We start from the raw sequence: 72,089 nt of genomic DNA on the forward strand, positions 1-72,089 counted from the left end.
AGCCCCTAGTCCAGTATCCGAGGCGTCCACCTCTACAATGAACTGTCTCTTGGGGTCTGGGTGGAGCAAGACCGGGGCGGTGGTGAACCTCTTCTTGAGGGAACGGAACGCAGCACACGCCGCTGGGGACCAGTCGAACGGCAGGGCGGGAGAGGTTAGCCTGGTAAGTGGTTCCGCCACCTGGCTGTAGTTCCGGATGAATCTTCGGTAGAAGTTTGCGAACCCGAGGAAGCTCTGTAGCTCCTTCCGAGAGGTGGGCTCCGGCCACTCCTCCACGGCCCGGATCTTGCTCGGGTCAGCTCGGGTCAAGCCGCTCTCCATGATGAAGCCCAGGTAATCGACGGAGTCGGAGTGAAATCGGCACTTCTCTGCCTTGACGAAGAGCCGATTGTGGAGGAGGCGCTCCAGCACACGGCGGACATGCTGGATGTGTTCTTCGAGGGTCTTGGAGAAAATGAGGATGTCGTCTAGGTATACCACCACAAACTCCTCCAGCATGTCACGAAGGACGTCGTTCATGAGCGCCTGGAATACCGCCGGAGCGTTGGTGAGGCCGAAAGGCATTACCAGGTACTCGTAGTGGCCCCTGGGAGTCTTGAAGGCGGTCTTCCATTCATCGCCCTCTCGGATACGGACCAGATGGTAGGCACTCCGGAGATCCAGCTTGGTAAAGACGGTAGCCTGGGTGAGAGGCTCGAAGGTGGAGTTCATGAGAGGAAGAGGGTACTTGTTCTTAATGGTGATCTTGTTGAGCTGGCGATAGTCGATGCAGGGTCGAAGGTCTCCATCCTTCTTCCCAACAAAAAAGAAACCGGCCGCCACCGGGGAGGAGGAAGGCCGAATGAGGCCTGCTTCCAAGGACTCAGAGATATATCTATCCATCGCTGCCTTCTCAGGGACGGTCAGACTGTAGAGGCAGCTGCCGGGAAGGGGAGCCCCTGAGCGGAGGTCGATGGCACAGTTGTAAGGCCGGTGAGGCGGAAGGGCCTGAGCCCGGGACTTACTGAAAACCTCATCGAGGTCGTGGTACTCGGGGGGTATATAGTCGAGAGGTCCGGGGGCGGCTCACAAAGGGGGCTCCGGGGCGAGGGACAGGACGCCGCCTGAAGACACTGGGCATGACAGGCGGAGCTCCACCCCCTGATGGTACCGGAGGACCAGGCGATGTGGGGCTCATGCAGCGCGAGCCAGGGCCTGCCCAGGACTACTGGGACAAGAGGGGATCTGGTGATAAAAAACTGGAGTCTCTCAACGTGGTTACCAGCAATGGTGAGAAGGACTGGACAGGTGCATTGAGTGATGTCAGCCAGGCGGTGCTGGTCCAACGCGAACACCTCCAAGGGTCTCACGAGGTCCTCTAGCGGAATGTTGGCCTGGGTAGCAAACTCGAAATCCAGGAAACTCTCGTCAGCACCCGAGTCAATGAGTGCCTCCACCGTCGCCCGTTGGTCCGCCCAGGCCAGGGTGACGCTCATCAGACGGCTAGGTGGTGCACGGTTCTGGGAACGAGAAAAACGGCTCACCAGGATCTCCCGGGGTCCCGGCGAGCCTGGTCTTTTGGCCGGGTGGGGCAGTTGGAGATACGGTGCCCATCCCGGCAGCAGTAGAGGCAAAGGCCGGACCTGAACCTGGCCTCCCGTTCAGCCGGGCTAAGGTGTGAGCATCCCAGCTGCATGGGTTCCTCCTCGGGCACCGAACGGGAGGGGAAGGAACCACCAGTTGGGGTGGGAGCAGGACGGACCGCAGTACCGTCACGAATGCGGGGGGTCTGAGGAATTTCTGGGGGTCCCAGTCGGGCTCTCTCACGCCTTCTCTCCCGGAGGCGTCCGTCGATGCGAATGGCGAGGTTGAATAGGTCCTCGAGGGACTGAGGCTCCTCACGGGTCGCGAGCTGGTCCCTTACAGCGTCGTTGAGCCCCCTCATGAAGGTGAGACGAAGCGCTTGATCGTTCCAACCGCTCTCCGTTGCGGCCAGTCTGAACTCCAGCACGTAGTTGGTGACCCCGCCACTGCCCTGCCGGAAGGTGCCCAACCGAGCTCCTGGGTCCTGGCCACGGGCTGGGTGGTGGAAAACCCTGCGGAGCTCTGCCACGAAGTCTGGGTAGGAAAAACAAAAATCAGCCCTCATTGCCCAGGAGGCAGTAACCCACTGTGCTGCCCGGCCTGAGAGCAGGTTAGTCATGTAAGCCACTCGGGCTCCCTCTGAAGTGAATCGGCTGGGTTGATGAAGAAAAACCAACTCACATTGCATGATGAATGTGGCACAATCCTCGAAGTTACCATTGAACAACCGTGGTTCGGAGAGACGGGGCTCCCGAGGTGCGGGATCGGGAGACGCGGGGCCCGCCACGGCTGCGGGTGGTGCTCTGGCCGAGACTCCTGAAGCAGGTGGGGTTACAAGCAGGGCGTTAAATGCTTCACTCAGAGTTTGTAATTGGTGAAGAATATCAGCCTGCTGATTACCCTGGGCTGTCTGCAGGGTAGCCAGAGAGCCAAGGGACTCCTGAATAGGCAGGACCTGGGCTCGGAGCTCCTGTACAGCAGCCGCAGCCGCACCTAACTGTAGGCTGTGGTCGTTGGTCAATTCAATCTGGACCGCCAACGCTGTTCTGACTCTGTCTGTGTCGGCTGAGGTCGTCATGGTCGGGTCGTAATGTTAGGGTTTGAAACCGACCTCAACAGCACGGCACAGACAGGTAGTTCAGAGTTAGCCAAACACTAGGGCGTATTTATTACAGAATCAAAAAGAGCCAAATAACAAATCTGAATCAACAAAAAAGGAGAATGCCTTCGGCAGAGTTGTCTGCGGCTCTGCAGATCCTCCCGGTGTTAGAGGTGGGGAATCGGCGTAGGCGCCGCTGCGGCTCTGCAGATACTCCCAGATCCAACTCGGAGTGGAAACGGAGAGAGAGAGAGATCAACAACAGTCCAACAGTACACAGAGGCAGTGCAGTTCAGTCCTCCCTTAGCTGAGTCCAGTATGAAATACAAGTGACTTGATCTTCGGTGTAAACTACACACAAGTTAGCTGAGTCCAGTACAAAACAAAACGGTACTTCTTCAGTGTTATCCAAACACACAACTTAGCTGAGTCCAGTACAAAACAAAACGGTACTTCTTCAGTGTTATCCAAACACACAATTTAGCTGAGTCCAGTACAAAACAAAAACGGTATTTCTTCAGTGTTATCCAAACACACAAAAACAGATCATCCAAAAAGGTTTGTTTCCAAAACTCACCAAAGCGCAAACGCGTAAAGCGGGCAACGAGGCGCAGCTCCAAACGGATGATCAAGATATTCACCAGCGGCGATCCAAAGATGTCCTGGAGGGAAAGTAGACGAGGCACAACAACGGGGGGAAGACAGGCAGTAGCAGTAGTAATCAAAACGACCCGACAACGATTGAAAGAAGGTCCAAGTATATGAAGCCTCTGGAGCACTAATCACAAACTACGACAGGTGCGTGATGGAATTGGTAATCGCTCCTGAAGCGTGTGGCGGGGAATGCACCAATCAACACAGTACCTTGAAGAAGCGTGTGGCGGGGAACGAGCCAATCCTCACAGCTGCACAACTGTGGGCAAAGACTGACCTGACCAATGGCTGGAGAACTTAAGGCTGAAGAACTAACGGCTGGAGAATTAGAGAACTGTTCTACTCTTGACTACTGAATGTTTTGTTTTTTGTTTGTTTTGTTTGTTAATTTCAACCACTTCATCCAATTGGACAGCACTTTTTTTTATCTTATTTGTTTTTTCCTGTTGTTACTTTTTTATTTTTTATCTTTTATTTTTTCAAATTTTAAATTTTTCCACCCTTTCCTTGTACAGTGTCCTTGAGTATGAGAAAGGCGCTTCTCTCTTAAAATCCAATTTATTATTATTATTATTATTATTATTATTATTAATTATTATTATTATTATTATTATTATTATTATTATTATTATTATTATTATTATTATTATTATTATTATTATTATTATTATTATTATTATTATTAATCCTGCATGGACCCTGACGCACTGCAGTGTGTTAATATCAATACAGTATTTCATTTCAAACCTTTATTTAAACTCGAAAGGCAACTGAGGTTCCCCTCATTTAGTCACGCCGAATGTACATAGCCTACAGAGCAAAGAAAGACATATAAAATCACACAGTTACTATGCTTGAGTAAATTATAATGAACTAAAGGAGAATATAAATTATATATATATAACGTTTTTCTTTTCATATTTGACGGTGAATAACACCATGCTAACATTGAAAAGATGCCACTGAGCTCATTCAGCACCTTCTTGAGATCAAGTGTACTATAAAGCTAAGCAAATGAACAAAGGGCAGATCATTTACAGTGTTTTTTGTAGATACAGTACTGAATTTTGCCATCGAGACACATTCAATATGAAATATGAATATAGAATATCAGGTCTATAAATTACCTTATTATGGCCAAGTCTTACGTCTATGGATCGGCACAGATTTCCTCTTTCCAATGGCAGAGTTAAATCTGGATTTAGTACCACCAGGCGCCCGATAGAGCAGAGCAAAGACCATGAAGTTACTTTTGTATAATGGCGCTGCGTCAAAAGTCACCGGATTGAGACATGTTTTTTTTCTAGACGTTCACAGAAAGGTAAAGAAACAATATACGTTGTATTTTATGGCAATAACGTTGAGGTTTGTTTCGACCCGTGAGATATAGGCTAAACATGGTATTTCAGTCAATGCATACAGTAGGCTTTTGTATAAACACACAAACACCTGACTTCCAGGAGAAAGACACGACTGAACCTTTGTCTCTTATTCACTCATCCCCTTTTCTCTCTCTCTTCTCTCTCTCCCTCTTCTGGACTATTTTGTGTTTGTACTTTTATATTACTATTTTATGTTACTTTATTTACATTACTTTATTATTATATTTTATATTACTATATTGTATTTGTACTGTGAAGCTATGCAACCCCCACCCTGATTATCTTATCTTAACTTCTCTCTCCTCCTCTTCTCACCCCTCAGTCTCTTACGTCAGATCCGTCTAAACGAGGTCCTACAGGAGTACTCACTCATCCCCTCTTCTCTCCCTCCCTCTTCTCTCTCCTCCTCTTCTCACCCCTCAGTCTCTTACGTCAGATCCGTCTAAACGAGGTCCTACAGGAGTACTCACTCATCCCCTCTTCTCTCCCTCCCTCTTCTCTCTCCCCCTCTTCTCACCCCTCAGTCTCTTACGTCAGATCCGTCTGAACGAGGTCCTACAGGAGTACTCACTCATCCCCTCTTCTCTCCCTCCCTCTTCTCTCTCCCCCTCTTCTCTCTCTCCCTCTTCTCTCTCTCCCTCTTCTCTCTCCCCCTCTTCTCACCCCCTCAGTCTCTTACGTCAGGTCCGTCTGAACAAGGTCCTACAGGAGTACTCACTCATCCCTTCTCTCTGCTTCTCTCTCCCCCTCTTCTCTCTCCCCCTCTTCTCTCACCCCCTCAGTCTCTACGTCAGATCCGCCTGAACGAGGTCCTACAGGAGTACTCCAGAGACGCTGCCTTGATAGTTGTGTGAGTGTTGTACTTCTACTGGAAACAGAGAGACCTGTGTGTGTGTGTGTGTGTGTGTGTGTGTGTGTGTGTGTGTGTGTGCGTGTGCACGTGCACGTGCAATATCTTTGAATGCATGCATCATATCTGTGACTCTGTCTATGTATATAAAAACTAGAGCTAGGACAAATGTGTTGAATAAAAAATGTGTAATACACTTAGCAAATTATTATGTTTTACAAAAATAAATAAAAGGAGGTATAGAAAACGAATTGTGTATTTGCATGTATGACAGCACCATGCCAGTGGGGAGGAGAGGCGTGTGTCCCAGCACTCTGTACCTGGCCTGGCTGGACTTCCTGTCACGTGACCTGCAATCTCCAGTCCTATTGGTCAGAGGGAACCAGGAGAATGTACTCACCTTCTACTGTCAGTGAATCAATCACTGTGGAGATATCACGCAAAAGACCAATATATTTGTATGTAAAGCACTTTCAATGTATGCAATCAAATACGTTTCATATTAAATCTGACAGAACCTTGCCTTTAAAGTAAGACTGAATAATATGATCAAATACTGTATATTTTCATTATTTTGACAGATATTGCAGTTGTTACAATATACAAGTTACTATATATATATAATGTTTTATTTTGTTTTATTTTTTGTGGCCATCTTGATCTATATACTTATTGTTAAGTATACTACATACTTATTGTTTATGTGTCTTGTAAGCCCATATGGGCTGGGCATTAGGGATGGGTACCTTTCACATTTGAACCGATACCGGTACCGGTACCTGTGAATTGATACCGGTACCCAACGGTACCTTTTTTCAATACTTTAGTCTCAAGAAATTAAATGTACCTACCTCAGTCGTAAAAAAAAAGAATCCAAACTTCAAATAACTACAATTTTGACAGTTTTCAGCTTGTCATTGCTCCGACTGCTTTGTTGTTGAATCAAGTCAAATCCTAGGTAAGCATATATTGTGCGTGTGAACGTTGACATGAAAAGAAAAAAGTTAAAAAAAAAAAAAAAAACGTAATTTTTTTTTTTCTCACTTGATTCGATACTCGGTAGTACCGACGTGTTTCGGTTCGGTACCTCAAAAGTACCGAATTCGGTACCCATCCCTACTGGGCATACATCTGTATGTATTAAGACACAAAAATTAAAAACTATCAATCAATCAATATATTCAAAGATAGTCAAAGATGCAAAGAACATTTTGAATTTATATTCTCCTTTGTTTCATTACGATTTACTCAAGCATAGTAACAGACACAATATTTCTGACATGGGGAATACATTCCCTGAGGTCCATAGATGTTCCTAGATACCAAGAACATGCAGATTGACCTTGTAGAAGTGGAGCAATATTCCATTTACTTGGGCATGTACTTTTAGGTGGATTGTCTGAAAATAGGGCTACAGCTTAACAGGTTGTCGGGTCATGTTTTTGAGTCAGGTCATGTTTTTAAGTCAGGTCATGTTTTTAAGTCAGGTCAAGTATTTTTTCCCTCTGTTTAATTATATTTTCAAATACATCTTTTTTTACGTTCAAGAAATACATTCCAAATTCAATGAGTAATCGTGTTAAATCTCAATATTGAGTAAAATCTCTTGTAAAGAAACATTTCATTAAAACATGATTTCTGTTCCCTTTTCTCTCCATGCACAACACTGAATGTGTCCCCACTCCCCAGTGCACACACCTGTCCCAGTACACACACCTCTGCCCCCAGTGCACACACCTCTGTCTCCCCAGTGCACACACCTGTCCCAGTACACACACCTCTGCCCCCAGTGCACACACCTGTCTCCCCAGTGCACACACCTCTGTCCCCAGTGCACACACCTCTGTCCCCAGTGCACACACCTCTGTCCCCCCACACACACCTCTGTCCCCAGTGCACACACCTCTGTCCCCAGTGCACACACCTCTGTCCCCCCACACACACCTCTGTCCCCAGTGCACACACCTCTGTCCCCCCAGTGCACACACCTCTGTCCTCAGTGCACACACCTCTGTCCCCCCAGTGCACACCTCTGTCCCCCCAGTGCACACCTCTGTCCCCCCAGTGCACACACCTCTGTCCCCAGTGCACACACCTCTGTCCCCCCAGTGCACACACCTGTCCCCCCAGTGCACACACCTCTGTCCCCAGTGCACACACCTCTGTCCCCAGTGCACACACCTCTGTCCCCAGTGCACACACCTCTGTCCCCACTCCCCAGGAGGGGATTACATGCCTGCAACACAACATTCATTTTGGACCTTTTTTTTCTTTCATTTTGCACACAGTTTGGACCTTTATTTTTTATTTTTTTTAACTTTTATTCCTTTCTACAAGCTATGGATGTAGATGTATGTTTAAAATAAAAGCAATACATTAAATAAATAAAAAGATGATTCTACATAAAGAATGTATCTACAGAGGCGGCTACGTGGCGTAGTGGGCAAGGCGCTCGCCACGAATGACGGAGACGCTGGGCTTGCCTGTTCGAGCCCAGCGCTCCACATTGCTTTCAGTTTAGCTGGTCGTTCATACTAATACACATTGGCCGTATTAGGGGGTGGGAAACTGATGGGTGGGGATCGGGCGTTGTGGACAGCGACTCCTACAGGTCGGTTGGTGCGCCTGCGCAGTAGAATCAGGAAGTGTCGGGGGCAGCGTGAGCCTCCCACGCGTTACTCCTCACCACTGAGAGATCGAGCTGCGCAGGTGAAAAGATGCGACTGCTGTTACCTCAAGTACCGGAGGGGACTTGTGCTATGTATGACTTAGTCCACATTGCAGCCGGCTTGTGGGAGGCAAGAAACAGCGTTCGTGACAGGGGAGGGTTGAATTGGATGATACGAAATTGGGATGGGAGAAAATATAGAAAATGGGAGAAAAAGTGGATAAAAAAAAATTATCTACAGTATAGCACCTTTAACACCTGGCCAACGTTTCTCTTTTCATTTAAAGTTAGCAGTGAACGGATTATGAATTATGATGACCATGATCAACAGTATTGTTGTGTATTTAATTATACCTACTGTAGCTTATAATGAATTCAAATGAATAATTAATTAAACAATAAAAATTTTATGTTTGTCTCTTCAATTAAATATTAAACACAAAGAAATGATTTCAGCCAATATTTTTGTCTCTGTTGTAATTGCAAGCTAGTTCAAATGTACTCTCATGAAACTAAAGTGTCTTTGTTCACACATGCTCCCCTGGATTTCAATGACTGATGTAACATTATGGTAACATGTGTCGCGCATGCGCAATGGAGAATGCCCCCTCGAGCCTCCACGTCTAATGACGTGACGGCCCGGCGGCGTCTATGCTTTTACCAACGCATTTGTGTTTCCGGGTTCCCGTTTTGCGCTCTGATTGGCCACTGACCTACGCTAGTACGCCCCCCTCGCTATGAGCGTAGCAGGACGCTGAAATGCAAATGCGTATCACAGTACTGCCTCCAGGAACAGCTGTTTCCGCGTGACTTTATGTGCGCTAAAGTTCTGGTAAGTTTAAAGTGCTTAGAAATGCCGGTAAATGCTTTGAGGCACGCTTCCTGACAGGATTTTATAATATTGTATTTTATAATAACAATTCATGACAGCTTGTATAGCTCAACTGGTTGGTCCCCGGTTCGAATCTCTTGGATACTTCTTTTTTTCTGTAACGTTAATTAATTTATCCACTCTGGTTGATAAGATAAGATATTCCTTTATTGATCCCCTTGGGGTAATTCAGGCATCATAGCAGCATGGGGGGGGGGGGGGTACACAGGTAGTGAAAACAACACAAGCAGTGTAAACAAATAAGTAAATAGAATTGACTATCTAACCAACTGAAATATACAGTATTCACAGTATTCACATAAGGTGCAGTATGCATAAGGTGGTGTTATTGTCCTTTTTGGGACACCAGAGTGGATAGATTATTAGGCAGGGCACTAACCAGTTGAGCTATACAAGCTGTCATGAATTGTTACTGACTAATCCATCATTTACACTTTTCAAGTGCCAATTGCGGTCGCCGTCCATTATTTGGCATTAATAAATCAGATATCATGCGTGTGTGCTTTTGTGTGTGCGCTCTCGCGCTGACTCGTTAAGCCTTTCCCTACGCATATTCATTTCTGGAGCATTTCTTTATCCACTCTGGCGTGATGGTGTATTGTACTCGCAAATCGCTTCCTGTTGAATGAATCGGTTGAGTGCAGCGCCGACTCTCTACTTACGAGGGGGGCGTACTAGCGTAGGTCAGTGGCCAATCAGAGCGCAAAACGGGAACCCGGAAACACGAACGCGTTGGTCGTCACATTACCGTGTGTAGTGTGTGTACACATTGGCGCCAAGTGTGGAAACGTTCAGTTCGGCCAACCTTGAGTTGAATGGGAGTCATAAAAACATTATTACCTCGGATGTCAGAGAACCAATTTGTCGCATTGTCAACTTGTTAATGTTTGTGTAGGAGCCAAAGCTATATATTTAGGTTATTGTATTGTATGAATGTTTATATGTTTATTTTTGTAACCTTACATTGAAACGGCATTAGGAATATTGATTGGTTTTAGATAAAGTCATTGAACTTTATCTTCTAGCCTAGTTGATTATTGAGTAATTTCCAAAGTTCACATGGTTTATTTTTGTTTTCCTCAGTTTTGTCATTGATGACATTTTTTTAGCAGTTTTTATCATGGAGTTTACGTCATTTCTTAGTCTGTTTCTTTCTAGTTTGAGTTCAGTCACGTGGGCTTGGAGTTCACTGCTCGTGCTTTTGGTAAGCTTTGACTGACTTTTACGAAACTCAGAGCATTTTTTGTCTCTGGTTTTCATAGCGGTCAGTATTTCAGTGTGCATCCACGGCTCAGCGCGATTTTTTACTCTGGTGGTTGTTCTTAGGGGGGCCATGTTGTTTAGTATTGTTGAGAATTTGGTTTTGAAGCCAAGCCAGGTTTCTTCAACCAGTGTACCATTGAGCTCATCTGACCAGTCCAGGCTCTCCAGTTCAAGGTTAAAGGTCTCGCTAGAGTAGGTTTTGAGGTCTCTAGATGTGACTGTTTTGTGACAGCCAGCCTTTTGCTTTAGCTTTTTACGGGTACAGAATATCATATAATGATAACTTAACCCGCATGCTATAACCCCTTTATTGGAGATCTTGGACTTGTCAGAGGTCAGGATGAGGTCAATGGTAGTCTGAGTTGATTCACATACCCTTGTATGTACCCATTCTGCAATCTGTTAATAAACTTTTCAATCAATCAATCAATGAATTTGGTATCTTTGTGAATATACACACAGACGCCACCTCCATACTGGTTTCTAGCCCTCCTGACTATCGAATAGTCCTCGATTTCTAATTGTGATGTCACCTTATGATCTGATGTCATAACCAAACATTCTAGAACATTTGTGTATCTACATGTATATACTCAACAATTATCTCAGAACAGTACTGTTTGCATATTGAAACCGTGCTGAGCAGTACTGAACAGATATATTATTGGTTGGTGTATATTTATGTATTTATTATGTAATACAGGCTTTGATAGAACTGGCAACAAGCAGAGCATAGAACACTGGTATGCTGACGTGATACGCGACCCGTCCTTCTTCTTCTTCTTCTTCTTATTTGAATTTCCGGCAGTGTAGACGCATCGTGGCGTATTACTGCCCTCCACAATTCTTGCTTCGTCCACACTTGAGAAAGTTTACACTCCTCTTCTTCTTCTTCTTCTTCTCATCTTCAAAACACATTTCTATCGTCTCTGTCTCCTTCTTCTCTGCTCCTCTTGTCATACAATCACAATACAAACATCATCTCCTCTCTTGGAGGGCCCCCCCAAGAGGGGGAACCCTCCATCTGACCCGTCCTTCTTTTATAGTCGCCTCGTTATATAGTATATTAGACCCAGGCAACTACCGCCCTGTTTCTATCCTTACCTCCATCTCGAAAGTCATGGAAAAAATTGTATACGAACAGGTCGAAAAATACCTTGCGGAAAAAAATCTAATCTACGAATTCCAATCTGGCTTCAGAACATCCCACTCCACTGACACATGCCTTCTCTATTTAAACGACCACATCAAACAAGAGGTGGACGCGGGCAAATACTGCGGCATGGTCATGCTGGACCTACAAAAGGCCTTCGACACTGTCAATCACACCATTCTGATTGACAAGCTAAAAGCAATTGGTTTTGATAGTCTATCAGTGAGCTGGATGCAATCCTACCTGGAGGGGAGAGAGCAGATGGTGGAGGTAAACGGTACCCTATCCCCCCCCCTCACAGTAAACTGTGGTGTTCCACAAGGAAGCATACTAGGTCCGCTACTGTTCCTAATTTATGCAAATGACATGTCGTCAGCTTGTGACTGCAACTTGTTCCTGTTTGCGGACGACTCAGCCCTGCTGGTCTCTGACAAGAACAAATTACAGGTTGAAAAAACCCTCAGCTCAGAACTAAGCAAAATCTGCATATGGCTCGCTGATAACAAACTATCATTACACATGGGCAAAACAGAGTCCATTCTCTTCGGTTCAAATAACAAACTCAGCAAGACCGACGGCTTCTCAGTTACAGTGGGTGACAATATTGTCACAAGGAAAGAAGATATTACCTACCTGGGTTCCATCCTAGAGGCAAATCTTTCCTGTGACAAAATGGCATCCAATGTAATAAAAAAAGTCAACCAACGAACTCGTTTCTTGTACCGGATCTCCTCACTGGTAAACAAGAATACTCTGAAGACTCTAGCAGGAGCACTCATTCAAGGGTACTACGACTATGCTTGCACCTCATGGTACCAAAGCACCTCAAAGGCGCTAAAAACAAAATTACAAACATCTCAAAACAAACTGGTCAGACTACTGCTTGACCTTACTCCTAGAACCCACCTCACCCCTGCCCACTTTGACAACCTAGGATGGCTTAGAGTAGACGACAGAGTACAGCAACTTGCAATGGGCCTGGTCTACAAGATACACTACACGACCAAGGTACCCATGTACATGACTAAATACTTCCCAAAGGTCAGTGAATACCACGATCACAACACCAGAGGGAGCTCCACAAATCATGTTAAACCCAGATTCGGCTCAAACAAGGGACTAAACACGTTTCGCAATTATGCCACATCAATGTGGAACGCCCTACCCAAAGCTGTAAAGGAATGTGAATCACTACCCACTTTCAAAAACACTCTCAAAAAACACCTAAGGGAGACTGCAACTCGAAACTGGCCCCTGTAAATGTCCGAACACAACCCCCGCCAACACCCCCCCCCCCCCCACTCCTACCCCCCCCCCCCCCCCCCCCCCCCCAACCACCTCCAATGTACAGTCCCACCCCCACCTACCCAATCCAATGTACAGTTTCTACGCCTAATGTATATACTCTTTTCTTTCTGGACTCTTTTTGCATCACAAATACAGTACTGTAATTGCAAATCTGGTATGTCATAAATGTATAGATGTAGCAGTACTGTCTATCTGTATGTCATGTATGTCATATATGTTACGATGAATTGGAAATGGGGGACCCTGGTGGAAACAAGACGAAAGTCTTTCTCTGGTCTGCATCCCCTTAACAATTGTATGTATTGAGCTGTACTGCACTGTACCCATTCTGCAATCTGTTAATAAAGTTTTCATTCATTCATTCATTCATTCACAACATGTTAACATTTGTCGCGCATGCGTAATGGCTACTGTCCTCCCGAACCTCCACGTCCTGACGTGACGCGACGTGACGGCCAATGGGCGCGAGCCACCGTGTGTTTGGAAACAACATTCCGACGGTACATTCACGCCTCAGAGAGCCGCGTGACACAACAACACACTTCCTCACCTCAACCGACGACCAAGTTTCATCTTATTAATCACACCGTTATTAGTTCCTCGGGTTTTGTTTGTTTTGGGGATAAATTGTTACCTCATTTCGACGGTTTGGACGATATTATTATTATTATCGAGAGAGAGAGAGAGAGAGCGGTCAGTGCGCGAGGAAGAAGAAGAAGAAGAAGAAGAAGAGCAACAGGGTTGAAATGGATCCAGCTGGCGGACAGATCATCCGACTGGTGGTGAAAACACCCAACCAGACCCACGGAGATCAGACCGTGGACGGGGTCAACGTGAACTGGACCATCAGGGACCTGAAAACACACCTGTCCTCCGTCTACCCGACCCAACCCGTGAGTTGTTACTGCTGCTAGAAGGGAGCTAGTCGAGCTAAGCTAACGTTAGCAGCGTCCACTGTTTATATCCCAACAACAGCCACGTAGCCTCTCTGGTCACCGTCTGACAGCAATGCATGTCACGAAACGGGGTTTTGTGTGTTGTATGAAAAATAAAATAAAATAACACCAGAAATGTGTATTTATTATAGGTTAACGTTAGCAGTGAGGCTAACCGCTAACAATAGTCTGGCCTGAGTTTGTGTGAATGTCAAGCCATCTGATTAACTAGACTAGTAACTTAGTAGTAAGGTTTGTCAGATGACGTCAGCATCTGTCAGTCACGGCCTCGTTACACAGGGAGTGGATTTGAACAACTGCCACATACTTTGTATATATGTTTCCAACTTACAGGCTGCAACACTCAGCCAGCCATTTAAAGTAGCTTGCAATACTAACATTCCATAGCTCTTCCACTGTGTCAAGTGTAACTAGCAGGCAGGTCTCTAAATGGCTGACTGCATTTGTTGCTGTGTCTCTACTAGCTAACTGTAGCCTCTCTTATTTGCATTTGATCAAATCATGATATAAGGTGGACATTATGTTGACTCTCGATCAGGTTGTCTTCTGATTTATTCGGATTAGTCACGCAATCGGTTTCACTGAAATCGCATTTAGGCCATCATGGTTACACTGGGCTAAAACAGCAACGTTTTGTTGCTGAAGTTGAACTATCGCTCTGGGGACGCTGATTAATATAACAAGCTACAACAGTCTGCATTCCCTTAACAATTGTTTGTATTGAGCCGTATTGTATTGTACCCATTCTGCAATCTGTTAAATAACATTTACATCCTATGTCAAATGTATGTCAGTATTCCAGTGTACAGTGTGTGTCCCCCCCCCCCCACCTCCAATGTACAACCCAACCCCACCTACCCAACCTCCTCCAATGTACAGCTTCTATGTCAAATGTATATACACTCTTTCTGGATTTTTTTAGTATCACAAACAGTACTGTATTTGCAAATCTGGTATGTCATAACTCATAAATGTATAGATGTAGCAGTACTGTCTATCTGTATGTCGTGTGTGTCATATGATTAATTGAAAATGGGGGAGCCTGATGTAAACAAGACGAAAGTCTTTCTCTGGTCTGCATCCCCTTAACAATTGTATGTTTTGAGCTGTACTGTAGTGTACCCATTCTGCAATCTGTTAATAAACTTTTCAATCAATCAATCAATTCAATCAATCAATTCTTTCTGCTAGCCACAATGCTATTGTACATTAACTTTTTTTGCACATAGCACTGGTGCTACAGAGGTTGATAGTTTTGTAGCACAGGCCAATATCTGTAGCACAAGTATAAAACGTTATATTTGTAACAGTCACAAATGTGCCTATTGTATTTGTGTTATTTAGTTGCAGTGCCATGTTTGGCTGTCATTTTCATGCTGACAAGTTGACGTCACACAGCCAGACACGTTACGTGTAAGGAATTATGGGATTTGGTGTTGGGTGTATGGACTCTACTAGGGGTGGGAATCGCCAGCTTCATCACGATACGATATCGATTCTTTGGACAACGATACGATATTTGCCGATATCTGCCACGATACGATACAATGCAGGTGCCTGCAATCGATGAGATGATATCATAAGCCCATTTAACACAATCAGTAACATTTAGATCAACTCAAAAGGTAACAAATATAATTTGGAATTTTCTTTTAGCTCTTCCAGACATTTAAATGAAAAACTATTTATTGTTTTTAATACAAATAGACCTCCTGTTCACTATAAAGTGCCACGTTTTGATATATTGAGCTTTAAACTTGAAGTAAAACATTTTTGGAACACCTAAAACCCCTTCCTCTCCAAAACCGTTCCTGCAATTGTTTTATGTTGCATGATGATCATGCATACATTTATTATGTATTGTATTTTTTATGTTTAAATATCAACATCATCTGTCCACCCTCAGTACATTTACTATCAATATAATATACTCGTCTGACTTCATCATATCTTTTAAAATGCACACACACAGAAGGGAGAATGCCCCCCCCCCCTCCTTCCCAGTCCCCACTCTGCTGTTCTTTGTCGCTCTGAACAGGGTTTTAGCTTGTTGTTAGCTTATGCTAACGGAACGTTAATTCCGGTCTTAAACACGACATGGTCATAAAGGAATGGCGAGGATTGCAAAGTATGTTATATGCATTTGACCCGTTGCGGAATAAAACAGCAGGGATTTGTTTTGGGTCGCGAAATAAGCACACTAGCCTTGCTATGTTGCAATGTCCGCATTCCAGACGCTACTGAGACGAGTACTGTTGTGTGCTGTGGAGCGGATATGAGTCATGACACCACGGATTTTCAAAATAAGAGTATCGATATGAACTGAGCGTTGCTAGCTGCCGGAGCCATAGTTATTATAGGTGGAGCTTAGGCGGAAATGAGACCCACCCGCGACAGGATTTTCAAAATAAGAGTATCGATATGAACCGAATGCCTATCGCACCAGTGCTACTTAACTGAAGTAAATCCATTCATCGCACAGACCGCTGTAGCATGTGCGATATATATCTCACACTGTACAGCCCTGCTATACTGTTTACTGGCATATCACATTAGCACGTAAGCTAACAAAATCGGTGATATTTTTGTGAGACTAAACTCCGCTCTTGGTGGTCAATTGTGTTGATGTTAGTTTTGTATCAACATATCATAAACAAATGAGGCAGAACACACAGTGAATGTATCGGTTTTTGTTTATTGCACTTTATTTCTTGCTGAATAATAAATTCTGTGGCTAAATGGCTCATGCGAGGTATAAAGATGGTGGCTTTTGAGATTTTGAGCAGGATGATTGTGGAGTGTCTCGTTCAACCTTTCTGATTGGTTGAAAATGGCCTTCATGTTTGAACTACATCGCCACCTACTGCTTTGGCATTGTACTACATGTATATAGTAGACAAGACAAAACAACGTCTAACTTAACTCTTACTTGCCTGCCAATATGCAGCGTTCTGAAAAGTTAAATGAAACGAAATGAAATGGCCCTAGTGTAACCGCAGCCTTAGTCTCTTTTTATTCCGTTTGTTAACGCCTAACCCCACTTTATGTCTATGGTCTGTTTTAACTGTATAACCGAAACCTGTTGGATCACACTCCTCCCCTCAGGCGGTGAGTGACCAGAGGCTGATCTACTCTGGCAAACTGCTGCTCGACCATCTGCACATCAGCGATATCTTCAAACCGGTACGTGTGTGTGTGTGAAGGTTGGTTCCCCTCTGTTTGCCTACTGTCTGTAGGTTTACATTCCAGGTGTTTTGGCCAAACCCGTTAGGCTAGCTGGTCCGCTAGGCTAACGTATTCTGTGAACTAGGGATATTATTATTCTACACTTTACATGACAGACAACGTCCTGCAGCATCACCTGGGTTTAATAATAATAATAATACATTTTATTTATATTGCACTTTACATTTGACAATCTCAAAGTGCTACAGGTTAAAGACATTTAATGCAACTGATAAAAAAGAAGCATACTATCATGGTTAAAAAAAAAACCCAGCTCTACTAAACAGGTGGGTTTTTAAGCCATGTTTAAAAGCATCAGTCTATGGTGTCCGCTGATGGTCAGGGAGAGCATTCCACAGACTGGGAGCAACCAAGCAGAAGGCCCGATATCTCCCACGGTACGGAGCTTGATCCTGGGAGTTTTGAGAGAGTTGTCAAGTTCCAGAGCGGAGGTTACGCCGTGTGGCGGTTTGTGGAGTGAGGAGTTTCATGGACCACAAGTTTAAAGCTGCAATATGTCATTTTGGGATAGAAATGTGAACCTCTGGTCGCCAGGGTGGCGCACCGCGATCCCTGGAACACTGTGTGAAGCTAGAACAGATCTGTTTGTCCTGGTGCCCCGCCCTCCCTCCACACATTTTACAATACAAAGAAACATCACCCGAGGTTAATGTTGGTCAACATGGTTTCTAAAGGTAATTTCTTGGTCTTGTGTCGAGATGAGAAACCGGTTCTAAACATTTGTAACATTTTATTCTAGAGGTCATTTTCCCTTTAATCCAGCCTGTTTGTCCTGATTCAGCTAGTATGTGTGTGTGTGTGTGTTTTGGGGGGGGGGGCGGGGGGTGACGGCAGTGTTGTGTTTGAATAACAAGCCTTTCATGATCTACTAAAGGATTGCCATGGTGCCCCAATGCTGCATGGAAGAGAAGAATAGTGTAATATTTCATGTTTCTGCTACATGGCTTTGTCTGTGAATCCCCCATAGAGACTCCTGTTACTGCAGAGAAGAGCAGGGACGCTGTGAGCCAGACAGGACTTATAGAGAGAGCTTCCCTGTAGTGTTTAGTATCACGATACAATTACATGTAGTCATTTAATCATATATATATATTACAGTTTCAGTTAATTTCAGTGTTTTTTATTTTTAGTTAATGCAAATGTTCACGCCAAGTTTTAGTTTTTTTGTTAACTATAATAACCTTGCTAATAGATCAGAAACAGAATGTCCACAAGAGTTGAGCAAATTCACAGCTATATTTACATTGGGGTTGTGCCTTTTCTACTGGCTGTTCTGTCACCTTAGTTTAGAATTGACATGGACTTTGTGAATTGTAGCTAGTAGCTATTTAAAAAGCACCAAAATGAGGCCCCTCAAAATAACTGTAGCTAAATACATTTGTTGTTTTTGACATTTTCTAACATGCTTGTCATGCTATTTATGATTTATGATGAGGATTTATGATGATCCCTACCCACATTCAAAACCGCTCTTAACACATTGGCTGCCAACAACGAGATTTCTCGTTATTGGCCGCCATGCGTTGGTTGCCAATAACGAGATTTCTCGTAATTTAATCGTTATTTCTTTTATTAGCGATATCCATACATTTTTCATCCGTCCAGCCTGACGTTATCATTGGGAATGGCTCTGAGCTCGAAAAGGGCAAATACCGCCCCTATTGTCTCCCGGACGGTAATGCACATCATTGGATTGGATTGAGTGAAAAAGTGCATCAGAGAAAAACTCCGGTCCAGGGTTTCCCCATCTCTGGCAAGCAGTGTCTGTTACCAGATTCACTGGCGAGGCTCGGAGCAGCTTTCGATTATGCGTTTCGGACTATAACGTTGGATCAATAAACACGATCAATATTTGGAATGGCGATCAGGAATTGGATTCATCTTTTTGCAGAACATCTGATCTGAGGTAAGGAATCTATGTTACCAGTTTTGGGTTAATCAGAGTTGTTTTTCACAGCGTTCACAACGTGTGTGTGTGTGGCGTTAGGTGCTGAGCGCGGCACGAATAAATTATTTTTCAGCCCGCTTTTGCATCGTGCATAAGAACACAAATACTCTCGATAATCTAGCATTTATTTGAAATCTATTCATAAATCAGCCGGAAAATGACAATGTTTTGTGTATTCCAGTAAATGGCTATTTTCACGGAATCTTTCTTTCTAGAAATCTCAAACTATACTCGTATTCAAAACGGTATAAAACGGAAGTGTACTGATGAAAAAACAATCCGTTTCGTACATATTGACTGCAAGCAAGTCATTGATAAGCGACAGGTGTATTAGACACATAATTTAAGATATAGTTTAATCGCTCGCAAATCTGCTCGTCCTCCCATTGATTAACGTGCTGGCATCCAAGCGATAAATCGCCATATCCGGCAACCAATGTGTTAAAGAGCACCTACGGGAGGCTGCAATTCTAAACTGGCCACCGTGAATGTCCAACCCCCCCCCCCCCCCCCCTCCTAATAGACAGTCTCCTCCCCACCGTGTGTATATATTTCTCCCCACCTTATGTATTTTTTTTCTCCCACCCACCACCTCCTAATGTACAGTCCTCCCCATCATCATATGTATATATTCTCTGTTAAGATCTATGGGTAACAGTACTGTATGTTTGCATATCGTATATGTCACAAATGTAACAGTACTATATACCTTTATGTCATGTATGTCCCTATGCCATAAATGTCATGATGTCATGTATGTCATAAATGTCACTATGAATTGAAAATGGGGGACCCTGATGTCTGGTCTGCATCCCCTTAACAATTGTGTGTATTGAGCCGTACTGTATTGTACCCATTCTGCAATCTGTTAAATAAAGTTTTCATTCATTCATTCATCATGATAGAGTAGGCTTGACGTTATGCAACGTATCTCATCATTTAGCAGCTCATCACCATCTTACTTGCTGGCTAACATTAGCTTATTCCCTAACCTGTCACGTTTTGTAAGCTTTGGAGAGGTTTTGGTGTCACTGAGGTGCTTGGAGAGGTCTTAGTGTCTGTCACTGAGGTGCTTGGAGAGGTCTTGGTGTCACTGAGGTGCTTGGAGAGGTATTTGTGTCACTGAGGTGCTTGGACAGGTATTGGTGTCACTGAGGTGCTTGGAGAGGTCTTAGTGTCTGTCACTGAGGTGTTTGGAGAGGTCTTGGTGTCTGTCACTGAGGTGCTTGGAGAGGTCTTAGTGTCACTGGGGTGCTTGGAGAGGTCTTGATGTCTGTCACTGAGGTGCTTGGAGAGGTCTTAGTGTCTGTCACTGAGGTGCTTGGAGAGGTCTTAGTGTCACTGGGGTGCTTGGAGAGGTCTTGATGTCTGTCACTGAGGTGCTTGGAGAGATCTTGATGTCTGTCACTGAGGTGCTTGGAGAGATCTTGATACAGTATGATTATTGTACCTGGTGTGTCTGTGTGTTGTATGTTCAGTTTGATAGTTGTCTTATTTTTGTTGTTCTTGGTGGGTCTGTGTGTGTTGTATGGACAGTTTGATAGTTGTCTTATTGTACCTGGTGTATCTGTGTGTGTTGTATGGACAGTTTGATAGTTGTCTTATTGTTGTTGTACCGGGTGTGTCTGTGTGTGTTGTATGGACAGTTTGATAGTTGTCTTGTTGTTGTTGTACTTGGTGTGTGTGTGTGTTGTATGGACAGTTTGATAGTTGTCTTATTGTACCTGGTGTATCTGTGTGTGTTGTATGGACAGTTTGATAGTTGTCTTATTGTTGTTGTACTTGGTGTGTGTGTTGTATGGACAGTTTGATAGTTGTCGTATTGTTGTTGTACTTGGTGTGTAGGTCATAGGGTTGGGGTGATATGAACCAGTCTATGTACTGGATGAATACATTTAACATACCGATATGAACCAGTCTATGTAGGTCTGTAAGAGTCATACTGATGTCAGTATTTGTACATATTCAGTATATCACCATCCCTAGTCTGCACCCATCATGTCACCAAAACACACTTTTTATCAGGTGAATGAAATCCTTCTGACTGTGCTTTTGACCGTGTGTTTGTACATTGGCTATAATGAGTCTGGTGTAACGTGTGCTGCTGTGTCAATGTGCCACGTGAGCCTTTCTAATCGGGCCTTATCTCTGTCTCCACAGACTGGCTCCGTTCTCACGCTGCACCTGGTGTGTGCTGTCAGGACCCCTGCCCCTGGGCCCCTGGGAGCCAGGCCCAAGGTGGGTTTACAGAACACACAGATCACAGCCAGGCCCAAGGTGCCTTTACAGAACACACAGAACACAGCCAGACCCACGGTGCCTTTACAGAACACACAGGACACAGCCAGACCCAAGGTGCCTTTACAGAACACACAGGACACAGCCAGACCCAAGGTGCCTTTACAGAACACACAGGACACAGCCAGACCCAAGGTGCCTTTACAGAACACACAGGACACAGCCAGACCCAAGGTGCCTTTACAGAACACACAGGACACAGCCAGACCCAAGGTGCCTTTACAGAACACACAGAACACAGAGACCCAAGGTGCCTTTACAGAACACACAGAACATAGCCAGACCCAAAGTGCCTTTACAGAACACACAGAACACAGCCAGTACAGTTACTGGTTGTTAATATATATATATATATATATATATTGATCATAAATTGTTGTTGGTTGCTTATGTCCTTTTTGAATTTCAATCAAAAATGTGAGTTTCCCCTCTGAAGAGGCAGCTGGATGTAACAGTACTGTATATCTGTATGTCATGTATATCTGTTTTATCTGTATGTCATAAATGTCATTATGAATTGAAAATGGGGGACCCTGATGTAAATGAGACGAAAGTCTTTATCTGGTCTGCATCCCCATAACAATTCTTTGTATTGAGCCGTACTGTATTGTACCCATTCTGCAATCTGTTAATAAAGTTTTCAATCAATCAATAAATCAAGCTCTGATAGGGATGCCCCGATCACGTTTTTTGCCACCGATCACCGATCGTCTATGAGCCATATCGGCCGATACACTGCCGATACCGATCGTTTTTGGTTTTATAAAAAAAAGCAGCAGCAGCTGTGTGCCTGAGAGAGAAGTCAGCGAGTGAGAACTCCGCTGAGAATTGGATCATGTTTTCCGCGCGTCTTAAAGCATTATCGGAATGCACCGATCTCATATTTATACTGATTATCGGCCGATGCCGATTGCTGGCCGAACGATCGGGGCATCCCTACTATCTGAGGCTGGTGAAGGTGTCATGTGACTGCAGGCTGGTGAAGGTGTCATGTGACTGCAGGCTGGTGAAGGTGTCATGTGACTGCAGGCTGGTGAAGGTGTCCTGTGACTGCAGGCTGGTGAAGGTGTGTGTGTGTGAGTGTGAGTGAAAGACCTCTCCAGAGTCTAACCTGTTCCTCATTCTGCAGGTCAGACCGACAGACCAACCACAGCCCTCCTCATCACCATCTGACCCTAGCTCCTCCCCCAGAACCCAAAGCCCCGTGACTACGCCAGCTCCCGGCTCCTCCCCCAGAACCCAGAGTCCCGCGACCACGCCCGCTCCCGGCTCCTCCCCCAGAAGCCAGAGCCCTGTGGCCCAGGGACCCGGCGTGGCCCCGTCGGACCCGCCCAGCACACCAGAGCTGAGGCAGAGAAGACAGACCGGTCCAGCAGAGCCTCCTGCGACACCTGCTGCCTGGCCTGCTGCCACCGTGTGAGTCCCTGATCCATGACCCCACTGAACACACACTACATCCCCACTGAACACACACTACATCCCCACTGAACACACACTACATCCCCACTGAACACACACTACATCCCCACTGAACACACACTACATCCCCACTGAACACACACTACATCCCCACTGAACACACACTACATCCCCACTGAACACAACACACACTACATCCCCACTGAACACACACTACATCCCCACTGAACACACACTACATCCCCACTGAACACACTACATCCCCACTGAACACACACTACATCCCCACTGAACACACACTACATCCCCACTGAACACACACTACATCCCCACTGAACACACACTACATCCCCACTGAACACCCAGTACATCCCCACTGAACACACACTACATCCCCACTGAACACACCCAGTACATCCCCACTGAACACGCACTACATCCCCACTGAACACACACTGACTGAACACACACTACATCCCCCACTGAACACACTACATCCCCACTGAACACACACTGACTGAACACACACTACATCCCCCACTGAACACACACTACATCCCCACTGAACACACACTGACTGAACACACACTACATCAGGGTTCCCACGGTACCTGGAAAACATGGAATTAATTTTTTCATTTTCCAGGTATGGAAAAGTCATGGAAACTGAGCAAAAGTGAACACTTACATGGAAATAGAAACAGTTGTCCTGGACAATTGTATTGGATGATGTGTAAAATAGTAATAAAATGAAACTATTGAGCACAAAATTAAGATGAGTTTATAAAAACCCTCTTGGCATCCTATATGGTATATTGGATGTTGGAATTTGATGCAGGCAAGTTGGTGATATGGACTTTCAAAGTATAGTTTCGGATTGGTGGACTTCAGGAATAATAACGTTACTCGCGATCTCAATAGAAGGGTCAAATACATGCATTTCCCAGCCAACACGGGAGCCTTGACATCTACACAGGGCTCTACAGTGCGACCATATTGCTCGCATATGCCCCTAAAAATATGTGTGTGCGAACCTGAAAAATCAATTGCAGCCCCAGTCGTTCTTTTTATTTCTCCGCTGAGAATCGTTAAAAAACTACAAGTCTCACATTGCACTCAAGCCAACGGTCCAATCACAGTAGAGTGACGTGACTGGTTTCATGGGAAATAAAGCAAATGACCAATCGGAAGCTCTCATTTGGCTTGTTTACTTCCTGCAAGTCGGCCATTGCGATCAGGGCTCTGATTGCGATATGCAAGCGTTTTCCGATACACTAACTTATTATAGTCTTGCCAATAGCAATAGATTTTAGAACACCTAGATTTAGCGATAGCAATAGTAATATAACGTTAATGCAACAAAACGAATGCCTTGCTTTGTTAATCATAATGTTGATGCAGTAGCGTATGTCGTTGTGTTGACTAACGGACATGATGACAACATAACACTGTGTACACATTCAAATTGCGATAATCGATTCTAACATTTTCAAATCGATGCAGTTGAATTTCCCCTTAGGATCGATGCATTGTTACACCAAAGTAACTGGCCCACTGTGTATGTGTGTACAGCTAACTTGGCTAGCGTTATCAACCCAACAGCAGAGGTGGGCAATAGGGTCCAGCTGCAGCGCAATGGTCTACCTGACACGCAAACTCATAAACAATGTTTCTGTACTGGAGTTGTACAGTATTTCAATAGGCAACCCTGAAAGGATTATTTTTCTAGAAGAGCAACACAGCCAAAACATAGGCATTGTATGCATAAAAGAGGGCAAAAGCTAAAGTTAAGTGACTGTTACTTTTGTAGCAGTAGTTTGATTTGATAGTTTATTTGATAGGGACAGCACATGTTAATGAACATCAAGTACAAAATGTAAACATGCAGGGTTGTAGCAAGAGCTAATTTACACACATGCACGCACAGTACAAATATACATTTATTTTTGAAAAATAAAATAAACTGTTACTTGAAATATTTTCACTGTGCTCCTAAATATTTTTGGGTGCTCCTAAATTTTTTCATTTAGGAGCACATGTGCTCCTTGGGAAAAAGGTTAGCATAGAGCCCTGCTACAGTCTGTCTTGTTTTGGATGAATGAGTAGAAATGAAAAACGGAAATCTTGTTTTATTAAAGTAGTTTTGACATGTGATATAGATAAAGATATTGTTTCATTGTGTATTGATTAACTTTACATTTGTGCTTCATTACTTTACAAAAGTTATACTGGCACATGGGTTTAATACAGCAATGGATTATGGGTAACTGCAACGTTAAAGCAGTGCCAATGTAAGACTGACTTTACATTAAACGAATGACAATAATATAGTATAAAGTAGGGTATTATTTGGACTAAAGAATGGTGTTGTCTCACCCTACTCGCATGTTGAGGCAGAGCACCATACATTATACACTGAGAAACCACGGCCGAGAGTGAGCTCTCCGGGAACAACCCCACTTTGCCCGACATTTTCTGGGCAACCGTCTTCCGGTCTGACTTCCTGTGCTAATTTTCTAATCTACACTGCTGCCACCTGTCGTCACGGAGGGGAATTGCAGCCATTTTGTATAAATAAAAAAAAACAGGAAAAATACGGGAAAATATTTTAACGGGAGGACGGCGGGAGAGAAGGTTGAAATACGGGAGAATCCCAGGAAAAACGGGAGGGTTGACAGGTATGACATGGAGTGCAATCTTGCTAGCCAACATTCAGTTTGCTAACTAACTAGCTAGTGTTGGCTAGCTTGCATTGCTAGCTAACTACCAATACATTTTCACATTAGGCTCTGACATTACTTCTATACTAGTTGACATGAATAGTCTAGTCTTGATACAGTTTGTAACATTCATTCTTATATCTACTTTTAGCTATTTTGTGATTTTTCATTTTTTAAATAGGAACATTTGGGGTGAGACATTTTTGAAAAATCATTGATCATGCCTAGACTGATTCTATACGGTCCTGACAGATCACAGCCTGCCGTCTTGGCATGCTGTCCTCCAGGGATCAGTGAGGAGGGGTTTGGTTTGGACTCCTCTTTTTGAGAAATGGAACACATTGCAGGAATCGTCACACTAGAAGAAAAAAGGCAAAACATGCTAGCATGGGGGGGGGGGGGGGGGGTGTAGGGCGTCCCAGACTGTTCTTCGATTATGTCAACAAGGAGTAAAGACTCCCATTCATCTGCTGGATATGTGTCGGCCATGACAAAATGGTGTCCCAGCATGTAGTCCCAGAGTTACTGGCGGTTCTCTTGCCTTCTTTGATTTCTGGATTTGAGACAATTTCTAAGCATTTGCTAACGAGTGTAGAGTGTAGATGAGAACATTTAGGTTGTATTGTCATGATGGTCATTGGTTTACACACAACGATATGATGTGATCAGTTCCCATGGTCTGTTTTCAGCATAGATACTTCTCATGTAGGTGATCATTCTCATCCTTTTCACCTCCATTCCTCTCTCTCTTTCTCTCTCTTTCTCTCTCTCTCTCTCTCTCTCTCTCTCTCTCTCTCTCTCTCTCTCTGTGTCTCTGTGTCTCTGTGTCTCTGTCTCTCTAGGCCCGGGGTACCAGACATGACTCCTCCAACGTTCCCTACCTACTCTCTCTACAGTCCTCAACAGCTGCTGTGGCTGCAGCACGTCTACGCCAGGCAGTACTACATGCAGTAGTGAGTATTTAGTTAGTACTACATGCAGTAGTGAGTATTTAGTTAGTACTACTACATGCAGTAGTGAGTATTTAGTTAGTACTACATGCAGTATTGAGTATTTAGTTAGTACTACATACAGTAGTGAGTATTTAGTTAGTACTACTACATGCAGTAGTGGGTATTTAGTTAGTAGTACTACATGCAGTAGTGAGTATTTAGTTAGTACTACATTACTAACTAAATACATTTTTGTATTTTTTTTTGTAAACCAAATTTTGAAAACTACAAGGGTGAATAATACTGTTTTGCTTGCTTTTTTTTCTTTAGAATACTGTTTTGGAGTCAACATTTTTGTATCTTTTTTGTAAGAATATAGAACAGGCACATATAAGCACTATGCTTCAGTCTGTACCTTTTCAGTCACTGTAAAAAAATCAAATATTGATAAATGATGGTGTATATTGTATTGTGTGAGATGATGACTGAAAAAATTAACTACTACTACTACATGCTGTAGTGAGTATTTAGTTAGTTAGTACTACATGCAGTAGTGAGTATTTAGTTAGTAGTATTACATGCAGTAGTGAGTATTTAGTTAGTAGTATTATTACATGCAGTAGTGAGTATTTAGTTAGTACTACATGCAGTAGTGAGTATTTAGTTGGTACTACATGCAGTAGTGAGTATTTAGTTAGTACTACATGCAGTAGTGAATATTTAGTTAGTACTACATGCAGTAGTCCGTATTTAGTTAGTAGTACTACATACAGTAGTCAGTATTCAGACAGTACTACATGCAGTAGTCAGTATTCAGACAGTACTACATGCAGTAGTCAGTATTCAGACAGTAAACTCTGATGAGAATAAGATCTCCATCCTTATCTTGCTAGATCTCAGTGCAGCATTTGATACAATCGATTACGATATTCTAATCGATCGTCTTGAAAACCATGTCGGTTTCTCAGAACATGTGCTAGGCTGGTTTAAAACATACATCAGAGGGAGGAAATTCTATGTTAGACTAGGAGAGCACGTGTCTGATATATACGACAACTATGGAGTTGCACAAGGGAGTTGCTTAGGTCCTTTACTCTTCTCCCTTTACATGTTACCGCTGGGTGATATCATCAGAGAACATAATGTAGATTTCCATAGCTATGCGGATGAGACACAACTGTACATATCTGCTGAACCAAATGATACAGCGATTAGCTCCATTACAGACTGCTTACTGGCAATAAATAAATGGATGAGTAAGAACTTCCTGAAACTAAACGAGAACAAAACTGAAATTCTAATTATCGGCCCCAAAACTAAAAAAGAAACATTAATAAAGAACCTGGGAGGACTAACCCCTTGGATCAAATCTGAGGTCACTAGTCTCGGGGTTATCATAGATTCATAGATTCTCATATTAGCAAAGTGACAAACATCGTTCTTCCATCTCAGAAATATAGCAAAAGTACAACCATTTATTAATCAGAACGATGCTGAGAAGCTAATTCATGCATTCATATCTAGCCGGTTAGACTACTGTAATGCACTTTTCACAGGTCTCCCTAAGAAAACCACAGAGAGGCTTCAGCTAATCCAAAACTCTGCAGCCCGACTGCTAACTAGAACCAAAAGGAGAGAGCACATTAGTCCAGTCTTAGCTGCTTTACACTGGCTTCCTGTAACATTTAGAATTGACTTTAAGGTCCTTCTCCTTACATACAAAGCTCTAAATGGACAGGGACTTAGCTACATCGCCAACACTCTAATAAATTACACACCAGCAGTAATAAATTACACACCAGCAAGAACACTGCGATCATCAGCTGCTGGACTACTAGAGGCTCCCAGAAACAGTCAAAAGAGGATCGGTAATGCAGCCTTTATCAACTATGCCCCAAAACTGTGGAACAAACTACCCCAAAACATCAGAGAAGCCAACTCGCTAGACATCTTTAAAAGACAGCTTAAAACCTATCTCTTTGCTCAGGCATTTCACTGTGGGGTAATGCAGGCAAATATCTGAAGATAGATATCTGCTACCACCTAGTGGCAAGGGGAAATATTATTATAGAAACATCAGGGATATCCTGACACAAATTGTACTTACCTGCACTATTCTTACCCTGCCTACTTTTATACACTGCCTATCAAATTCATGTGTCGGTTATCACACTTTTTACTTCTTACTGATGACTATTTTTAAACTGAATCATTTTAAACTATTTTTTATTATTTATATTACTGAATCAAACTGTAAACAGAGCTATATTCTTACCCTACCTACTTTCATACACGTCCAATGAAATTCATATGTATGTTAGAGTGATGCTCTGTTGTGAGGAGAAGATGACTTTTGACCTAAATCTAGCAAAGTTGTTTACCATTCCAGTTAGGTACATCGTGCCAAGGTTGATTCTCCTAACTGGGCCATTTTCATCTGCTTGAACAATCTTATCACACTTTTCACTGTAACCTTGCTATTTACATTTTTTATTTTTATGCTCGCTTATGCCTGTATTTTTTACTGTTGTTGTATGTCCGTTCTATTTTATAATTTTTAGACTATTTTTAAACTTAATCATTTTAAACTATTTTATTATTTGTATTACTGAATAGAGAGCCTATTAGGATGTTAGATCCTAATGTGAAACACTGATTTACCATACCTTGCTATGCTCGCTCATGCCTGTATTTCTTACTGTTGTGAAGCACTTTGAACTGCAACCTCTGTATGAAAAGTGCTATACAAATAAAGTTATTATTATACTACATGCAGTTAGTAGTCAGTATTTATACAGTACTACATGCAGTAGACAGTATTCATACAGTAGTACATACAGTAGACTGTATTCATACAGTAGTACACACCAGGGTTAGAAAAAAAAAATATCCAGGGCTTTTTTTTGTATTTCGGGGGCACAGAATCTTTATGGCGAAAATGAACATAAATATTATAAAACATTGTCGACACTTTTTTTTACAGTCTTCGTCCCTATGTTTGATAACGTAATGTTAATGTCTCCATATATAGGGCTCTACGCTAACCTTTTTCCCAAGGAGCACATGTGCTCCTAAATAAAATTTAAATAAATAAAATCTAAATAAAAATTTAGGAGCACACAAAGAAATTTAGGAGCACAGTGAAAATTGTTCAAGTAACAGTTTATTAAAGGAAAACTCCAACATTTTGGGAAATTACCTTATTTAACATCTTCCCTGGAGTTAGACAAGAAGATTCATACCTTTTTTGTCTCTGTGCGTGCATTTAGCTTAGGGAACAGTCGCTCCGTTAGCATAGCTTAGCTTCATCACTGGAAGTGGGGGGGGGGGGGGTTTATAGCCTGACGTGCCCTACAGTCACCAAATACAACTCCAAAACGTTCCTGTAAACATGTTGTGACCTGTGTATTTACCACGTGGAGAAATAAAAAATAATTGAATTAGTTGTAACGTTAGTTTAGGTTCATGTTAACGTTAGATAATGTACAAAATAAACGTATTCCGCTGCTATAGACGTCGCTCTTTTATTTTTAAACCCCCCAGAAAGGAAGTCATTATATTAGCTTTAGTGTTAGCTCCGGTTAGCTCCGAGCGTGCAGTAGTTAGTAGTATATTATCAATACCAGCCATTGGATTACTGTTTTCTAAATTGGGGAGGCTTTTAATCGTCAAGGTAAGAGGATTTTAAGTCATGGTATCCATAAACTTCTATCGGTTCAGATCCTTTGAATGAATTAATGAGAATGTAAACAAACACGGCTTCCACGTAGTAATCACTGGCTCAGAGAGGAGTCGTTCGGCAAAAAAAATTTCTGAGTATATCTGCTTAGAAAACGTAATTGTCAAATTCAATTATTTTTTATTTCTCCACGTGGTAAATACACAGGTCACAACATGTTTACAGGAACGTTTTGGAGTGTATTTGGTGACTGTAGGGCACTGTAGGGAACGTCAGGCTCTAAAACCCCCCCACTTCCAGTGATGAAGCTAAGCTACGCTAACGGAGCGACTGTTCCCTAAGCTAAATGCACGCACAGAGACAAAAAAGGTATGTATCTTCTTGTCTAACTCCAGGGAAGATGTTAAATAAGCTAATTTCCCAAAATGTTGGAGTTTTCCTTTAACAAACTATTTATTACATGCATATTATACTGTGTGTATAGGGCCAAACATCTGTGCAAATAGCACATACCACCAAAATCACACATTGGCCCATTCCTACTAGACGCAAAGGATATCTGTTGTCAAGCTGCTTTTGTGTGTTGTCACGATACCAACATTTTGACTTTGATACAGATAGGAAAGGCAATGGAATATATTATTAGATGACAGAACATGGAAAATTATTTATACAATTATTTAATTCATTATAATTGAAACGCTATTGAATAATAGTTCATTAATAGTTAATACAATTATTCTGTTACAGCTACAACTGAGCTATAATTTATACGTATAGCTACTGTCCATCAATGTCTTCCTTTTGAATGAAATAGGTTCAGGAGAGAGAGAGATGTAGAGAGGGAGAGAGAGCGAGACACACACACACAGATAGCGTTCGCAGTGATGGCTTACTATGTTCGTGTGTGTATGTGTGTGTATGACTATGCGTGTGCAAACGGGAACGGGACACATCTGTGCAATAGCACACACCACCAAAGTCACTGGCTGGCCCACAGTGTGCGTGTGCTACAAACATTTCAGTTTTGGCCCCACGGTACTGAGAGTATGCTTGTGTTCACCTCAACCACTAGTTATTTGATACATGTTTGGAACCTCCATCTGTAACTGATTGTCTGTCTGTCCAATAGCCACGCAGCTCTGGCAGCAGCCGGCACCGCCTCCCTGGCTCCGGCTACCACCATTGGCCCGTACCCTCCTGTTCCCGCCCCCCAAGCGCCCGTTCCGGCCGCCATACCCAATCAGAACCCTATCGACAACCTCCCGGCCAATCAGAATGTGGCCCCGGACGCCCCATTCATTAACCCTGGAGCGGCCAATCAGAACATGCGGATGAACGCGCAGGGCGGGCCTGTCGTGGAGGACGAGGACGATATGGACCGCGATTGGCTGGATTGGGTGTACACTGCTGCGCGGCTGGGTGTTTTCCTCAGCATCGTCTATTTCTACTCCAGCCTCAGTCGCTTTGTCCTGGTGATGAGCAGCCTCATCCTCATGTACCTGTAAGTAAAGTCTATCTGATAACTAACTAACTAACTAACTAGTCTCCAGCCTGTGGCTTTGTCCTGGTGATGAGCAGCCTCATTCTCATGTGCCTGTAAGTTCAGTTTACCTGATGATAACTAACTATAATAATTAGTGATGCTCGATATTGGCTTTTTTACCTATACCGATATTGTCCAACTCTTAATTTCCGATATCAACCGATACCGATATATGCAGGGTTTCCCCCCCCCAAAAAATTGAATAATTTCAGGTAATTGGCAACCTGTTGTTCAGTACAGCAGCGCTATTGGCTGTCGCCTTATGCCCGTCACGGGTCATAGTACCAAGCTGGCTAGCTAACGTTAACGTTAGCATTATGTCTACTGTCGTGAACCATTTTAAATCGGGGCATGTAGAAGAGTTTCGGGAACGAGTAAAATGTGCAGGTCCTCTTCTCAGACCTGTGGGTCAAAGCACTGCACACATCATGCCGGCTAGCAAGCTACACGTCACGGAATGTTGATAGCACGATAGTAGCCCCTTTCGTTTGTTGGGTTAAATTACGAGAATGTTTGTCAGGGTTAAATGAATAAATAAGCCATTCAGAAATATTGCCCTTTGTGATGTCACAGCAAGGACATAAGCAACCAATTAGCTGAATGAACAGCAGAAAGAGAGAGAGACAATGAACAGCAGAGAGAGAGAAAGAGAGAGAGAGAGACAGAGACGATGAACATCAGAGAGAGAGACCATGAACAGTAGAGAGAGAGACAATGAACAGCAGAGAGACAATGAACAGTAGAGAGAGAGACCATGAACAGCAGAGAGACCATGAACACGAGAGAGAGAGAGACAATGAACAGTAGAGGGAGAGAGAGACAATGAACATCAGAGAGAGAGACAATGAACAGTAGAGAGACCATGAACACGAGAGAGAGAGAGACAATGAACAGTAGAGAGAGAGAGACAATGAACAGCAGAGAGAGACAATGAACAGTAGAGAGAGAGAGACAATGAACAGCAGAGAGAGAGACAATGAACAGCAGAGAGAGAGACAATGAACAGCAGAGAGAGAGACAATTGACAGCAGAGAGAGAGAGAGAGAGAGACAATTAACAGCAGAGAGAGAGACAATTAACAGCAGAGAGAGAGACGATGAACATCAGAGAGAGAGAGAGAGACAATTAACATCAGAGAGAGAGACAATGAACAGCAGAGAGAGAGACAATGAACAGCAGAGAGAGAGACAATGAACAGCAGAGAGAGAGAGACGATGAACAGCAGAGAGAGACGAACATCAGAGAGAGAGACAATTAACAGCAGAGAGAGAGGGACAATGAACAGCAGAGAGAGATACGATGAACAGCAGAGAGAGAGAGACGATGAACAGCAGAGAGAGAGAGACGATGAACAGCAGAGAGAGAGAGACGATGAACAGCAGAGAGAGAGACAATTAACAGCAGAGAGAGAGAGACGATGAACAGCAGAGAGAGAGAGACGGTGAACAGCAGAGAGAGAGAGACGGTGAACATCAGAGAGAGACAATGAACATCAGAGAGAGAGAGACGATGAACAGAGAGAGAGACCATGAACAGCAGAGAGAGAGAGACAATGAACAGCAGAGAGAGAGAGACAATGAACAGCAGAGAGAGAGAGAGACGGTGAACATCAGAGAGAGAGACAATGAACATCAGAGAGAGAGAGACGATGAACAGAGAGAGAGACCATGAACAGCAGAGAGAGAGACGATGAACAGCAGAGAGAGCGTTTATATATGGTATAAACTTGTGTTTCAATGTGTGTGTGTGTGTGTGTGTAGTAGCCAGTCTTACAGTCTTGATAACACAGGGCAGTTGATAACATGCTCTTAGCTAATCATTACTCTCACAGCAAGTTGGAAAGTTAATGTTTAGATCCCTCCCCCCCTCGAGGAATGTAAATACCACCACAGCTGTCAGCTTGACGTCAGTAAGTCTCTAAGCGGACGTCCAGGAATGCTGTTGACAAGATTCACTGTGTCTGTTTAGTAACTCGCTCTCTTTTCCTTGTTCTTCTCCTCATCTCCTGCTTTCCTGATCACAAATCAATGTGTTTATTTGTCATGTACACGTCATACAGTACAATAAAATACGATATTCCTTCATTGATATGCTTGGGAAAATCCCGGTGTTGGTGACGGTGAGATGTTTCTTCTGCTAGCCCCTCCCCCTCTTCTGATAGCCCCTCCCCCTATCCAGCCTGTGCAAACGGCAACAAAAGATCAAAAGACAGATCAATATGAAAGATAAACTCTCCATATAAAACTATATCCTCAGTATCTGACAGTATATATCCTCAGTAGCTGACACTGACAGTATAGACCTCAGTATAGAGAAGAGTCTGTTGTTCTTATAACTGGTTTCCTTTATGAGTCTCAGTCTGTTGCACAGAACTATCTGAGAAGTCGTCCTTTGAACCGTTTGGAACAGGGCCAGCTCTTTAAAAGGAATACTTGGTGGATGATTGGATCTAAACCAGACCCGTAGCTGCCAGTAGTTTCTCAAAGGAAGCTGATTGGTCTGAAACACACACAGCACATAACTTGAGGATGGATTCTCGCATGATCTCGTGAAGCCAGCAAGGTTACACCATACAGGCTTAATGTAGAAAATCTCCACACAATTTTTTTTTTCTTTCTTTTTTTTTTTCATGTTTCTTTTTTACTAGTTGTGCTGATTGTATATCTTTTGTGTAATATTGTGTTTTGGATTCCTACCAAACTAAACCTGTTCTTCCCGTTTGGTTTCCAGACACACAGCCGGCTGGTTTCCATTCCGAAGGAGAGCGTTCGTCCCACGACCCAATCCCCAGCCGAACCCTGCCAACCTCCACAACCAGAACCCAGACCAGGCACCAGTAAGAACCACTACTGTCACAGTACTGTAGAACCAGAACCCAGACCAGGCACCAGTAAGAACCACTACTGTCGCAGTACTGTAGAACCAGAACCCAGACCAGGCGCCAGTAAGAACCACTACTGTCACAGTACTGTAGAACCAGAACCCAGACCAGGCGCCAGTAAGAACCACTGAAGTCAAAACACAGTACCGTTGATGCAGAGCAACCAACAAGCAACTGATGAACCAGAATAAAAGTATTATGACTAGGAGTTATGATCCTTTATGTCTAGGAGTTATGATCCTTTATGACTAGGAGTTATGGTACTTTATGACTAGGAGTTATGGTACTTTATGTCTAGGAGTTATGGTACTTTATGTCTAGGATTTATGGTCCTTTATGTCTAGGAGTTATGGTCCTTTATGACTAGGAGTTATAGTACTTTATGACTAGGAGTTATGCCACTTTATGACTAGGAGTTATGGTACTTTATGACTAGGAGTTATGGTACTTTATGTCTAGGAGTTATGGTACTTTATGACTAGGAGTTATGGTACTTTATGTCTAGGAGTTATGGTCTTTTATGTCTAGGAGTTATGGTACTTTATGTCTAGGAGTTATGGTCCTTTATGTCTAGGAGTTATGTTTATGAGTTATTATCCTTTATGTCTAGGAGTTATGGTACTTTATGACTAGGAGTTATGGGCCTTTATGTCTAGGAGTTATGGTACTTTATGTCTAGGAGTTATGATCCTTTATGTCTAGGAGTTATGATACTTTATGTCTAGGAGTTATGGTACTTTATGACTAGGAGTTATGGTACTTTATGTCTAGGAGTTATGGTACTTTATGACTAGGATTTATGGTACTTTATGACTAGGAGTTATGGTACTTTATGTCTAGGAGTTATGGTACTTTATGACTAGGAGTTATGGTCCTTTATGACTAGGAGTTATTAGGGATGCCCCAATCACGTTTTTTGCCACCGATCGTCGTGAGCCATATCGGCCGATACCGATCCGATACCGATAGTTTTTGATTAAAAAAAAATTTAAAATTATTTTATATAATTTTTTATTTTTTTATATAAAATATATATATTATATAATTAGACTTGTACTTGTATTATCTGCGAGACATCGCCACCACGCAACAAGCTCCACTGTCTGTGTGTACTCTAGTAGCCTCCAGCTACGGCCAGGATTCTCCGGAGCTGCAGCTGGACCTATACTCGAGTAGCGCAGCTGGACCCTATTGGTATAACGTTACTGTGCTCAGCAAGCCCTCAGCTCGAATACGCGTCGAATCAGTGTTATAAGACATTGATATCAGGAGCTATCTGTAGCTACTGCTAGCCGGATATATAACGTTAATACAACGTCTCAGTGAATTATTTAGTTCAATGGGACATTTCGTTTTGAACAGTGAACTAACTTGCGCTAACGTGAGCTAACAGGTATCATACACGTCTCTACCAGGCCACGTGAGCGGATCGGCGCGGCCGAGAAATCCGCTCTTCGCTCTTTAAAGCTTGGTCCGCTCCGCTAATCGCTCATGTTGACCCCGCCCCCAAGTCGCTCTCCGCTCGCTCCCCGCTCACCTTGAATCGAGCGCTCCCCGTGCCAGATCGCTCGGCAGATTTTTTTTTTTTTTTTTTTTTGAGCATGGTGTAAATTAGCTCAAACTACAACAGTCTACACCCCCTGGGCCCCTTAACAATTGTTTGTATTGAGCCGCGTTGTAATTGTACCCATTCTGCAATGTTAAATAACGTTGTTTATCCATTCACTAGCTCTATTAAGCGATGATAGGCTAGCCGAGCCACAATGCTATGGTCGCTGCCATTAACATTAGCATGTAAGCTAACGACAACAACAATGGCGTCGATACTTTTTCTAACAGGAGTGAGTGACAAAGCCTGAACAGGATATCACAGGTTCACCCTTCTCATTGGTTGAAAATGGCCTTCATGTTTGTACATCGCCATCTGTTGCTTTGGCATTGTACTGCATGTATATATTACATCAACAGTGTTAAACCACTGTGAGCGGCCTGGAGCGGAGGAGAACTCTCGCTCCGGACGTCGCGCCGACTCATTTTAAAACCCACTCCTCGCTCACGTCAAAACTGCCCGCTCCGCGCGCCGCTCCGCGCGCCGCTCCGCGCGCCGCTCACATGGCCTGGTCTCTACTAGACTATTGCTGGAGCATTTGTTGATATCAGGAGCTATCAGTACTGTAGCTAGCCGGCTAGATTCCGTTCGGTTAGACCAGTGGTTCCCAAACTGTGGTGCGCGCACCCCTTGTGGTGCGCGAGCGCCCTCTAGGTGGTGCGTGACATGAAAAGGCTAATGGTGGTAAATAAAAAAAATATATATTTTTTTTCTTTTTTTACAATAAAATTTTATTAAAATCTTAGTCAAACCTTTAGTATTATGGATATTAAACATGCTGGCAGAGTACATGCATCCATGTTGTCGTGAACATTTTAATTAAATAAAGACATTTCCTATCCATAGTCGCCATGGGAAGAGATAAAATTAAAAATTAAATCTGTGCACCAGCAACAATTCTAACAGAAACCCATTGGGGGGTGCGTCAGCTAGGTCGGGAGGTGACAGGGGGTGCACGGCCAAAAAAGTTTGGGAACCGCTGGGTTAGACAATGCCTCATCATGTATTAAACTAAAAGTGAATAGTTGACTGGGTCATTTTGTAACGTTAGCTCAGGGAGACGCCGTCCTCCCGTCCCACTAGACTAGACCCGTGTTTACATGCGTGCGGGAGGGGCTGGAGGGATGAGCAGACGCCGCACCACCCGGTGTCTGAGACAACCCAGCGAGTGAGATCGGTTTTGACGATTGGCGAAAATAAAGCATTATCACCAATCACCGATCGCATATTTATACTGATTATCGGCCGATAACGATCGGTGGCCGATCGATCGGGGCATCCCTAGGAGTTATGATCCTTTATGTCTAGGAGTTATGGTACTTTATGTCTAGTAGTTATGATCCTTTATGTCTAGGAGTTATGGTACTTTATGTCTAGGAGTTATGGTACTTTATGACTAGGAGTTATGGTACTTTATGTCTAGGAGTTATGGTACTTTATGACTAGGAGTTATGGTACTTTATGTCTAGGAGTTATGATCCTTTATGACTAGGAGTTATGGTACTTTCTGTCTAGGAGTTATGGTCCTTTATGTCTAGGAGTTATGGTACTTTATGTCTAGGAGTTATGGTACTTTATGTCTAGGAGTTATGATCCTTTATGTCTAGGAGCTATGGTACTTTATGTCTAGGAGTTATGATCCTTTATGTCTAGGAGCTATGGTACTTTATGTCTAGGACTTATGGTACTTTATGACTAGGAGTTATGGTACTTTATGTCTAGGAGTTATGGTACTTTATGACTAGGAGTTATGGTACTTTATGACTAGGAGTTATGATCCTTTATGTCTAGGAGTTATGGTACTTTATGTCTAGTAGTTATGATCCTTTATGTCTAGGAGTTATGGTACTTTATGTCTAGGAGTTATGGTACTTTATGACTAGGAGTTATGGTACTTTATGTCTAGGAGTTATGGTACTTTATGACTAGGAGTTATGGTACTTTATGTCTAGGAGTTATGATCCTTTATGACTAGGAGTTATGGTACTTTCTGTCTAGGAGTTATGGTACTATGACTAGGAGTTATGGTCCTTTATGTCTAGGAGTTATGGTACTTTATGTCTAGGAGTTATGGTACTTTATGTCTAGGAGTTATGATCCTTTATGTCTAGGAGCTATGGTACTTTATGTCTAGGAGTTATGATCCTTTATGTCTAGGAGCTATGGTACTTTATGTCTAGGAGTTATGGTACTTTATGACTAGGAGTTATGGTACTTTATGTCTAGGAGTTATGGTACTTTATGACTAGGAGTTATGGTACTTTATGACTAGGAGTTATGGTACTTTATGTCTAGGAGTTATGGTACTTTATGACTAGGAGTTATGATAATTTATGTCTAGGAGTTATGGTACTTTATGACTAGGAGTTATGGTACTTTATGTCTAGGAGTTATGGTACTTTATGACTAGGAGTTATGGTCCTTTATGACTAGGAGTTATGATCCTTTATGTCTAGGAGTTATGGTACTTTATGTCTAGGAGTTATGGTACTTTATGACTAGGAGTTATGGTCCTTTATGTCTAGGAGTTATGGTACTTTATGTCTAGGAGTTATGGTACTTTATGTCTAGGAGTTATGGTCCTTTATGTCTAGGAGTTATTGTACTTTATGACTAGGAGTTATGGTACTTTATGTCTAGGAGTTATGGTACTATGACTAGGAGTTATGGTCCTTTATGACTAAGAGTTATGGTACTTTATGTCTAGGAGTTATGGTAATTTATGTCTAGGAGTAGGCCTGCCACGATAACACATTTTGCTGGGCGATTAATTGCCCCCGAAAATATCGCGATAAGCGATATTATTGCGACCGGTTAGAGAATTTTTTTTTTGGAGAAATTTATTTCCCAAAACTTTTATTTTGAAGCCCACCGCTCCGTCTTTTCCGGTGTTTAAGACTTTTATTTTGAAGCCCACCGACCGGACCGGAAGTATTGTTGTGATTATTTCAGGTACTTTTTGGGTACCAGAAAAGTCACGTGAAACACTGCAGACCACTGAATAGAGACGCGTCTCTAGGATTTCATAATCATTATGTTTGCAGCAGGCACAAGTGCAATAAACAAAGGATACAGTCACTGTGTATTCTGCCTCATTTATTGATTAAACAAAACCGACATCAACACAATTTGCCACCGAGCGGAGAGTTTAGTCTCGCAAAAAGATCGCTGACTTGTTAAGGCTTGTTGTTAGGTTAGGTGCTAATGTTGTGCTAGCGTTTTAGCATGGCTATCGTACATAGCGTGATCAATATAACTCGCTATTGATTGTTTGTATGAGTAACGTTAATGCTAGTAGAATAGACACAACGTGAGGTAATCACCATCCATTTTAAACCGGTTATTACCTAATGCTAACGTTAGCAAATAGACGCGACTGGTAACGTTACAGCTTGTTAGCCTAATGCTCGTTAACGTTAGCATAGACAGCCTAGCTAACGTTAACGCTTGTAGAATAGACACAATGAGAGGTAACGTTAGCGTTAGCAGAATAGACACAACGAGGGTCTCGTTAATGTTGTTGTTGATTGATTGATTGAAAACTGTGTTTACTCTGTTTGTATGAGTAACGTTAATGCTAGTAGAATAGACACAATGTGCTGTGCTCTGTAGTAAAGCCAGCGGCCCGCCTCCCAACACGGACAGTGACTGACAAGGGGCACTGGGTCCGCCTCATTAAAACAAACGCGCAAATAGCAATTAATCGCGCCCGTCAAAATCATTGCATTCATTTTAATTATCGCGGCAATTAATCGATTTATTGCTTATCGCGGCAGGCCTATCTAGGAGTTATGATCCTTTATGACTAGGAGTTATGGTACTTTATGTCTAGTAGTTATGATCCTTTATGTCTAGGAGTTATGGTACTTTATGTCTAGGAGTTATGGTACTTTATGACTAGGAGTTATGGTACTTTATGTCTAGGAGTTATGGTACTTTATGACTAGGAGTTATGGTACTTTATGTCTAGGAGTTATGATCCTTTATGACTAGGAGTTATGGTACTTTGTCTAGGAGTTATGGTACTATGACTAGGAGTTATGGTCCTTTATGTCTAGGAGTTATGGTACTTTATGTCTAGGAGTTATGGTACTTTATGTATAGGAGTTATGATCCTTTATGTCTAGGAGCTATGGTACTTTATGTCTAGGAGTTATGATCCTTTATGTCTAGGAGCTATGGTACTTTATGTCTAGGAGTTATGGTACTTTATGACTAGGAGTTATGGTACTTTATGTCTAGGAGTTATGGTACTTTATGTCTAGGAGTTATGGTACTTTATGACTAGGAGTTATGGTCCTTTATGACTAGGAGTTATGATCCTTTATGTCTAGGAGTTATGGTACTTTATGTCTAGGAGTTATGGTACTTTATGACTAGGAGTTATGGTCCTTTATGTCTAGGAGTTATGGTACTTTATGTCTAGGAGTTATGGTACTTTATGTCTAGGAGTTATGGTCCTTTATGTCTAGGAGTTATTGTACTTTATGACAAGGAGTTATGGTACTTTATGTCTAGGAGTTATGGTACTATGACTAGGAGTTATGGTCCTTTATGACTAAGAGTTATGGTACTTTATGTCTAGGAGTTATGGTAATTTATGTCTAGGAGTTATGATCCTTTATGACTAGGAGTTATGGTAATTTATGTCTAGGAGTTATGGTACTTTATGACTAGGAGTTATGGTACTTTATGACTAGGAGTTATGGGCCTTTATGTCTAGGAGTTGGGGCTGGGCGATATGACCAAAAACGTTATCGCGATAAAATTATTTTCATATAACTCGATATCGATAATTATCGTCGATATAATGTCTGTCAAGTTTAATTAACTTATTATGCCCGGCGCCGATACGCGGGCTGACTTGTTTTGCTGCTGTGAATGTCTCGAGAGTCGAGTTGATGTCATCAGTCCGCGCACGTTAGCAGTTAGCCAAAGCAAGCGCAGTATCTCATGATACAATGTACTAAAAAATGACCCTAAAATACTCTGTTCCGCCCAATTCATTGCAACGACGTCCACCGTATACCCCACACTACTATAACAGTTACCCTCAGAATTCAAAACACACACCAACTCGGCAGGTAACCTGTGAAATAGCGCCGTGCAAGCTAATTAGCCATAGCCAGCCTCGTTTCCGAGCGGAGTATTTCACACAATGTACTAAAAAATGACCCTAAAATACTCTGTTCCGCCCAATTCATTGCAACGACGTCCACCGTATACCCCACACTACTATAACAGTTACCCTCAGAATTCAAAACACACACCAACTCGGCAGGTAACCTGTGAAATAGCGCCGTGCAAGCTAATTAGCCATAGCCAGCCTTGAGTCCTAAACCAAAACAGTAGCGCATCTGGAGCTGTGGTGCGTAAGCACGTCATCACGTAACGTTGGTTGTTGTTAGTGAGTGTGTTGAGCCGAGGCTGAGCGGAGCCAAACTTGGAAAATCGATATATCGAAACTTTGCGACCACGTTTCATGTTTATTTTGAGGAAATAATTTATCGCGATATTTATAGTTATCGTTTTATCGCCCAGCCCTACTAGGAGTTATGATCCTTTATGACTAGGAGTTATGATCCTTTATGACTAGGAGTTATGATCCTTTATGACTAGGAGTTATGATCCTTTATGACTAGGAGTTATGGTACTTTATGACTAGGAGTTATGGTACTTTATGTCTAGGAGTTATGGTCCTTGATGTCTAGGAGTTATGGTCCTTTATGTCTAGGAGTTATGTCTAGGAGTTATGTAAACACAGTTAGTTTAAAAGAGTTGTGTTATTTAATGCTGGAGTAGTTTGAAGTAGGGCTGGGCGATATGACGATATATTATATAAATATCGGGTACAGTTCATTAACGATACACTTTTTAAACGTATCGTGGATATCGTGATGTTTTGCCCTCGCGTTAGAGGAAATTCCTCCGGCAGTCGCATCTCGCTACGGGACTACAGACAAACACTATAGTGCATATGGATCGCTGCCATAACGCAATAATCGATATGATTTCGGCGTTTATTGCGCCATACAAACCGGAAATGGATCTAGGTGATCGGCGTCGAATAATTGGGATCTTTCTCCGCCAGTCTCATCGGCGCACGGTAAGAGGGCAGTAACGTTATTTTCAACCCGATTGTGCATTTCCTTGTTTGCAAACAGTCTGATCAATATATCAACCCATAGTAAATAAAGCCGTTACTGACGATCAAGGAATTATAAACGACCCCCCCCCTTTCCTCCATGCATGATGAAGCATAATGTATACCGATCATATACATTTGAATTTTTTTATATAGCGTGTATGGGAAAGAAACGCCAATCGATAATCTATATGCTTCAGGGCCTATAACTACTGTTTTTGGAATTACAGCAGAAAAGATTAAAAACATACTTATATTCTCGAAGGTATTAACACAACAATGTATGAATGAAAAAATATAACGTTCCCACATCCTGAACGATAGATAATCGATGTTGAATGGGCCATAGTAATGTCAATATAGCAATACAATTAAAAAAGTTATAGCCCTGCAAAGAAGGTAAACATCTCCATAGGCTTTCAACGGTGGCAGAGTGGTATAAGATGGGCACAACCCCCGGCGCCCAATGTGTTAAGAGGGGGGGTTTGATTCGATTTGATTGAAGTTTATTTCAAGTATGCAACACAACAAAGAAACATCAAGTACAGATATAGCCTTAAGCCGTTCAAATAATAAATGTATACATAAATAAATAAATAGTTACAATATGTAATCTAAATCTAATCTAATATATAATCTAAAAAAACAAAAGGCTAAAATGCTAAATATATAATCTAAGAATCCAATAATCTAAATATATATAAAATAAAAATGCTAAATGCATGAGTCTTTTGTCTTTAATGTTAGCTTGCAAACTCAAATACTGTCTTGGTAAGCCTCATAATGAATTGTTTGGGGAAAAAAGGAAAAACATTGTGATGTGTATCGTGTATCGCCGAAAGGTCAGAAAATATCGAGATATCATATTTAGGCCATATCGCCCAGCCCTAGTTTGAAGGTTCCTGCTGGTCCTTGTTGAGACGGAGTTGAACAGGTCACCCTGCCGGAATGTAGATTCAAGCTAACAAGAGTTCTTCATGTTAATGTCTTCAGGGGGAGGAGCCTGCAGGCGGAGAAGGGGCAGAGCCTGCCGACGTAGGGGAGGGACCAGACGAACAGGGACCAATGGCGGCTGTCTTGGTGCCTCCTCACCGGGTGTCAGTTGTGTGGACGACCTGGCTGTTCTTCAAGACCTTCTTCTCGTCTCTGATCCCAGAAGCCCCTCAGCCTGTAGCCAACTGACCTCAGAACAGCTCAGAGCAGGCTGATATCACCGTGTTCCAGGCACCCAAACTGACCCGGACACAGTTGGGCCAGACGGGGGCTTTAATTCTTCACTGGTCCCTCCATTGTCAAGGGGGTCAGTCTTAAAATGTGCAGACTTCATCCCTCCTCATCCTTTCACAGTGCAGCGACAGTCTACACTAGGTGGTCACCGTGTTGTTGGCTTTTAACCAGAGTCCCGGGTCCAGGCCAGAACCCGCAGGGGTCCGCGTCGCTCCGGGGTTCGACTCTTTGACTTCTCATTCAGGGGAAACCTGCCGTCTTTCTGGCTGAAGCGGAGGGTGATTCAACTAAAACAAAAAAGAATACTGGAATCTTCCCTCAACTACCGGATAATCTGTTGGACGACAAGGTGCTTGTAGCCTCACGTGTTCCTGCTCATCGACGGAGAAACGCAGCGACAGACTCCTAGAATCGCCTGGAAATGTGGGGAAGCGGGTGTGTAGAGTGGGCGGGGCTGATGATGTAGCATCATCCAGGAAACGACCAATCAGCTAAGAGTATCAAGTAAAAGGTCAGTTGATCTTTTTAAAGTTGCCTACGATCCAAACTATCTTTCCCGCACCTCCAACTTTCTCCAAAACACAGTTGTTAAGATTTTGGAAATCAATAGAATTAGGTGATTTCTTACAACGCAAGTTTATTTTTTTCACAGTTGAAACGGAATAAATACAGCTCTGCCTTGGCTGTCAGACTGTACCCAGTAACCAGCAGTATGGGGCAGCAGAGGGTTTAATTTAGCTCATCATACCAACCCGTTGATTGTGACCAAATACAAACAAGAACGCTTTCTCTCTGCCAAGTTTTATTTTGTGTAAATATTCTGTAAAATAATATTATTGGCATAATTAAGACTAATAAGACGTGTAAATATATTATTATGATATTGTCTGTATACAGCACTTTACACTATGTATGGTATTATGCAAGCTTCTTTACTTATGGGGGGGTGTATTGGTAATGAATTGTACTGTATGAGAATAATGAATATCTCCACTGTGACTCTGCTAACAGTCGGTACGTGAGTCCTGCTTGTTGTGTTAGTCTCACGAAGTCGTCACAGATACGTTTACATGGACCCTGATATTACACGAATAATCTGAATAATGGCCCGATCAGAAGACACATGTAACCACCTCAATCAGAGACACTGGCCGATCGGGAGGACATTTAAACTGGGTTGAGGGGGGGGGGGGGGGTTAGTGTAGTGTAGACAGGGTCTCTCTACTAAGCAGCAGAATAGGTGGTGAGTGTAACAGGGCTGAGTGTAGACAGGGTCTCTCTACTAAGCAGCAGAATAGGTGGTGAGTGTAACAGGGCTGAGTGTAGACAGGGTCTCTCTACTAAGCAGCAGAATAGGTGGCGAGTGTAACAGGGCTGAGTGTAGACACTAGACAGGGTCTCTCTACTAAGCAGCAGAATAGGTGGTGAGTGTAACAGGGCTGAGTGTAGACAGGGTCTCTCTACTAAGCAGCAGAATAGGTGGTGAGTGTAACAGGGCTGAGTGTAGGCAGGGTCTCTACTAACCAGCAGAATAGGTGGTGAGTGTAACAGGGCTGAGTGTAGACAGGGTCTCTCTACTAAGCAGCAGAATAGGTGGTGAGTGTATCAGGGCTGAGTGTAGACAGGGTCTCTCTACTAAGCAGCAGAATAGGTGGTGAGTGTATCAGGGCTGAGTGTAGATAGGGTCTCTCTACTAAGCAGCAGAATAGGTGGTGAGTGTAACAGGGCTGAGTGTAGGCAGGGTCTCTACTAAGCAGCAGAATAGGTGGTGAGTGTAACAGGGCTGAGTGTAGACAGGGTCTCTCTACTAAGCAGCAGAATAGGTGGTGAGTGTAACAGGGCTGAGTGTAGACAGGGTCTCTCTACTAAGCAGCAGAATAGGTGGTGAGTGTAACAGGGCTGAGTGTAGACAGGGTCTCTCTACTAAGCAGCAGAATAGGTGGTGAGTGTAACAGGGCTCAGTGTAGGCAGGGTCTTTCTGGACATGTTGTCGAACACGTCGTATTCTGATGACATGCTTTGGGGAATGTAAACACAGGTTCGGGTTATTCAGCGTCCATGTAAACGTCTATTCTGAATGATTTCCATTGGTGTGAGGGAGTATCCTCTGTGTAACTAGCCGCTGTTCGTCTTTATTTTGTCTTTTTAAAGGGTTGGAGGGACGTTCTTAAAGACCCTTGTTAAAGAGGGGAACCTGGATATTTGTTTGCGTTCCGAGGAGGATGCATCGCCTGACTTTTATTTCTCTTAAAGGCCCAATCAGTGATCCAAACGATAAACAAAATGTGTAACCCCACCACCAAAACAAATAGGAATGGAGAGACAATGTTTACTTACTGCTGGAGAATAAAGACATGTTTTTTTTTAATGGTCTACTTTCTACTGTATTTTGTGGCTGTGAAAGGTTTACGTTGGTAATGTTTGTGAACACTGCAGCAGAGCAGATCTATATTCTAATTAACCCTTTCACTACCACACTACAGAAGGTTAACCTTTCACTACCACACTACAGACAGTTAACCGTCTGTAGTGTGGTAGTGAAAGGGTTAACCATCTGTAGTGTGGTAGTGAAAGGGTTAACCCTTTGTCGTGTGTCAGTGAAAGAGTTAACATTCTGTATTGTCGCAGTGAAAGGGTTAACCCTTTGGTAGTGTGGTAGTGAAAGGGTTAAAGGAACACCAACATTATGGGGAATGTGCTGGAAGATTGGATACCAATCCAATCCCAGTGCTTTCAGTAGAAAGCTTCCATTAATTTGTGCTAAGCTAGGCTAGCTAGCTTGCAGCCAGATAGAATATACCCCACATTAATATAGGAAAGACAAATCACAGATTGAGCCTTTAAGACTTGCCTGTGATCAGGACATGTACTGTATTGGCTCCTGTTACAGCTGGTATTGTGTTTCCTTTGGGAATGACAATAAGGAAACTGGAAACCCGTTATACACTAAGTGTAATCACGTCCTCCTCTCAGACGCCTCTTTGATTCCTCTGTCGTTCTGCCTTCATTCTGTTCAAACAGCGTTTTGTCGGATGCCAGAGTGTTGTGTGTTTTTAGCCAGAATTGCAATAATAGATGCATTAAAAACAGACTCATTTTAAAGGATGATGGTGTTTGCTGTGTTTTTTCCCCGTTTTGTTTTGTCTTTTATGTACATACTTTATATTTTATACTTTTTAAAGACAATTAAACATTCAATTAATTCTACTTCCCCAGTTCAACCACCCTCCTCATCCTACTACCCCTACTGCCCCAGTTCAACCACCCTCCTCATCCTACCACCCCCTACTGCCCCAGTTCAACCACCCTCTTCATCCTACCACCCCCTACTGCCCCAGTTCAACCACCCTCCTCCATTCTACTGCCCCAGTTCAACCACCCTCCTACTGCCCCAGTTCAACCACCCTCCTCATCCTACCACCCCCTACTGCCCCAGTTCAACCACCCTCATCCATCCTACCACCCTCCTGCCCCAGTTCAACCACCCTCCATCCTACCACCCTCCTGCCCCAGTTCAACCACCCTCCATTCTACTGCCCCAGTTCAACCACCCTCCTCCATTCTACTGCCTCAGTTCATCCGCCCTCCATTCTACTGCCCCAGTTCATCCGCCCTCCATTCTACTGCCCCAGTTCATCCGCCCTCCCCACGCAAGATCTACCCCCCCCCCCCCCCCCCAATCCAGGACACCTACTTTCCTCACACCTTTAAGACATGAAGAGTAAATAATACAATTCCATGTGGGAAAGTGGGGCGTGGTTAACCTAGACCAATTCAAGAAGTCTGAGGTGAAGTCTCTACACAAGCAGTTATTGAGATATGAAAGGAGTGAGGCCTATAAGGATAAGGATATCTTTTATTGATCCCTCACAGGGAAATTCCAGTGACATACACATACAGCTCATCGTCTCATTAAACAATCATCATATCACAATCATTACATTTTTACAGTAACAACGGCACAACAAATTCAAACAGACATGTACATTTGTTGACACATGTCGACTACAGTATGTCTGAGACACAGTGTGCGATTGTCTGCTGCAGCAACACCGGGTGTCGTTGCGCCAGGCGGGAGGGAGGAAGGAGAGAGATTGTCCAGAACCGCTGTTGCAGCACCGGAAGGGGCGGTGATTATGGCTCTGACTACAATGCTGTCAGCTGGGGGATAGGACTTGGTGACGAGACTCTTCGTCTTCTTTGGCTCCCCCCTCCAGCACGCGTACTAATCGGCTGCCGTCACCAACACATGGGATAGGCGCCGGGCGTACACGTGGGAGGGGGCATGGGGTAGGCCGGGGCATTGGGGAGGGGGGATGGGGATTGTGGGTGGGGGGGCCGCATGCCACTCTTATCTCCCAGAGGGCCTTCGATTCCAGCAGCTCTCTGGTTCGACCTTGGTCCAGGAATTTGTTTTGGCTGACTGACTGGCAACATTTCTTCCAGCCACGTCACTTTAAATTTGATTTGAGTAGAGTGAAATATAACTTTATTGATTTCAGTGGAGTGAGTTTTAACAACTCCGTCCAAATGACTGAATGCATTAGTCCAAGTGTCCAAGTCAGTTCATTTTGGTAGGTCCTGTGTGCGGTAAACGGATCCAAAATCTTCTTAATCCAAAAATGACCACATCTTCAAGTTGGTAGCCGATTGAGATGTCCCAAGAGGCAGAGAAGGTTAGCCTTATTCTGCTTCTTGACGGAAATATGCAATCCACTGATTAGTTCCATTTCGAGTTGATTTGAGTATAGTCCGGCAACCAGCACGAAGCACAGAGCATAGCAGCGATGGGCCTCGGAGGCATTAGGCAGCGGTGGGGATGGCCTTGAGGGACCTGGGAGAGGGAGAGAAAATGTGACTGCTCTCTGGGAAGGCTGGGAAGGAAGTAGGGGGGTGTGGTTTATGAAAGGGGCGTGGTTAACAGACCAATGAATGTTGAAATCTTCCATAAGCTTGCGTGTGTCCGTGTGTGTTTTTCCATGTGAAAGTGTAAGAGGCTCGTTCATGTGCCTGTCCCTTTAGTGAAAGTAATTTTTTTTTGAATGTGTAGGTTGTAAGTTAAACCCTTAGTGTTGCCACAGCACCAAATGGTAAATGGTGCATTTATATAGCAGCTTTTATCCAAAGCGCTTTACAATTTTGTTCCTCACATTTTTACTAGGGATGCTCGATATTGGCTTTTTTACCGATACCGATATACCAATATTGTCCAACTCTTAATTTCCGATACCGATATTTGCAGGGTTTCCCCCCCCCCAAAAACTGAATAATTTCAGGTAATTAACATTACATATGTCTTGTTGTGGAATTAACATAACATTATGCATACTTTTGACAATAAATAAAATCAGAATTTGTTCTTATTTGCTTGCCTGGGTAAATAAAGGTTATAGAAATGTAAAAAAAAGAAAAATAATTGAAAACCGATACCGATATTTTCCGATATCACATTTTAATGCCAATATCGGACATCCCTCATTTTTACCCATTCACTCACCGACGGCAGAGGCAACCATGCAAGGTGCCAACCTGCTCATCGGGAGCAGTTAGGGGTTAAGTGTCTTGCTCAAGGGCACTTCGACACGCTGCCCGGGAGGAGTGTGAATCTCCGGATTACCAGACGACTGCTCTACCTCCCGAGCCGCTGTCGCCCACCAGGCCGAGGCAAAGCTCCCACGACACGCCCGTCTTCACAGCTCAGCAGGTGAGAGGACACGGGTCCAACACGCCCGTCTTCACAGCTCAGCAGGTGAGAGGACACGGGTCCAACACGCCCGTCTTCACAGCTCAGCAGGTGAGAGGACACGGGTCCAACACGCCTGTCTTCACAGCTCAGCAGGTGAGAGGACACGGGTCCAACACGCCCGTCTTCACAGCCCAGCAGGTGAGACAACACGGGTCCAACACGCCTGTCTTCACAGCTCAGCAGGTGAGAGGACACGGGTCCAACACGCCCGTCTTCACAGCCTCAGCAGGTGAGAGGACACGGGTCCAACACGCCTGTCTTCACAGCTCAGCAGGTGAGAGGACACGGGTCCAACACGCCTGTCTTCACAGCTCAGCAGGTAAGACGACACGGGTCCAACACGCCCGTCTTCACAGCCTCAGCAGGTGAGAGGACACGGGTCCAACACGCCCGTCTTCACAGCCTCAGCAGGTGAGAGGACACGGGTCCAACACGCCTGTCTTCACAGCCTCAGCAGGTGAGAGGACACGGGTCCAACACGCCCGTCTTCACAGCCTCAGCAGGTGAGAGGACACGGGTCCAACACGCCCGTCTTCACAGCCTCAGCAGGTGAGAGGACACGGGTCCAACACGCCCGTCTTCACAGCTCAGCAGGTGAGAGGACACGGGTCCAACACGCTTGTCTTCACTGCTCAGCAGGTGAGAGGACACGGTCCAACACGCTTGTCTTCACTGCTCAGCAGGTGAGGACACGGGTCCAACACGCCTGTCTTCACAGCTCAGCAGGTGAGGACACCGGTCCAACACGCCTGTCTTCACAGCTCAGCAGGTGAGACGACACGGGTCCAACAAGCAGTAATATACCTCCTGGGTTTTATAATGGAAGCCCACAGTCAAGATGGCAAACCTTTCCTGGCGGAAGTCTCCATTTGTGTGTGTGTGTGTACTCCCTTCTGCGACGTTGGTTTCAGTTGCATCCTCCGACTTCGTCCTCCACTCATCCATCTTCTCCTCCACTGAGGGCACAGATGTCTACTCACCTGGGGGCCCCTCAATGCACCATCTCCCCCTTAACCTCTTAAGCCCTAGCCATATTTTCAGAAAATTTGCCTAAAAGTACATACCCAAGTAAATGGAAGATTGCTTCACCCTCATTTGCATGTTCTTGGTATCTAGGGACATCTATGGACCTCAGGAATGCATTCCCAGTGTCAGAAATATTGTGTCTGTTACTATGCTTGAGTAAATTGTAATGAATCGTTTTCCCCCCATCTTTGACAGTGAATAACACCATGCTAACATTGACCAAAAGTGATAAATTGCCACTGAGCTCGTTCAGCACCTTCTTTTTCTTTGATCCACTTTTTCTCCCCATTTTCTATTTTTCTCCCATCCTAATTTCGTATTTCCAATTCTTCCCTCCCCTGTCTTGAACGTTGCTAGACTATGCCTCCCAATGGTCGGCTGTAGTGAGGATAGAAGCCTTGCATCACGTGTCCCCTCCGGTACACAAGGAGGCAGCCTGTCGCATCTTTTCACCGCAGCAGCTTGAACTCTCAGTGGCGAGGAGTAACGCGTGGGAGGCTCACGCTGCCCCCGATACTTCCTGTTTCCGCCGCACCGGCGTCACCCAACCGACCTGTAGGAGTCGCTGTCCACAACGTCCAATCCCCACCCACCGGCTTTCCCGCCCTCTAACACTGCCAATTGTGTTAGTATGACGGCCGGCCAAGCCGGTAGCAACGCCGAGAGCTGGGCTCGATACCAGCATCTCCTCCGTTAGTGGTGAGCGGGGCCCACTGCGCCACTCAGCCGCCGTTCAGCACCTTCTTGAGATCAAGTGTACAAAAAAATCTAAAGTAAATGAACAAAGGGCAGATGATTTACAAATTTACACATGCAATTTGAAATATGAATATAGAATATCAGGCCTATAAATTACCTTATTATGGCCAAGTCATGCATCTATGGATCGGCCCAAATCCCTTCTTTCCAATGGCAGAGTTAAATCTGGATTTAGTACCACCAAGTGCCCTTGACAGGGCAGCAAAGACTGTGAATGAAATCTACTGTAAGTACAGTTACATTTCGTTAGCCTCATAGCATAATTGCTAAGTCACACGAATGAGTTAGGCAGAAAGGGATTTTTAACATAACAAGGTTCTGATTGGCTGAGGACACAGCCAGGTGCAGCAGTGTGAGGAGAGTAGAGTTAGGCAGAAATATCAATTTGGCCAAAAAATGAAAATTATGCTATGAGGCTAACGATTTGTATAATTTCCATAGCTCAGCAATTTTTTACCAGATTGCGAAGCAGATGTTCACAGAAAGGTAAAGAAACAATATACTGTGGTGGACACTAGATGGAGGTGTCTCACCTCAGAATGGACACTGATTGGGTGGTAATGGGAGGTAATTAGGAGGTGACTTAAGGGAGTGGCTGTACCTTTGTTCCTGTTGGATTTGTTTGGAAGTTATTAACTTCCGACCACCACCACCAAGCCCCTTCAACTCATTCAGAATGCAGCCGCCCATCTGATCTCCAACCTACCAAAGTCAGCCCATGTTACCCCGCTTCTTAGGGACCTGCACTGGCTCCCCATCGCTGCACAAATTCGCTTCAAGGTCCTCGACCTGGCATATCGCAGCAGTACTTCTAACCACAGTTATAATAATTTATTTCATACTTATCTTGTCTTGCACAGTCTCTGGAGCGTAACAGTAAGAAGCATTTTGTATAAAAGTATTCTGTACTTCTGTATGACAACTATTAAAGAAACTTGAACTTGATAAAGATCAGCAGCACTACTTCTAACCACAGTTATGATAAAGATCAGTCCTCAAGCAGCACCACCTATAACCACAGTTATGAGCAGGAACGATCTAAGCCTTGGGCATATTGTGCTGAATTAATACAATCTCACACACTGAAATGTTTTCCTCCATCTGTGAGTTCCAACAACACTTAATCAGGTTTTAAGTATGGTTTGCAAAGTACTTGCATTCATCTCTTGTAATAAAAACCTCAGCAGTTTGTATCTTTCCAAATGCTCAAGAAGGATGTGTGATTGTTCCATTCAGTCAAACAGCAGACACAGTCCACATCCACACAAAGCAAACCAAAGCCTCTCAATGACACCATTCAACATACACTGCATTTCAACCATTCCAATCCTCCTCCTAAACGTTCGGCACATTTGATTAGGAGATTAGTGAAACTGGAGAATCGATTTAAAAGAAAATAAAGAAAAGCAGCTTTGTGAGGTGTTTATGGATTTCAATTATGTGTCCATTGACGGAGGGCAGGGTGTGTGGTCGTCCTGGAGGGCCAGGTCTTCAAGTGCCACTTCAGATTCACACTGACATATTTGGCTGGATTGGAGATCAGATGGGTATTTCAACCAGCGGGATTACTTGGGTTTGCCGGAAAACTAGTGTTGTTTATAATGACAGATCATTCGTTTGTATAGCTGTGAGACGTGCGTAAGAACTAAGATCCAAGCATGCATGCGTGTGTATGTTGGTTTGTCAAGGATTTGCTCCTGCTTGGGACTCTCTGGACAAGGCCACACACACACACACACACACACGGCTGAGGGTAAACCCTGAGTAAACAGACCAATGTAATGGAATGTGACGAGTTCTCCAAGTAATTAGCCTGATCCCCTCCAATGTACAGTTTCTTCCCCCTCGAATGTATATAATTTATTTTACTGTATTTATATATATATTTGTATGTTGTGTGTGTCATAAATGTCATGATTAATTGAAAATGGGGGACCCTGATGTAAACAAGACGAAAGTCTTTCTCTGGTCTGCATCCCCTTAACAATTGTGTGTATTGAGCCGTACTGTATTGTACCCATCCTGCAATCTGTTAATAAAAACACACACACACACACACACAAACTGCAGCTCTCACACTGGCTGATAATCAACTACTGACTCACTGACTACCACCCCAATCAGGGTTCAATTAGCAGCAGCTGTCAGCATACTGCTTTTAACAGGAAATCAGTCTGAAGAACATTCTCCTTGCAATGTTACCTTAGCTGGACTGTGCATGAAACCGCTCTGTTCCCAACCCGGATAGGCAGCCGGTAAGAATGTTTGTTGATGGGGTACACTGTTAAGTTGGGGATGTATTTATTTATGGTTTAAGTGTTCACTGTTAAGTTGGGGATGTATTTATGTATGGTTTAAGTGTTCACTGTTAAGTTGGGGATGTATTTATGTATGGTTTAAGTGTTCACTGTTAAGCTGGGGATGTATTTATGTATGGTTTTAAGTATGTTGCATTCACTAGCCCACATTACAGTAGTCACAAGTGGTCATCTTTGTATGTTGAATAGACAATTTAGCTGAGTTACATGATGCATAATTTACTACTTTTGACTTTAACTTCTACAATGTGTTTTATTGCTTGTGTTTTTGTGCTAAGGATTTTTACCTAAATGCTAGAAATATTAAGACCAAAACCATCTACTGGCAAAATGGCTGAAGTAATGGATGAATGAATAGAAAACCTTTGAATATCAAAGGGAGAAAGGTCATTCGGTCTGGTTCTTTGAGTAAAACCCAGTTAACCCATCGGGTGAGCAAGCAACATCCTTCTCATGTTGGGGACAGTGCAGTGAAATACATACAGGTGCAGCTCAATACATTTTAATATTGTGGAAAATTGTCAGCAGTCTTCCCCATGACTGTAGCTCTCTGAACCAGACAGACTAAAGGCTCAGGAAACCTCTGCAGGTGTTTTCAGTTAATGATCTGATTAGCGTGTGACACAGAGTCTACAATATTGAAAATGTTCTGGGTTTTCATTAGCTGTAAGCAATAATTATCAAAATGATAAAGGCTTGAAATATTTCACTTTGTGTAATGAATCTGAGTTTCACTTTTTTTAATTCAATTACTGAAATAAATGGACTTTTCCACTATGTTCAAATTTATTGAGCTGCACCTGTACAACTTGACATTTATTAAGGGGTTGTCATTGCCAGCGTCTCGGGTGATCATGACTGCAGTAATTGTTGCCAGGCGAAGGCATGTAATGCCAGGCGTGCTCGTGAAAGAATATTTCTAATGAGAATATCACTTTGATTTAGGCGAGAAATCATCCGGAGACACCGGTTGCCAGCTCAAAGCAATTCTTGATCTACTGGATGAAACCAACGAGGATATTGAGCCAGAGATCCCATGCGATACCTGGCATTGTGAAACTGCTGTCAACAGTCCAGGGCCCTCATTTATCAAGTTCCCTCAGAAAATGTTCTATTTCCACACGTAAGCACAGAATTTAGAATGTGTGCACGCACAAAAAAAACGGGATTTACCACACGTGCGTACACAGGTCCTACGCACACCTGTCATGATAAATATCACCTTGGCCCTACGCCGAGGCTCGTGCACACTTTCACGTATTTGCATACCAAAACCGCCCCGATTAACCAAATATGATCAGGCCCTCCCCTTCAAATACCATGAGGAAATTCCTGTGCGTGGAATGTTGGAAAATGGCCAAGCGCACCAAGAAACGCAATTACAGAGACTGAGGTGGAAGTCCTCATCACAGAGGTGGATGCCAAGGCGGGGGTACTTTTTGGTTCCCTCAGCCTTGGCATAACCACCAAGAGGAAGAGTGCTGCGTGGGAGGCAGTCACCGACGCTGTGAATTCGATTTCCCCGCAGCAGCGAACTGTTGCGGAGATCAGAAAAAAGTGGTTCGATGTGAAACTGACGGCTAAAGGCCTCTACATGCTACAGCAACTTCAAAGCAACTTCAACACAACATCAGCGCGATTTCAGCGCGGTTGTTGTTTAGGGTCTTGTAGACTGTGTTGCGAGGATGCTGTGTACATGTCTCCAAAATCTAACCTAAACAACCGTTGCTTTGTCGATGTTGTGTTGCAGTTGCTTTGAAGTTTCTGTAGCATGCAGAGGCCAAGAAGCGCCTGGCCGATCATAGGAAGAATGCCAGTGCGACTGGCGGGGGGCAGGTATGTCGTATGTCAATCATATATGATATATCTGTTTTGATGAATTGAAAATGGGGGACCCTGATGTAAACAAGACTAAAGTATTTATCTGGTCTGCATCCCCTTAACAATTGTGTGTATTGAGCTGTACTGTATTGTACCCATTCTGCAACCTGTTAATACAGTCTTTCAATCAATTCAATTCAGAGTGAGCTGTCCCCGCTGGACATGCGGATTGCCAGCATCATCGGGGACGAGATGGTGGGAGGCATTGTACGCACCACCGACACCGACACCTACGATGTGGCTGGGCCATCCAGCCAACAGGTGGAAGGTAATAATATAATATACACTTCATTTGTATAGCACCTTTCATACAGGAATTGTCACATCAGTAAAGAAGACAGGCATAGAAATAACTTTGTCGTCAACGATTTTATTGAGGAACATGACAAGAATCTCATTTATTTGAAACAATATTTAACCGTATGGTTCCGAACCGTTCTAGCAAATAAATAAAACGTTATTAAATTGCCGCTCTTGGCCGTCGATCCCGTCGACACCCAGGAGGAGCAGGAGGCGTCCTGCAGCCGACCCCCTTCGGCGCGCAGGGGGCAGAGGGCCCACCCGGACCCGGTCCTTACGGGGGCCGTGATGTCCAATCAGGAGACCACCATCACCCTCCTGATCGATATGAGGGACGAGCAGCGGCTCACACGCCAGACTCTGGCTGAGTACCTGCCCCAATTGGTCGCGGTCCTGTCGGGCATCGGCGACAGTCTCCAGAAACTCGCCGAAAAGGATAAATAAAGACCGTAACCACTTTTGGCGTTGGTGTCATTATTATAATTAAATAATTATTAGCTGGATGAATGCCTTTTTTCGTTCGGTTCTTTTAAAGTTTGATTGATACCCTGCATGCACGGTACACTGAGTGTCATCTGGTCACTTTTAAACTGTCAGCTATACTTTTATTCAACTAAAACTGTAAAATGCAATTCAAAAATGGTTCCAATTCATTAATCGGCTCAATTCGATTTCAAACGACAGTCTTTTCTTTTTATGTATAGGTTACTAATGATTACTTAATTAATATGAATTAACCCAAATCTCAGTTCTTACAGTGCATGGGGTAGACTTACTTAAAACTGCTCTATGATCCTAGCTCTTGTCTGCATTCCAGTGGCGTTTGGGGGTGGCTGTTCCACGTCTGGCATGGGGTCGTCAGGTAGTTCTGGGTTTAGCAGCGGGATGCCATGCCTGATGGCCATGTTATGGAGCACACTGCAGGCCACGATGATGTTGCAAACCTTTTCAGGCCGGTACTGCAGTGTGCCCCCCGTGCCAGACAGGCAGAGCCACCGACCCTTCAGGAGACCAATTGCACGCTCCACGGTGACTCTTGTGCGTGCGTGCGCCCGGTTATAGGTGCGCTCCTGTTCGGTGGTGGGGTTGGTCAGCGGCGTCATCAGCCATGGCTTCAGTGGATAGCCACGATCCCCTGCATTAAAAGAGATATAATTTAATTACAGATACCAGTAATAACATTACAATTTAATTAAATATAGGCCTAAATGTGTAACACTCACCAATAAGCCACCCGTCTTCAACAACCCCAGCCTGGAGACGAATGCCCACAGAGCTGTTCTGCACCACAAACGAGTCGTGGGTTCCTCCTGGCCACCGGGCAACGACATTTAGGAGTGCCAAACGGGCATCGCAGATCACTTGGACATTTACCGAGTGGAACTCTGCCCTTTCTGTTAACATAATTGAATTCATTTTGTGATGGTGTTTTGATGGCTATGTGTGTGCAGTCTATTGCTCCAATTATGTTGGGGAAACCGGTGATGGCATGGAAAGTCCTCTTGACCTCGACCTGCTGTGCGTGTGTGTATGGGAATTTGATGAGTCGGGGATTAGGGACATGATGGCATCCAACACTGTGGGCATGATCCTGCTGAGTGAGGGTTGGGAGATGCCCGAGCCGGCCGAGCGATCTGCGATCTCCCGCTGAAACGTCCCGGGGGCCAAGAATCCCAGGGTGGAGAGGACTTGGATGTGGACGGGGATGGCATGTGTGCGCCTTGTTTGGCGCTCCAATACGGGTCCCACTCCCAGATTCTGGCACAGGTCGAGCAGGATTTCCCTGGGGAAGCGGAATCTGCTCATGAGCCACTCTGTGCTCTCGGCAAACAGGTCTGCCCTGTCCCTGAAGACGCGCTCCCTGCGGAGCGCACCATGGCCCATTGCCAAATCATGCAACAATGCAAGGACTGCGTTATCCATGCTGAATACATTCTGAAATCCATGTTCCAAATGTAATTTATAGGGTTTGCCGACGATTACACTCATGTCGCTAATTTAATTACGGGTCATACAGCCTGGGTATATTGAAACTCTTGATTGATTTTCTTTCAATCTGCGCTCCAATTGGGTCGTTGTTGGTCAGGGACGATTCTAGCCACGCATGGCTTCAGTGGATAACCGTGATCACCTGCATTTAAGTGATATTTTGATGACAGATATAATAACATTACAATTTAATTAAATAAGATTAGGCCTGAGCCATGCGTTCCTTATCAGCCAACAACTTATAGGCCAAATGCAACGTTAACCATCCTGCATCCTACATTCAGAAATGTATGCTATTTAGGGTTTGACAATAATTACACTACTATCGCTATTTCACAATTAACTATAATGAATTACGGGGGTCATACAGAACACGCGCCAGTGTCTTATTTCCGCGTTGAAACTAATGCATGAACTGAGGAGCGCTTATGCCGTAGTAACGATATTCTACCACTGGGCGTCAGCTAAGCATGCTCAGAGCTGTGCGTAGACATAAGCACAAAGTCAAGCACAAGTTCAAATAGATAAATCCCACACTTTGCTTAGGAATGGTCGTACGCACGGCTTAAGCACATATCTGTGCGTACGTCACGTTGATACATGAGGGCCCAGGTTCTTGCGTCTGGCTCCTTCCAGACAACCATCGCAGGTGCCTCTGGAGTGGACTACAGTATCACAACCATCCATCTGCAGGGCTATGTGGGATGTTGTTCCAGCCATTCTTGGCAGAGTGGCAAGATGCATAACATTTCCCCAGGACGGATGGGAAATTGATAAATGGACTCCCCGTCTGGGAATTTAACCCCGGTCTCCCAGGTGGGGATACTCGCCAGTGTCGCCACTATACTAACGAGGAACACCGTTGCTAATGTCGACTAGAAATGGAACTGGGCCCGCCACTTGTACACTGTGGGGCGACAGTGGCTCAGGAGGTAGAGCAGTCTTCTGGCAATCCGGAGGTTCCCGGTTTGATTCCCGCTCCTCCCAGGGCAGCGTGTCGGATGTGTCCTTGAGCAAGACACTTAACCCCTAATTGCTCCCGATGAGCAGGTTGGCACCTTGCATGGTTGCCTCCGCCTTTGGTGTGTGAATGGGTGAAATGTGAGTAACAAATTGTAAAGCGCTTTGGATAAAAGCGCTATATAAAAAAAGCAGCCATTTAAAAAAGCAGCCATTTACCATAATGTCAAATAGAATGGAACTGGGCCCGCCACTTGTACAAGTGCACTGCTCGTATGTGAAAAGAAAGTGTCCAATTTAGGAGCATGGTCATGTAATGGTGTATTAGCGTAATGGTGAAAAAAAGGCCTTTGATTGCTAGCTTATTTTCTTTCTTGTGCTGTTGCCTTTAATTTTAATTATAATAGTTTATACTATGTTTCTAACTATGTTCTGTTTTATTTTTATTTTACTCTATTATTTTTGTTTAACTTTGAACCCTGTAGCACTTTGGGATCCTACTCCTAGTGAACAAAGTGCAATACAAATACAATTTATTATGGCGAAATGGTATCTGTGTGTAATGGTGAAATAGTAGCGCTAAGCCTCGACAGTTGGCGGCATTTAAATGTCCCGCCTGGCCTGCAGAGGCTTGGCTTGTGGTCTGCAAACGTGGTAAAGACATTAGTTTCGCTTGGAGGGCATGCAACCTTGCAACTACTCTTTAGCTACTTGCGGGGAGGGCCACGTGGAGGCTGTCTTTGTCCATCCCCGGGAACCTCTGGATTGCCAGAAGACTGCTCTACCTCCTGAGCCACTGTCGCCCCACAGTGTACAAGTGGCGGGCCCAGTTCCATTTCTATTCGGCATTAGCAACGGTGTTCCTCGTTAGTATAGTGGCGAGTATCCCCACCTGGGAGACCGGGGTTAAATTCCCAGACGGGGAGTCCATTTATCAATTTCCCATCCGTCCTGGGGAAATGTTATGCATCTTGCCACTCTGCCAAGAATGGCTGGAACAACATCCCACATAGCCCTGCAGATGGATGGTTGTGATACTGTAGTCCAGAGGCATCTCCTCACTGGCCCTGGTGTTCTCTGCCGCCGAGTACTGTGCCCCGGTCTGGTGCCGTAGCACCCACGTGAAGAAGCTGGATGTTGTTCTCAACAGCGTCCTGCGGACAGTCTCTGGTTGCCTACAAGCCACACCGGTAAACCAACTGCCCGTACTCGCTGGTATTGCCCCGGCTACCATCAGATGAGAAGCAGCCACACTGGCCCTTTCCCGCAAGGCACAGATCAGTGCGTCCCACCTCCTTCACAATACCACCACAGAGACACCACGACGTGTGCGCCTAAAGTCACAGCGCCCCTTTTCCATGCAAGCCTACAGGCTACTCCACACAACAGCATCTGACACTTCCAAGGCCTCCTGGGTCAGGACGAGATGGAGGGACCAGTGGAGGTCAGCAGAACCATCCAGGCTGCACCTCTTCATCAATGACCCTCTGGACGTCCCTGGTCAGGACTTGCCCCGGAAGCAGTGGACAACCCTCAACGGCGCCTCAATGAAGAGGTGGGGCCTCAAGGACAGTGCATCATGCGAGTGTGGAGCCCCTGCACAGACTGTGGAACATATCATCACCAGTTGCCCCAAACACCGGCCACCGTATGGAGAACGCGGTCTGATGGAACTGGACGATGAAACGTTGGCCTGGCTTGCCTCAACGGAGCTGCAGGTCTAAAGACACACGCCAGAAGAAGAAGTGAAATAGTGTCGGCTTCCCCATGTTGTGGGCACTATTGACGAATGTGATTGCCAAGTTCCCTGGGTCTGTGCACAACAGCTACGTTTTTAGGAACGGCATGTCTTTACGGAATGATGCAAGACATGGATGACAATCCCTGGTTACTGGGTAAGAAAGTTGTTTTTAGAAAACGTTTGTATGTGCTTTTGTATCATAGAGGCGTGCCACTGGACAGATTTACAGTGGCAAATGTGATCAGTATAAATCTTCCTATAGCTGCAGCAAGTTTTTTTTTTTTTTTTTAATTTTCTACAGGAGGAGATTGAGAGGCCGCAGAGCTGGTGCAGCTGCAACAACCTGGATCTAAATGCCCAGAAACAGGGGGGATGGTGGTGGGACTTCAGGTGGAAGGCAGACCCCCCCCGGCGAGCTGCTATAGGGCTGGAATTTTTTACTTTATTTTGCACTGACAACGTGTCCTTAGCCATTGCACTTTATTGTCTTGTCATTGTCTCACTGTTTTGCATGTTTTTTCTTTTTTTTTTATAAAAAAGGATTCACTGTACTTTATGCCGTATCACTTTCCTAGGTTTTGTAAACATAATGGCGATTAAAGTAATCTGAATCTGAGCTGCAGTGTAGAACTAGTATTGTCCATATTGACAGAGTTACGTTTTCTTGGTGTTATTATGGATGATAAACTAACATGGAAATGTCACATAGCAAGTATTTTTGTTATGAATAAAGGATGTGTTTAGAGTATGAGGAGGCAATGAGAACTGTGTTATTGTGTTGAAGTATGGGGGAATACTTTAGACTAATATAAAACCATTATACTACAGAAGAGGGCTGTAAGAATCAGTGAATTATCGAGAACAAACAAACATAATTATGTTTAGGGCAAGAAATGATATACTGCCAGAAAAGTTACAATCTTTTTCATTTAGAATGAGTTTAGTAGGAGGAATTTTAAACATCAGTTTGCACGTACCACACTTGTGTCCTTCAGTTATTGGTGTAAAATTCTCCATAGCGAGCTTAACCCTTTCACTGCCCCACTACAGCAGGTTAACCCTTTCACTGCCCCACTACAGCAGGTTAACCCTTTCACTGCGACAATACACAGAAGGTTAACCCTTTCACTGCCACACTACAGAAGGTTAACCCTATACTATCACACTACAGTAAAGGGTTAACCTTCTGTAGTGTGGCAGTGAAAGGGTTAAGGGGTGTAATTGTCAATTCAAAAATAATTATAATCATATATTTAGTCATTATCAAATATGAATCTGAATAGTGATTTCTTTTGTTTCTTGTTTAATCTGAATAGTTTGTTTTTGTATATTCTATGAATCACTTTGTGTAAATTAGGTTGTACGCCGACCATCAAGTGATACTTGTTTAGTTCAGGAATAGGGGGCAGGTAATTATAAGATCTATTCTTCTTCCTACTCCTTTTGCCCATGGTAGAACTGTATTTATGTTTTTGTAGGAAAACTATGATTATATTACTTCCATTTGGCAAATAAAACTGAATCTGAATCCGTTTTACCCAGGACAATGCACATCAATGAACACTTTCAGTTTCCACATCAATGTAAATGTGCTAATGAGCTAGTTTTCATCCATAGTCTCTGACTAATATGCATGTCTTTTTGGTGTGGGAGGAAACCCACGCAAGCACAGGGAGAACATGTAGACTGGAGAAGCTGCAAAATATGTCACCCGTGCATGAAGGTCTATTGAGGGCTGGAGGAACTGTTACAAGGTCTATTGAGGGCTGGAGGAACAGTTACAAGGTCTATTGAGGGCTGGAGGAACAGTTACAAGGTCTATTGAGGGCTGGAGGAACTGTTTTCTCTGACAGTAAAACAATACGTTAGCGAGGTGAATATAGGAAATGGTGAATAGAGTTAACTGTCCGTGGTAGCAGGAACACTTTATACAGAGTATATTGATGAACAGTTATAAATCAACCAATACCTCCAGCGATCAGAGATTTGGGTTTTAACTCTGGTTGATGAATTGCCAGTACTTACATAACACACCTAATTTAAGAATGAATTAATCACGTTTTGGTTTTCAGTGGCGGGGGTACCTTTTTCTTTACATTTGGATCACAGACTGGGCCTTTAATGGTGCTGAATAGTCTTGCTCTGACCCTTCTATCCGTAGGGCTCTGGTTTTGGTGTTCCCAGACTGACAGACGTTGGTATGGGGCTCACTCTACCCGATTCCTAAGCCTCTTATAGACATACAGCCAGTGAGTCTGTTTGGCTTTCTCCCTATTCATTCACTAAATGGTTCTGATGTCATTCAGTGTCCACAGTAATGGCTTATTTAGTATCACACAAAGACACTTTAAAAGGCCCAATCAGTAATCAAAATGTCAAACAAATGAGTAGCCCCACTACCAAAAAGAAAAAGATAGTTTTCTAGTTCATTGACTGTATGCTTAGTACAAGGACCAACACTATTGTTTATTATGGATCCCCATTAGTCTCCACCGTAGTGAGGACTATTCTTCCTGGTGGTCCGTGCAAATACACAACATATGCAAACAAAATATAATGCAGCATACTCAACACTTGTGAACACTTAGTGAACAAAGTTCACATCACAACAGTAAAAAAAAGTAAAGGGAAATAAGAAGGCAGAGGTAGTGTAAAGTAACAGCCTGTTAGTTGTGAAAACAAGCTAAAGGGTTTTTTAAGGTACAGAACCAGGCTGCATGCCAGTCTGTCCTCCACCTTCATCCATGACACGCTGGCAGCCGAACACAAGTTGGTTGCCTTTAATATTCACGCAGCCTGGCATGCAGACCGTCCACACTCCTGACAGAACAGTGAAGTATCCATGACAGCCTGGCATGCAGACCGTCCACACTACTGACGGAACACAGTGAAGTATCCATGACAGCCTGGCATGCAGACCATCCACACTCCTGACAGAACCGTCCACACTCCTGACAGAACCGTCCACACTACTGACAGAACAGTGAAGTATCCATGACAGCCTGGCATGCAGACCGTCCACACTCCTGACAGAACAGTGAAGTACTAAACGAGCAGCTCTGTTTTGAGTGAGCTGAAGTTTAGCAAGTTCTTGACGAACTTGCAACTACAACTTTAGTTTATTTTTATATATGTATATATTTATTTGTTATTATTTTTGTTTCTCTGCCTCTGTGTCAGTGGTGTAAAAAAACACAAAGCCACTAGGGGTTGCTGTGGTCCCATATACATTACACACAGAAAAAGAACACACACACACACGCACGCACACATGCAGTACAGGGTTCACTCGTCCTGGAAAACCTGGAAATTCAGAGACTAGATTTCCTGTCATGGAAGATCATGGAAATGTACAAACATTTTCCAAATATCCTGGAAGAATAATCTATGTTCTCCTGTATATTTTTAAATGGTATTTTAGCCCCTCAATTAGATCACCTATGTAAACCTAGGTGTGTATTTTAGTCACTCAATTAGATCACCTATGAACCTAGGTGTGTATTTTAGCCCCTCAATTAGATCACCTATGAACCTAGGTGTGTATTTTAGCCCCTCAATTAGATCACCTATGAACCTAGGTGTGTATTTGAAACTTGACCAGTTTGTGACCCACGCTCCCTTTGCTTCGGCCCACTGTGGCATTTTACAAGCTGGAGTTTATTCTCCTCTTATTTTCAAAGTGCTGTAAAATCCTAACCGTAATGACTACAAAGTGCTGTAAAATCCTAACCGTAAAATCCTAACCGTAATGACTACAAAGTGCTGTAAAATCCTAACCGTAATGACTACAAAGTGCTGTAAAATCCTAACCGTAATGACTACAAAGTGCTGTAAAATCCTAACCGTAATGACTACAAAGTGCTGTAAAATCCTAACCGTAATGACTACAAAGTGCTGTAAAATCCTAACCGTAATGACTACAAAGTGCATCATCTGAGCAATTACGTCATTTACAAGGAAGGAGCACACAGGAGTTATGCTAACAACAAGAGGACCTTACTGTACCGTTAGCAGTGATGGTGTAGCAGTGAAGGCCGTCTGTAATCAGTGCTTTAGTGATGTTGCTTAAACTAAGAGGCAAGTTGTCGCCTCACATTACAGTAGAAATGGTATTTACCAACTGACCCACCAGGACAACCACAGTGTGTCACTTGTGAGTCAAAACCTCAATTTATATTTATATATAAAAAAAGATTTAGCTCTTTAGGGGTCTGGAACTGTTGTAAGCCTCTGGCAATTCAGTTTCTGACTTTCTTAAACGAAATTAAAGAGAGAGAGAAACACTGGAAGAGAAAAAGATTAAAACGAGAATAGAAGCTAGAAAAAGTGAGTTGGTATATAGAGGATTATCAGTAGCAGTGTTTGGTGTTGTATGGAGTGGGATCAGGCTGATTACTTGGAGAAGTCGTCACATTCCATTACATTGGTCAGTTTACTCAGGGTTTACCCTCAGCCGTGTGTGTGTGTGTGTGTGTGTGTGTGTGTGTGTGTGTGTGTGTGTGTGTGTGTGTGTGTGTGTGTGTGTGTGTGTGTGTGTGTGTGTGTGTGTGTGTGTGTGTGTGTGTGTGTGTGTGTGTGTAGGTGTGTGTAGGTGTGTGTAGGTGTGTGTAGGTGTGTGTAGGTGTGTGTGTGTGTGTGTGTGTGTGTGTGTGTGTGTGTGTGTGGCCTTGTCCAGAGACTCCCAGAGAGTCCCAAGCAGGAGCAAATCCTTGACAAACCAACACACACATGCATGCATGCTTGGTTCTTAGTTCTTACACACGTCTCACAGCTATACAAACTAATGATCTGTCATTATAAACAACACTAGTTTTCCGGCAAACCCAAGTAATCCCGCTGGTTGAAATACCCATCTGATCTCCAATCCAGCCAAATATGTCAGTGTGAATCTGAAGTGGCACTTGAAGACCTGGCCCTCCAGGACGACCACACACCCTGCCCTCCGTCAATGGACACATAATTGAAATCCATAAACACCTCACAAAGCGGCTTTTCTTTATTTTCTTTTAAATCGATTCTGCGGCTTCACTAATCTCCTAATCAAATGTGCCGAACGTTTAGGAGGAGGATTGGAATGGTTGAAATGCAGTGTATGTTGAATGGTGTCATTGAGAGGCTTTGGTTTGCTTTGTGTGGATGTGGACTGTGTCTGCTGTTTGACTGAATGGAACGATCACACATCCTTCTTGAGCATTTGGAAAGATACGAACTGCTGAGGTTTTTATTACAAGAGATGAATGCAAGTACTTTGCAAACCGTACTTAAAACCTGATTAAGTGTTGTTGGAACTCACAGATGGAGAGGAAAACATTTCAGTGTGTGAGATTGTATTAATTCAGCACAATATGCCCAAGGCTTAGATCGTTCCTGCTCATAACTGTGGTTATAGGTGGTGCTGCTGCTGATCTTATGTTATTATTATTATTATTATTATTATTATTATTATTATTATTATTATTATTATTATTATTATTATTATTATTATTATTATTATTATTATTATTATTATTATTATTATTATTATTATTATTATTATTATTATTATTATTATTATTATTATTATTATTATTATTATTATTATTATTATTATTATTATTATTATTATTATTATTATTATTATTATTATTATTATTATTAAATGTTATGGAATAGTCTACATTCTGCATTCTGAACGCGTGTTTGTGTTTGATGCGTCTTTTGGTGCGTCCTACAGAGAAATAATGACATGGTCATGTAAGACGATATACAATATAAGCTGTGTTACAGTTAATACAATCTCCCTGATTGTACGTCCAGTTTTCAGGTGAGTAAATGTCTTTGTTTGAATCACATTTGATCACTAACAAACGGGTCGTAATTCTCTATTCCATCATTCTTTTCACCCTCCACATCAAAAATAAATATCCCTTAATTTATGTCGTGGTTTTTACTTGGTTTGGTGGCCATGTGATGGACAGCTGTCAATCACTGGATGTTGTGGTTAATTGCCCCTCAGTAGGGCAGGTGTGTGGGCTTGATTGCACCTGATTCAGTGCAGCTGTGCCTAATGTAGCTGAGTCTATTTAAGTCTGAATCTCGCAGGGTTAGCTGCTTTCTCCTTCTCTTTTGTGTTGGCTATCCTTATGGCCAGGCCCTGTTGATAGTGATGACGAGATGAAGCTTCATGAAGCATTGAAGCTTTCCATCCAATAGTTTCACTCATGTGCCGAAGCTTCATGGTGGTTCATTTGCTCTACCGTGTCAAGTGGACAATAAATGTACAACAGGCAGAGTGATTATAATGATACCATGGCTTTGGTGTGTGAAGCTTTGAATTGTGTTGAATGATGATGCCAATAAACAAATAATATTGTGTCTGTTTTTCTGACAGAATGATGGCAGGGACAGAGGAGAAAGTGATTGTGTTACAACAACATTCTATTCTTTTGTAAAATTATGTTTTTGGTCGATTTCTTTATTTGTTTGTGCTACCGGGCAGTCCGGTAGAGAGGGAGAGAGATAGAGGAAGAACGGGAGACAGAGCGGAGGGGAAGACATTCGGCAAAGGACGCTGGGTCCGGGAATCGAACCCCGGTCGGCCGCTTCGCGACGCAGCGCGTTACATGGGTCGCCACTTGGGTGCCCAACATTCTATTCTTTAATATAGTGTGTTTTTCTGACAGAATGATAGCAGGACAGAGGCGAAAGTGCTTGTGTTACTACAACATTTTATTCTTTAATATAGTGTGTTTTTCTGACAGAATGATGGCAGGACAGAGGAGAAAGTGCTTGTGTTACTACAACATTCTATTCTAGTGTGTTTTTCTGACAGAATGATGGCAGAGACAGAGGAGAAGGTAAATACAAATAGGTTTGACTGGTACTGTGGTGTGCACATCTACTCGTAGGGCATGAGATGTCCCCATGACTGGTACTGTGGTGTGCACATCTACTCGTAGGGCATGAGATGTCCCCATGACTGGTACTGTGGTGTGCACATCTACTCACAGGGCATGAGATATCCCCTTTACACCTTGGATCTGAACATTCACATTTAATGCACTATCAATTATGCGCGCGTGTGTGTGTGTGTGTGTGTGTGTGTGTGTGTGTGTGTGTGTGTGTGTGTGTTGTCCTGCATGTCCGTCAGCCAAGATCTTTGAATTCAATTGTGGGAGTCAAGATAGAGTAATTAGACGGTCACAGGTTCAATCAATGTGGATTGACAAGAGTGGTATGATGGACAATAGCTGAGAGGCCAAAATGAATGGACCCAGGGCAGCTGGTGTGTGTGTGTGTGTGTGTGTGTGTGTGTGTGTGTGTGTGTGTGTGTGTGTGTGTGTGTGTGTGTGTGTGTGTGTGTGTGTGTGTGTGTGTGTGTGTGTGTGTGTGTGTGTGTGTGTGTGTGTGTGTGTGTGTGTGTGTGTGTGTGTGTGTGTGTGTGTGTGTGTGTGTGTGTGTGTGTGTGTGTGTGTGTGTGTGTGTGTGTGTGTGTGTGTGTGTGTGTGTGTGTGTGTGTGTGTGTGTGTGTGTGTGTGTGTGTGTGTGTGTGTGTGTGTGTGTGTGTGTGTGTGTGTGTGTGTGTGTGTGTGTGTGTGTGTGTGTGTGTGTGTGTGTGTGTGTGTGTGTGTGTGTGTGTGTGTGTGTGTGTGTGTGTGTGTGTGTGTGTGTGTGTGTGTGTGCGTGCGTGCGTGCGTGCGTGCGTGCGTGCGTGCGTGCGGGCACCCTCCCCTTTCTTTTATTTCCTTATTTCTCTCTTTGTCTCATTCTCTCAGTCTCTGTCCTTAGCGAGACAATAGTTGGTTAACCAGTCAGCCAGTCACATGTCTCCTCCCAGGATGCTGACATCAGCACAGCGCCATCTTGATTGTGTTATATTCATTCATTCATTGATTCATTCAAACCTTTATTTCTTGCTGGAAAACAAAGTGATGTTACATTCAACGTATCCAGTGTATGGTTCATCAAGATAAGGAGATAAAACAGATGAATACATAGGTAAGAAAAAAAGGTTCATAAAAAGAAAAAGTGAAAAGGTGTAGACCACATTCAGCCACTAGATGTCAGTATTAAAGGTGCTGTAGACAACATTCACCACTAGATGTCAGTATTAAAGGAGCTGTAGACAATATTCAGCCACTAGATGTAAGTATTAAAGGTGCTGTAGACAACATTTACCACTAGCTGTCGGTATTAAAAGGTGCTATAGACAACATTCAGCCACTAGATGTCAGTATTAAAGGTTCTGTAGACAACATTCACCACTAGCTGTCGGTATTAAAAGGTGCTATAGACAACATTCAGCCACTAGATGTCAGTATTAAAGGTGCTGTAGACAACATTTACCACTAGATGTCAGTATTAAAGGTGCTGTAGACAACATTTACCACTAGATGTCGGTATTAAAAGGTGCTATAGATAACATTCAGCCACTAGATGTCAGTATTAAAGGTGCTGTAGACAACATTTACCACTAGATGTCAGTATTAAAGGAGCTGTAGACAACATTCACCACTAGATGTCAGTATTAAAGGTGCTGTAGACAACATTTACCACTAGATGTCGGTATTAAAAGGTGCTATAGATAACATTCAGCCACTAGATGTCAGTATTAAAGGTGCTGTAGACAACATTTACCACTAGATGTCAGTATTAAAGGAGCTGTAGACAACATTCACCACTAGATGTCAGTATTAAAGGTGCTGTAGACAACATTTACCACTAGATGTCGGTATTAAAAGGTGCTGTAGACAACATTCAGCCACTAGATGTTATTATTAAAGGTGCTGTAGACAATATTCAGCCACTAGATGTCAGTATTAAAGGTGCTGTAGACAACATTTACCACTAGCTGTCGGTATTAAAAGGTGCTATAGATAACATTCAGCCACTAGATGTCAGTATTAAAGGTGCTGTAGACAACATTTACCACTAGATGTCAGTATTAAAGGTGCTGTAGACAACATTCACCACTAGATGTCAGTATTAAAGGTGCTGTAGACAACTTTTACCACTAGATATCAGTATTAAAAGGTGCTATAGATAACATTCAGCCACTAGATGTCAGTATTAACATCTTAAGCCCTAGCCATAATTTTCAGAAGACTTGCCTAAAAATACATACCTAAGTAAATGGATGATTGCTGGATGACGTGGATTCAACCCATTTGAAGGGGAAACCTCAAATGGGTTGAATCCACGTCATCCATAGATGCATCCATAGGTGGGAAATATGTCCGTAGCTGCTCAGCGAGTTGGTTGAGGTGTTCTGTTATTAGGCTTTTTACAGGTTTACCAGGACAACTTTGTTTCCCTCCAAAACGCATGAAGTGTAGGGAAACACATGAGCATAATGCTACGCTGCCACAATAATAGCGCACCGGTCCCGGTCGCCCGCCTATGGCCTTTTGGCAGGAAGTAAAGTGCATTTTGGGTACATCTTTTTATTTACATTTTTTTAATTTTATTATTAAAACGTAAGTTTTTCATTTAAAAGTTACTTGAATTTCATGATTTACACAGTGAAAATCCCCATTTGAAATAATGTATATTAGTTATATTTATTAACCTTTTCATGTCACGCACCCCCAAGAGGGCACTCGCACACCACAGTTTGAGAACCACTGGTGTAGAGTACAAAAGTCCTCTCTGTTTGTGTACTGCTAGTCAAACTTTTATATTAAAAAATAAATATATATATATATTTTTTTTTAATTAAAATGTTAACAATAAACAATCAATTATGGGTTAAAAATCAGCAAAATGCCCCTTTTATTGCCCCTTTAGAATAAATGTATCTAACTATCAATGATTTGAAACTCAACAATGAATCCTGGGGATACAAACACACACACACACACACACACACACACACACACACACACACACACACACACAATGGGGGAGGGGGTTAAAGGACGGGAGGTCAAAGATCAAAGATCTGATGATAAATCACAGCTTAATGAGACGTCCATTGTCCTTATATTCTCTCTCTGTCCGTCCTCGGGTCTCCGTCTCCTCTCCCATGTAAACGCTGTACTTCACCAGGGTAAACACGAGGGCGGCTACAGACGCTCTTAAAGGAGAACACCACCCATTTATTAACCAGCAAGAAGTCCAATGTGCTCGTTTCTTGATGTAGGGGAGCCCCAGTGTTTACTATTTATTATAATTTTCTGTCATTGCTGGGGTCAACTTGAGATGTTTGATTTGAATTTGTGAGAAAATATATTGTAGCCACTTGAATATGTTTGGCTATTATTCAAGGTGGTAAATAAAAAATAGGGAAACAATGTCCAGGCACGCACTCCAGGTTTTTCCAAATTTATTGGCAGCCTGTAATCATATGACGTTTCGGTGTGAACACACCTTCTTCAGAATGGCTTGCATGAAGCATGAAGGGTAAGTGACCCTAGTATATACAAGACAAACAGGAAGTGACAACATAGGAAGTGACAACACATTCCCACAAGAGATCTGCAAAAAAGTACAAAATACCCCTTACAAGCACAACCTTTTCAGAATTATGTAAATCAAAAAGAAGCATGTAAATAAAAATAAAAAAGAAACAGTAAATCACAAAGAGATATATCTATATAGTTATATATATTTTATACAGAGTAGGCCTACATCTTAAACTCTAAACATAAACACTCATGACCCATATAAGCCATCTTTCAATTATAAAGAATGATAAATGAAAATAGTAAACAATCGAATGAAATGAAATTAGTAAACAATCGAATGAAATGAAATAATCAAATGAAACAGGTCAAAACATTTTCCTCATTGAGGCCTCTAGGCTCTAGACAATCCAGAAAATGAATATAGAAGCATTCCCTTTGTAGCAAGAGCCTGTCTCTGTCGCCGCCTCTTGGTGGTCTCAAGACCTGCTCTATACCTAACGTGGCTAACTGTTGTGAAGGGCCAGATTAAACCGAATATATATATCTATTTATATATATATATTTAATTGTATTTGTATATTCTCTAATATTCCCTGATATCCCTTGTATATTCCTTGTACAATATGCATTGAATATCCTTTCTAGCCTACTGAACATCCCATAATAGTCTCCATTCTACTATTGGTTGAGACCTTGGTGCCAGGCTGCCATACCCCTCAGACCCAGTTCAAACGTACCGCTCCACATGTACGAACAAGTCCTAGTTCCGCGTAGGAATCTGGCTACCGCACCACTAATGGGACTATTTGTTCATAGTGCGTATATATACTGCGCTACTAAAGTAGGACTTTCTTTTCAGTCCAGTTTCTTACCCTCCAATAGAGTCACAGACGTAAAGCCTCCCCGCGACGCCACGTGTGGGAGTAAGGCCAAGTTCGCCTACCATCGGTATTGAGACATCGTGTATATTAATATTTGAATAGTCATATTTGGCACTATATCGTCGAGTTGGACGTAGTCTATTAAGCTAATAATAGTCTGTTAATATATAGTGCTTCGTGCGGTGAGAATACTACCGTAGTCAGTACCCCATCGTTTCGGGCAGAGAACTGGCTGCTTACCCAGGGTGGTTGACCCCATGTGAAGCTGCACCCGAGGAGCCCCAGAGCCGACGAGCGAGTGGACCTGTATACCGGATTATTCTACCGACGACAGCCCGCCTTCCCAGGCACGGATTATGCTTTGTATACTTTGATTATTCCATGGATAAAGACCCCCGACACTGCCGTGTGTTGGAACCCCCCCCCCTGGAGAGGACGCAAGGTGAGGAGACGCTCTGCAAGACGAGGTCGCTTCACGTCTCTCCCCCGTGGACCGGAGAGAGCCGGCCCACAAAGAGTCCACCTGCTTTCATCTGTGGTCCAAGGATCGCCGGCGCATTGAACGGCACTACAGTGGGTTCACCTGGGATACCCTTGGCCGGACGAGGCAGCCGGATTCTACCCCCCCCCCCCCTCCTACTCCTGTCGGCTTACAAGCGACCGGA

General features: G+C 43.5%; 2 protein-coding genes across 3 annotated transcripts in view; both read left to right on the top strand.

Moving 5' to 3' along the window:
- The window catches only part of slc12a3 (solute carrier family 12 member 3), a gene marked incomplete at both ends in the record, with an annotated part of 61,774 nt that extends 55,810 nt beyond the window's left edge, over positions 1 to 5,964 (top strand). The window contains 2 exons of the mRNA XM_084335120.1: positions 5,481 to 5,548; positions 5,823 to 5,964. Coding sequence (XP_084191246.1) covers positions 5,481 to 5,548; positions 5,823 to 5,964 — 210 coding nt within the window. The remainder of the gene's footprint in view (positions 1 to 5,480; positions 5,549 to 5,822) is intronic.
- A 7,377-nt stretch (positions 5,965 to 13,341) lies between these two features.
- Positions 13,342 to 46,544, top strand: herpud1 (homocysteine-inducible, endoplasmic reticulum stress-inducible, ubiquitin-like domain member 1). Of its 2 annotated transcripts, XR_014620740.1 has the most exons (9): positions 13,342 to 13,725; positions 16,894 to 16,971; positions 21,143 to 21,220; positions 22,410 to 22,696; positions 26,262 to 26,372; positions 31,163 to 31,534; positions 34,307 to 34,412; positions 43,205 to 45,203; positions 45,320 to 46,544. XR_014620740.1 is itself a non-coding variant. In XM_084335392.1 (8 exons), exons 1-8 carry the CDS (start codon positions 13,579 to 13,581, stop codon positions 43,391 to 43,393), a joined length of 1,368 nt encoding a protein of 455 aa, XP_084191518.1. In that variant the 5' UTR covers positions 13,342 to 13,578; the 3' UTR covers positions 43,394 to 46,544. The 2 variants fall into 2 exon arrangements, 1 of the variants encoding a protein (XP_084191518.1); XM_084335392.1 differs by having other exon boundaries at positions 43,205 to 46,544.
- The last annotated feature ends 25,545 nt before the right edge of the window (positions 46,545 to 72,089 follow it).

Source organism: Notolepis coatsorum, assembly GCF_963971535.1.
Source record: "Notolepis coatsorum genome assembly, chromosome: 18".
Lineage (NCBI taxonomy): Eukaryota > Metazoa > Chordata > Actinopteri > Aulopiformes > Paralepididae > Notolepis > Notolepis coatsorum.

Excerpts from the sequence above, each read along its gene's own strand:
- herpud1 (XM_084335392.1), top strand. The coding sequence starts at position 13,579 with ATGGATCCAGCTGGCGGACAGATCATCCGACTGGTGGTGAAAACACCC. Across the intron at positions 13,726-16,893 it reads CCGTCTACCCGACCCAACCC|GCGGTGAGTGACCAGAGGCT; the intron begins GTGAGTTGTTAC and ends TCCTCCCCTCAG. Across the intron at positions 22,697-26,261 it reads GCCTGGCCTGCTGCCACCGT|GCCCGGGGTACCAGACATGA; the intron begins GTGAGTCCCTGA and ends CTGTCTCTCTAG.